This window comes from Bufo bufo, chromosome 3 (assembly GCF_905171765.1).
Source record: "Bufo bufo chromosome 3, aBufBuf1.1, whole genome shotgun sequence".
Classification (NCBI taxonomy): Eukaryota; Metazoa; Chordata; class Amphibia; order Anura; family Bufonidae; genus Bufo; species Bufo bufo.
Window position 1 is genome coordinate 371,324,723 of NC_053391.1, and position 72,089 is coordinate 371,396,811.

Below are 72,089 nucleotides of genomic sequence, written 5' to 3' on the forward strand. Positions count from 1 at the left end.
TGTTATAGGAGCACTCTGGCTGTCATTGTTATAGAAGCACTCTGGCTGTCACTGTTATAGGAGCACTCTGGCTGTCACTGTTATAGGAGCACTCTGGCTGTCACTGTTATAGCAGCACTCTGGCTGTCATTGTTATAGGAGCACTCTGGCTGTCATTGTTATAGGAGCACTCTGGCTGTCATTGTTATAGGAGCACTCTGGCTGTCATTGTTATAGCAGCACTCTGGCTGTCATTGTTATAGCAGCACTCTGACTGTCATTGTTATAGGAGCACTCTGGCTGTCATTGTTATAGGAGCACTCTGGCTGTCATTGTTATAGCAGCACTCTGGCTGTCACTGTTATAGGAGCTCTCTGACTGTCATTGTTATAGGAGCACTCTGGCTGTCATTGTTATAGGAGCACTCTGGCTGTCATTGTTATAGGAGCACTCTGGCTGTCATTGTTATAGGAGCACTCTGGCTGTCATTGTTATAGGAGCACTCTGGCTGTCACTGTTATAGGAGCACTCTGGCTGTCACTGTTATAGGAGCACTCTGGCTGTCATTGTTATAGCAGCACTCTGGCTGTCATTGTTATAGAAGTAACCTTGCAATAACTATTATAGGAGCACTCTGACTATCACCACTGCCATGGGAATACCTCGCTTGTCACTGGGAGGAGCTGCTGCCCAGCTGGCACTGTAATTAGGGCACAGCGCAGTAAGCACGGCTGAGGTAAGGCTCAGCACATCATAATGTATATTCGCGGCACGGTGACATACAATTACATTCTGCTCAGCCCCGATACGTCTCCGCACTGAGAAGCCACGCCCACAGAACCCCCACTGGGTTTACTGGTGTCCTACAGCAGCCAATAGGAGACTAGCATGGTCAGCATCATGTGACCACAACAGGAAGTGGCTCTGGTCAGGCGCTCGCCGCTCACTACTCTAGAACATGGAGGGGCTCAGGCTGGGAGTTTTCGTGCTGGGGATCATGGTCGTCTGCGGGAGCCCTGTGCAGGAAAGAGGAGGGCCGCTGCCGCTGGTCATATGGCACGGGATGGGTAAGACGTGGATACCCATTCGCTTCACCTATGGGGCGGTGCAGTCTCCTCATTAGTAACCACATCGTGTGTTTCTAGGTGACTCCTGCTGCAACCCCTTCAGTATGGGCAGTATTAAGAAGCTGGTGGAGCAGCAAGTTCCTGGAATATATGTCCTGTCCCTGAAGATAGGAAACACTATCGCCGAGGTGAGAGGAAAGGTTTCCTGCTTCCTTCTAGATGTGCACAGCTGCACTGTTATATAGAAGTGTACTGCTGGGTGACTCTGTGGGCAGAGCAGGCAGAGGCGGATGCACTGACAACCGGATGATCAGTGTTGTGATTACAATCAGTCATGGCACACTCATGTCTACAGTGGTAACGTACAATCACCAATATCACCTTATTGTGGGACTGTGCTTTCTCATGGAACTCATTTATCCCCAGCCTAAAGCCAAATTATTCAGTTTACATGCACGTGTGCAGATTTTGCTAAATTTTTTTAGGTGGTTTTTGAAACAAAATTGGGTCTGCATTATAATAATAACAAAGTCTCACTTCAGTAAGTGACATTTATCATGTAGAGAAAGTTAATACAAGGCACTTACTAATATATTGTGATTGTCCATATTGCCTCCTTTTCTGGCAGGATTAATGTTTCCATCACATTATACACTGCTCGTTTTCATTGTTATGACCATCCTGCAATCCATCAGCGGTGGTCGTGCTTGCACACTATAGGAAAAAGCATTAGCCTATGTGCGCTCCCATGGTCCCGGCCACCAGAGAGACCGATGCTTTTTCCTATAGTGTGCAAGCACGACCACCACTGAGGGATTGCAGGGTGGTCGTAACCATGGAAACGAGAAGTGTATAATGTGATGGAAAAATGAATCCAGCCAGCACAGGAAGCAATATGGACAATCACAATAAATTAGTAAGTACATTGTAGTAACTTTCTTTACATAATAAATGCCACTTACTGAAGTGAGATAACCCCCTTTTAAGGACAGACATTACCTCTCTTTTTTCCAAGGTTTTGGCTTGAAAATCTGCATCAAAATACTCAATCAAATCCTGTGAATGTACTGTAATAATTGCATCTATAAAAAATCCAAAATCATTGCAGTGTATCGATCATTTTGCTGACAGTTTTTTGTCCCCCCCCCTTTGCTAGCTTATCTTGAAAGGGTTTTCCAGGGCTATTTTTACAGACTGGATGGGGTTAAAAAAAAGCATGATTACTCCCCTCCATCAATCGACTTCTGTTCTGCCACCGCACTTCATGGTCCTAGCTCAACACTCTGGAAAGGCCCACTCAGCCAGCCAATCGTAGAGCTGAGGTGGGTCACCGCTACGGCCCGTGAAAACCTCTTAAAGGCCACCTGCCGAAGTTTGGGTGAACACACATAAGATCTGTGCGGATTTATGTGCGTATCTGCACCAAAATACACAATTTCTAATTGCGGATTAGATACGGATTGCCGCAGATCTCACCCTTCCATTGAAAAAGGTGAAATCCGCAGCTAAAACCGCATAACATAATTGACATGCTGTGGTTTTGGAAATCCGCACGGCAGGTCAGTTTCCACATGTGAAAAATCCGCAAAATGTAAGTAGTGTAATCTCATACACATTGCTGGTACTGTAATACACAGTTTAGTTTTTTTTTTCCCGTGTGGAAAAAAGTGCGTATTCCGCAACGTGTGCAGGTGGCCTAAAGACTATGGACATCTTCAATTATTATTGATTTACTTGTGCTCAGGTTATTTAAAAAAAAATAAAAAAAATTGTCACTGTTGGTAAAATGTGAAGGTTGTGCTTTGAATTGGGCATAAATCCGCTTAGATTTGTTCAGTTTTTAATGTACATTTTACTACTTGATGACTGTGCCCGTCATTTTCATGATTGCTTTGTGCAGATAGATTTTTTCTTATTTATCCCCAGGACATGGAGAACAGCTTTTTCCTCAATGTGAATAAACAGCTGGATCTTGTTTGTGAGCAACTATCAAAAGACCCCCAGCTTCAGAATGGCTACAATGGCATGGGCTTCTCACAGGGTGGGCAGTTTCTGTAAGTAATACACAGAGCTAGGAAACGTGTGTGTGTGTGTGTTTTTTTTTTTTTTTTTTTTTCCATCCTTTTTGTAAGGCAAAGTTGAATTACAACCCCCCTCCTGGTGAGAATATAACAGATGCCACTATCCTGGGACCCCTTAGGATAAGCATAAGGCCGCATGCTCACGACAGTATCCATTTTGTGATCTGCAACTCGCGGATCCCCGCCATGTGCATGCCACTATTATTTCAAACTCCTTTAGAAATGTCCTATCCTTGTCTGAAAAACGGAGAAGTATAGGATATGTTCTATCTGTTTTGTGGGGTAGCAGAATAGATAAACAGATGCAGAGAGCACACAGTATGCTGTCCCCATATTTTGAAATCGGTGAGGCTAGTCCACCAAACGGAGCTTTTTGCAGTGGCTCACCATTTTGGCTAATAAAAGAAGGTCCTTCCCTCAAGGACCTCAGTATGCCCTCTAATAGAGGCACAGAATTGTACAAACTACCCAACCTCTTAAATGGGATAGTCTAGCGTACTGCATTTATTTTTTATTTTTTTATGTGTGCTGCATAGTGAGTTAAAAATGGAAATATTTTTACCTGTTCATACTGTAGAAAGACAGTGGTCAGACACTGATACGACTGGCCACATGACTCCTAAGCCCAGAAAGAGCAGAGAGGTAATACTGAAAACTGAGTTATACACAGCTATACATCAATCTGCTCTGTAACATGCTGCCTGCAGATTGCATTGCATTTCCAGTATGACAGGTTCACTGCCATCCAATCCAAAAGAATTGACATACATAGTATATAATCTGTTTGCCATGCTTCACTTACATGCTGTTACAAAAACAAACACCATGCACTCTGCAAACCCAAATAATAAAGTAAATACAATCGTGCCATACTCGCTATAGAAAATGTGCTAATGCTAAAGCTATGTTATAGATGTGAGATTCTTTGCAAATGCATTTTGTACAAAATTATTTGTGCCTGTCCGCCAACCACAAGGCGATCTCCTTTAGGACAGGAACCTACGCTAAATACTACATCTTCTGGTGCCATAATGGCCTCCATTAAATTCAGGGAATGCAGGTTCCACATGCATGCTGAGCTTCTTTTTTTTTTTTACTGTATACCTTTGTACGGAATAGCATAGGCTACTATGCTGTTCTATACTGCAAAAAAGTATGCTGACACATACCCCTATAATATATGCCTAATGCCAATATTTTGGTGACTAGGGGAAGATTTCCCACATATGTGCTGAACATAGGAGCAAAACATTATGTGAACAGGGACTAATATCTATGACAGTCCATGACAGTAATGTTCAACAAGAGTTAGAGTATTATAAACTGTACAGCTTGTTAATATGAACTGTATATTTGCTTTATTACCACATTTATATTGAACAAGAGCAGTGGAAATATTTTTTAATGTTTATAGCTAACCAGTTTCTCTTTATTTTATGCAGGAGAGCAGTTGTTCAAAAATGTCCTTCTCCTCCCATGAAGAATCTCATCTCAATTGGTGGACAGCACCAAGGTAGTTTACATATGTCTTTTTATATAGACGCATAACATACGTCATAAATTAATGGGATATTGATAGGTTATGCCATCACCTTAAGATCAGTGTGAGTCCTGCCTCTGGGACCCTCACCAGTCCTAAAAATTTAAGGGATCACAGTGTCAAGAAATGACATGTCACTTCTTGATGTAGATTTCAAATCTGTGGCCATGTAAACGGCAATGCAGATTCTCATTGAAAACGGTGGGACACAGATTTGATGAAATACATGCTGAAATCCAAGTGAACATACCCTTGCAGACCACAGAATCGGGAAGTAAAAGCTATCATGCTGCTCTCCCAACTTGAAGTAAGCATCATGTCCCAATTATTATGTATGTGGCGGAAATAACTTCGCCACTGGGTTTTGGAGGAGCCCTTTTGCCTCAGGATTATGGTCCATATACTAAAACTTTGAAGGAGAAGGTAGACCGGCCGCACGGCCTAAATCTGTGGAACTGTTTTGGGCAGGAAAGCCATGCTTGCGGTCGGTCAAATGTGACTTCCATGGAATTTGGGAACTCCTGCTCGGATCTGAGTGATTTCTGGATATGTTGTTCGCCCAGATCAGAGCTATCCAGTAATGTAAAATTATGGGGATATGTGGGGCTTTGGGGTGTTTTCTGTGTTTTGGTGAAAAATGTGTGTTTTTTTGCCTGTGAGTGATTTAAGTCAGCCCATTGTGTTTTGTAATTGTATCCCAGGCAGAGCCCATTGTATTTGGTAATTGCATCACAGGCAGAGCCCATTGTGTTTGTTAACCACTTAAGGACCACAGGTTTATACCCCCCTAAAGACCAGGCCCTTTTTTACAAATCGGCACTCCACAACTTTAGCGGTTTATTGCTCGGTCATGCAACTTACCACCCAAATGAATTTTACCTCCTTTTCTTCTCACTAATAGAGCTTTCATTTGGTGGTATTTCATTGCTGCTGACATTTTTACTTTTTTTGTTATTAATCGAAATTTAACGATTTTTTTGCAAAAAAATGACATTTTTCACTTTCAGTTGTAAAATTTTGCAAAAAAACGACATCCATATATAAATTTTGCTCTAAATTTATTGTTCTACATGTCTTTGATTAAAAAAAAATGTTTGGGTAAAAGTTATAGCGTTTACAAACTATGGTACAAAAATGTGAATTTCCGCTTTTTGAAGGAGCTCTGACTTTCTGAGCACCTGTCATGTTTCCTGAGGTTCTACAATGGCCAGACAGTACAAACACCCCACAAATGACCCCATTTCGGAAAGTAGACATCCTAAGGTATTCGCTGATGGGCATAGTGAGTTCATAGAACTTTTTATTTTTTGTCACAAGTTAGCGGAAAATGTTGATTTTTAATTTATTATATTTCTTTTTCTTACAAAGTCTCATATTCCACTAACTTGTGACAAAAAATAAAAACTTCCATGAACTCACTATGCCCATCAGCGAATACCTTGGGATGTCTTCTTTCCAAAATGGGGTCACTTGTGGGGTAGTTATACTGCCCTGGCATTCTAGGGGCCCAAATGTGTGGTAAGGAGTTTGAAATCAAATTCTGTAAAAAATGGCTGGTGAAATCCGAAAGGTGCTCTTTGGAATGTGAGCCCCTTTGCCCACCTAGGCTGCAAAAAAGTGTCACACATCTGGTATCTCCGTATTCAGGAGAAGTTGGGGAATGTGTTTTGGGGTGTCATTTTACATATACCCATGCTGGGTGAGAGAAATATCTTGGCAAAAGACAACTTTGTATAAAAAAAATGGTAAAAGTTGTCTTTTGCCAAGATATTTCTCTCACCCAGCATGGGTATATGTAAAATGACACCCCAAAACACATTCCCCAACTTCTCCTGAATACGGAGATACCAGATGTGTGACACTTTTTTGCAGCCTAGGTGGGCAAAGGGGACCATATTCCAAAGGGCACCTTTCGGATTTCACTGGTCATTTTTTACAGAATTTGATTTCAAACTCCTTACCACACATTTGGGCCCCTAGAATGCCAGGGCAGTATAACTACCCCACAAGTGACCCCATTTTGGAAAGAAGACACCCTAAGGTATTCGCTGATGGGCATAGTGAGTTCATGGAAGTTTTTATTTTTTGTCACAAGTTAGTGGAATATGAGACTTTGTAAGAAAAAAAAAAAAAAAAAAAAAAAAATCATCATTTTCCACTAACTTGTGACAAAAAATAAAAAATTCTAGGAACTCGCCATGCCCCTCACGGAATACCTTGGGGTGTCTTCTTTCCAAAATGGGGTCACTTGTGGGGTAGTTATACTGCCCTGGCATTTTCCAGGGGCCCTAATGTGTGGTAAGTAGGTAAATGACCTGTGAAATCCTAAAGGTGCTTTTTGGAATGTGGGCCCCTTTGCCCACCTAGGCTGCAAAAAAGTGTCACACATGTGGTATCGCCGTATTCAGGAGAAGTTGGGCGATGTGTTTTGGGGTGTCATTTTACATATACCCATGCTGGGTGAGAGAAATATCTTGTCAAAAGACAACTTTTCCCATTTTTTTATACAAAGTTGGCATTTGACCAAGATATTTATCTCACCCAGCATGGGTATATGTAAAATGACACCCCAAAACACATTCCCCAACTTCTCCTGAGTACGGCGATACCAGATGTGTGACACTTTTTTGCAGCCTAGATGCGCAAAAGGTGCCCAAAATCCTTTTAGGAGGGCATTTTTAGACATTTGGATACCAGTCTTCTTCTCACGCTTTGGGGCCCCTAGAATGCCAGGGCAGTATAACTACCCCACATGTGACCCCATTTTGGAAAGAAGACACCCCAAGGTATTCAATGAGGGGCATGGCGAGTTCATAGAAATTTTTTTTTTTTTGGCACAAGTTAGCGGAAATTGATATTTTTTATTTTTTTTCTCACAAAGTCTCCCTTTCCGCTAACTTGGGACAAAAATTTCAATCTTTCATGGACTCAATATGCCCCTCACGGAATACCTTGGGGTGTCTTCTTTCCGAAATGGGGTCACATGTGGGGTATTTATACTGCCCTGGCATTCTAGGGGCCCTAAAGCGTGAGAAGAAGTCTGGAATATAAATGTCTAAAAATTTTTACGCATTTGGATTCCGTGAGGGGTATGGTGAGTTCATGTGAGATTTTATTTTTTGACACAAGTTAGTGGAATATGAGATTTTGTAAGAAAAAAAATAAATAATTCCGCTAACTTGGGCCAAAAAAATGTCTGAATGGAGCCTTACAGGGGGGTGATCAATGACAGGGGGGTGATCAGAGAGTCTATATGGGGTGATCACCCCCCTGTCATTGATCACCCCCCTGTAAGGCTCCATTCAGATGTCCGTATGTGTTTTGCGGATCCGATCCATGTATCCGTGGATCCGTAAAAATCATACGGACATCTGAATGCAGCCTGACGGGGGGGTGATCAATGACGGGGGGTGATCAATGACAGGGGGGGGTGATCAGGGAGTCTATATGGGGTGATCACCCCCCCCTGGAAGGCTCCAGGGAGACGCCTGTATGTGTTTTGCGGATCGGATCCATCTATTAGTGGATCCGTAAAAATCATGCGGACATCTGAATGGAGCTTTACAGGGGGGTGATCAATGACAGGGGGGTAATCAATGACAGGGGGGTGATCAGGGAGTCTATATGGGGTGATCAGGGGCTAATAAGGGGTTAATAAGTGACGGGGGGGGGGGGGGGGGGTGTAGTGTAGTGTAGTGGTGCTTGGTGCTACTTTACTGAGCTACCTGTGTCCTCTGGTGGTCGATCCAAACAAAGGGGACCACCAGAGGACCAGGTAGCAGGTATATTAGACGCTGTTATCAAAACAGCATCTAATATACCTGTTAGGGGTTAAAAAAAACACATCTCCAGCCTGCCAGCGAACGATCGCCGCTGGCAGGCTGGAGATCAACTCTCTTACCTTCCGTTCCTGTGAGCGCGCGCGCCTGTGTGCGCGCGTTCACAGGAAATCTCGGCTCACGCGAGATGACGCCAATCGGCGTTAGCGTAGCCTGGGGGAGCCGCCGCAATGACGCCTTTCGGCTTTAGCGCGGCGGCAAGTGGTTAATTGTATCAGGGGGGGGGGGGTGTACAATTGCTGGGAGTGTTTCCATACTGTAAATGCATGTGATTGGCTAATATAAAAACTGTCTCAGTCTTCCACAAGGTCCCCAGGGGAATATCCCTTGCTGGAAGACCTGCGTAAAAGGCTGGCATGTAGCCCCATTAAAGAGTTCATGTTTTACACTCAACATAGAGCCTCGTCTCATGTGTGTGGGGAAAAGGCTGCATCTACACTGGGGAATGCTATATGCTGTATAATCCCCTGGCTATAATCCCTGAGCTCTTTTAAGAGCTTGTTCCTGCATTGCTCTCTGAAGGAAGAGAGGTTCACCCACTGGAACCTGGAAGCCTTGTCGTAGGTCCAGGGTGGGTAGAAGACGGTGAGATCCCGACCAAGCTGCGGTGTTCGTGGGGTCGGCAGTGCTTGCAGTGTCAAGTGGAGTGCTTGGAGCCCTTGGGAAGCACTAGGAGCACCCATCAACTGAGGTACCCAGTCGGAGTGCCAGGAGATCCGTTACAATGTACATTATAATATACACTATAACACTTCAAGGGCACCTGGAACACCCACAAAACAGCCCTTCAAAATGGTGTGTCAAACACAGTCCTGAGTCAGCAGCAGCTCTGGAAAGGAAGATCATTTGATGCAGTCCATGACTTTTATTTCAGAGGATTTGATACCTAGTTGTTGTCTAGCTGAGATGGATGATGTGATACACCATACGACTTTGCAGGACGAAGACGTACTTTCTATTTAGCCTCCCTCTTTGGCATTTTGATGCGCTGTTTAGTAGATGCAAATGCTTTAGTGCGAGTGTTCCTCACCTTTCGGACGCTGTCCATTCAGCTCCCAAGATAAGTGCCAGCACAACATAAAATGTGGGATAGTTCCTCACTGCTCTGCCACCGTCTGTGCTGATTGGAAAGCACCAGTGCGGTAAAGAATGTTCTCACCTGAGATATGTCAGTAGGCAGTTTAAAAATTGAGACTAGTCCGCTTTAAAGGGGGTTTCCACTTTTTAGATACTGATGACCTATCCTCCACATCATCAATATCAGATCGGTGGTTGTCAGACGCTTGTCAACCTCACCATTTAGCTGTTTGCAGCAGGCACTAGAGATATACCAGTAGACTGAGCCGCAAGCAGAAGGCTCCGTTCAGTATGTAGTGGCCATGCCGGCATACTGCAACTCAGCTTCCATCCACTTGTTTTCTTCCCCCCTCCATTACTCTTGCATTAACTCACCTGGCAGTTTGATGATGTTCAAGATTATTCCTTTAAGAGTCCTATTGTCCTGCATTATATGGAAATAGGAGAAGTAGTGGAAGATGAAAACAGATTCAGCCTGCTTGAGCACCAAGGAAAATCTTCAGTGGTAGATTCATGAAATCACTAGTGCAGCTAGTCACAGTACATTACCAAAAAGAAACTTGGGGGTGAAGGAAGCATGAGTACTCGGCTCCGGTTTTACAAGAGCGTTTACAATGCAGAGGTAAAAAGGAAGCAAAAGCACGTTTTAATGCCATTTGTGTAGTTTATCATAGAGGGACTTCAGAACAGTGCATCATCCATTCACCTGATTAGTGACTGCTTGGGCTGGTTTCACACAAGAATATCATGCGCACGTTTTTTGCTACTGTAATACGGCAAAGTGTCTCGGCCTGACAGCTTTCACACGGGTGTACTTGCTCATTATCCTGCATCAGTATTTGGAGACCCGAGAGGGTTCCCCAACATGTCAGAAGAGTGCAAATCTTTCCCATATGCATTTTCCTCTGTTTATGTTCCACTTTGGCTTGCAAGTATTGATGCTCAATACTGCCCATGAGAAAGTGGCTCTAGTGTCATTATAAGGCATACATACATGTAGAAATAATAGAATTATTAAAATGTTTGCTATGAATAAGAACATGCTGTACAAGTTTTCATTTTGATGAGCATAGTGCAAAATTGTGGTAGTAGGGGACTTGATATTATGTCGTACTTGCCTGTAGTGCCTTTTACCGATTTCTACAGTTGCGGCATGCCTTTCGGGCACAGTTTAAAACATGTTTCGCAACCTGTGAAGTGATGCCTATTATGCAACAGATCCTAACTAGAGGATCCACGAAAGGGTTAATATCTTTAATTTATAGAAAGAAACCCACTTATTGATTCTATGGGAGATGGAACACTTCCGGTCAAGCAGAAGTGGGAGAAAGATGTAGCTCCCATATCGGTAAACCAATGGAAAGAGGTGTTGGCATTGACGCCACAGCTCTCAGTTCGTGAGGGTCCGCTTATGTGACAACTACTGCTCATTCACCGAGTATACAGAACTTCCATTATTTTTATATAGGATTGGGGTCCGACCTGATCCTTCCTGTCCGAGATGCAGGACGGGCCCTGCATCTACATAAGTTATGGGCGTGCATGCGTCTTTCGGTCTTTTGGATGAGAGTTTTAAAGCCTATTTGGGATGCTTATCATGTCTGAATCCCGCTCAATCCTAGGGCTTGCATCCTAGATATGGACCATGTACCCGGGATCACAATGTACTTTTAAGTGTGAAACAATTATTATTTCAGGCCCAGAAGATGATTGCACGGCACTTGATTTCCCCCCCCCCCCCACTATTAATGAGTTTCTGGTAGGGTAAATGAAGTACTTCACCTCCTTGAGAAAGGAGTATATTCGAGGAGAAAATGTGTTTCTAAATTCACAGCTCTATGGGAAAAAATGGTTCTCTGCTAGTAGGGAGTTTCCTCCTTCCCAACCTGTCTGATCCTTCCTGTAGATTGGGGCACTGCTCCTTCTATTGTATATGTGTGACCTACCTGAATTTCGCTATGTTGCACAGGAAAAGTCCTGAGTATGGTAGAAAAGCTGGGTGGGATGTTCTAGTGAGGTATGGCACATTCTGAGCTCTAGAACATAGGTTCTGTGCTGTTGGATATATCTCAACAAGATATAGATGTGGTGCATTCTTATCTGCGGTGGGACATAGCTGGGTGAAATGTGTACCTTTTTTTTTAAATTATTTTTATTGATACAGTATTTTATGGAATGCTGGTGTAAATGTTTAATAAAAACGATCAGTTTTTTATTTTTATGTTTTTAAAGTGTCGTTACGAAGCTGACATATTGTCACAGAAATGTAACTTATGGCGCATCAGTCCTGTAAAATATCATACATTCATGCAGTGTTCCACCATTTCCAAAGAGAGAAAAGAAGAACCATTTACCCAGCACTATCTTATTGCGAGGGTCATATAGGATCAAAGATCCACGCCCTTGGTGAAGTGTTGTGATGTACTGGTACATGTGTGATGGATTGTCACTTTTTGTTTTCTTATTTTGCCCTTCTCTTTAGGTGTATATGGCTTCCCCCGGTGTCCAGGAGAAAGTACTTACATTTGTGACTTGATCAGAAAGACTTTAAATGCTGGTGCCTACACAAAATTTGTACAGGAACAGTGAGTATGAAGAGCTATTGTTCTCAACACTGGTCACTGATAGGGCTCATTCAGACAAATGATTTTCGTGTCCCGGTGCCGTATGAGTAACAGACGGCACTTGGACTGAATACTGACCCAGTGAGGGACATTTATCAAGACTGGTGTTACCATAAATTAGGTACATCTATGCCCTGTCATGTGCTAGATACGGAAGTCTACACCTGCTACAGGCTGGCGTAGTCTTCAGCTATATCTTACACTGCTTTCTGGCGAATCTTCTAGTAATCCGCTGGTGAAGCCCCCTCCCTCCAGCTAGGCCCAACCACTTTTCTCAGCACTTTGGAAAAGTGCTGTGAAGCTTTAAAAAATCCCAAATTATGGTGCACATATGGCGTTCACCGTGATTTGCAACTTTTTTACTCCACGATAGTGGCTTATTGCCCTTAGGGTATTTTCACACTTGCGGCAGGACGGATCCGACAGGCTGTTCACCCTGTTGGATCCGTCCTTCCGCTATTTCGCCGTGCCGCCGGACCGCCGCTCCGTCCCCATTGACTATAATGGGGACGGGGGCGGAGCTCCGGTGCAGCACGGCAGTGCATGGCGAAAGGCCGCCGGACTAAAAGTCCTGCATGTCCGGCGGCCTCTCACCGCGAACTGCCGTACTGCGCCAGAGCTCCGCCTCGTCCCCATTATAGTCAATGGGGACGGAGCGGCGGCACGGCGAAATAGCGGAAGGACGGATCCGACAGGGTGAACAGCCTGTCGGATCCGTCCTGCCGCAAGTGTGAAAGTACCCTTAGTAAATGTCCCTCAGTGGGTCTGTTCACATAAGTGCTTTTTTTTATCAGATCATGCAAAGAAAATGACATTATGCACCATCCAGCTCTGTAAGAGTCATTCACTCAAGTCAAGGGTTTCTGAGTAAAACGGAAAGCACAGAGACTTCATCCACATGCCTTCTGTTTATATACTACTGGACCACGGATGAGTTTAATATCCTTCGTCTGAATGGTGCTTAGTTCTCCATTTATAGGTGACCAGTATAAAATTAGCCCATGGTAAACATTAGCTTTTATTCTTGTTGGTAAATGAAAGGAATGATGGGACTGATTACTATGTGGAGTTGCTCCATTCTTATCTGTACTGGTATAAAGTAATTTCATAGTTGTCTCTTTTCAGTTTGGTACAGGCAGAGTATTGGCATGACCCGCTGAATGAAGACCTCTACAGAAATGGCAGCATTTTCCTCGCAGATATTAACCAGGAGCGTGTGAGTTTTTTTTTAAGTCCCCCCCCGTCCCCTGCATTTAATTACCTGTACCTGGTTTCAGGATTAACCTGTGATAAAGAACGGGTAAGGACTTTCCTGCCAGATACTGCGCTGCCACTCTGGTTCTCTCGGCCAGGCACTATTTACCTGGCCTCATAGATGCATCTGAAGAGGCCAATAATTAGGGTAAATAGAGCCTGGCTGGGAGAACCAGAGTGGCAGCACGGGATCTAGCAGGTAGGTACTTGACCATTTTTTTTTTTATTGCAAGTTTTTTCTGGAAGCTTGTCTGGTTTTGTTTTGAAACCGCACAACCCCTTTAACACTGGAAACAGTTTGGGTGGCAGTTTGTTCTTTTCTGCGATAGACTAAAAACTTTGTCTGAAGTACATATTCTGTGCAAAAACATAATAAGGAACAATTGTTAGAAAAAAATAAAATGGCAATTTTGCTTGCATTCTTTTGTTAATTGGTAATTACCGTATTTTTTGCTTTATAAAGACGCACCTAGGTTTTTGAGGAGAAAAAAATAAGAAAAAAAATATTTTTAACCAAAAGGTGTGCTTTTGGTGGGTTTTGAACTAATGGTGGTCTGTGGATGACGCACTGTTATGGGGGGCATCTGTGGATGACGCACTGTTATGGGGGGCATCTGTGGATGACGCACTGTTATGGGGGGCATCTGTGGATGACACATAGCATCTTATAGTGACCCCATTACACTGGGCCGGCGGGCAGGCCGGCAGCGTAACCTCACTCACTCATTCATGCTCCTCCCACTTCATGAATGGAGCAGGAGGAGCATGAATAAGAGAGAGTTTATACTGCCGGCCTGCCCGCCGCTTTGATAGTGAGTACTACTACAGGAGATTACGCTAGTGTAACAAACCAGAGCCACTGGTTTAAGGATTAATGGCCAAGCAGCACAGAGGAGAAGGCGATCCTCCTGCTGCTCCAACTGTGGTGAGTGAAGGACGTGCAGGCTGGCGGGAGTACAGCGCATACAGAGAAGCCGCCAGCCCGCCCAACGATACTAAATGTCAAGAATGAAAGCGCGGCCTGCCAGCATTATTTAGTGAAGCCTCCAGCCCGCGCAAGGTGAGGCTTAGTGGCGCGATTTATGCGCAGGCTGGAGGCTTAACTGAAGGCTCTGCTGCCAGCCTGCGCTAACTCCCGCTCGCCCACAGTTTCATGGCAGCCCAGGAGCCGTTGGTGAGCGCTCCTGAGCTGCCGCAGCCAGCACATTTTGGTATCGCCTTGTGTTTATAACACGCACTGACTTTTTCCCTCCATTTTGGAGGGGGAAAAAGTGCGTCTTATAAAGCGAAAAATACGGTAACTTTATTCTATAGCTAGATATGATTATGACCATAAAATAAAATTTATTTGGCACCCTTTTGGGATACATATAATTTATGAATTGATTTATTATTATTTTTTTATTAAATGTCAATAAAACAGCAATGCTACTGTTTTTTGCAACTCCTTTTTCAAATATCCTCATTTAAAGGGGTACTCCAGTTACCATAAATACAACTTATGTTTTAGACTAATTTCACATATTTACCGTTCAGTAGTTCTAAAAGTTTTCTTCCTCTGCTACCCACTGTGTTTCCTCATAAATTACCATGGCATCGACCTTTAGTTCTGAGCCTTTGTTAGGTCGAGCATGCTCAGTGTGTTGCTATCAGTTCTCTAGCTAAATGTCTTGTGAAACAAAGGGTGTGTTAGTGTTCTGGTGATTACTGAGTGGGGGGCGTGACTGGGCTGTGTATCAGGCAGCCAATCAATAAACATCAACACTCACAGCAGGAAAGCTAGGGATTGTGGGAATTGTAGTTTTGTGAGGGAAGATCAGGCGCCATGATACTCTCAGTGCGTTGCAGGCTCACACAGTAGCTAGACAAATGGATTACAAGGTAATATTTTTTAAACAATAGCATTTTAATGAATTAAATATTTTATTTTTATTAAAGGGGTACCCTTATCAACATTGTTTAACCCTTAGGATACCAGAGGTTATTTCGTTTTTGCATTTTCGTTTTTCTTACCTGTCTTCCTGGAGCCATAACTTTTTTTATTTTTCCGTTCCCATGTCCATATGAGGGCTTGTTTTTTGTGGGACAAGTTGTACTTTATAATGCCACCATTTAATATGGCATACAATGTAGTGGGAAGCGGATAAAAAATAAAAAATTGGGTAGAATAGGAAAAAATAAAACGCAATTCCTCCACAGTTTTATGGGTTTTGTCACTACGGCGTTCCCTTTGCGGCAAAAATGACCCATGTGCTTCATTCTCTGGGTCTGTACAATTACAACAATACCAAATATGTATAGGTTTTAGATGTCTAAATACTGAAAAAATTAATTAAAACTTTGAAGAAAAATATTTTTTTAACATCACCATATTCTGCCCCCCATAAACTTTTTTTACAGCTATATCTACAGAGCTGTGGGGGGGCTCTTTTTTTGCAGGACCATCTGTAGTTTTTATTGATACCGTTTTGGAGTGTGTGTGACTTTTTGATCACATTTTATTACATTATTTTGGGTAAGAGAAGCGATGGCAAATTGGCCATCTTTATACTTTTTTTTTCCATTACGCCATATTTTTATAGTTTAATAGTACAGGCGTTTTTGGACGCGGTGATGCCCATGATGTTTATTTTTTATGTATTTTATTTTTTTTTGTTCTATTTTATTGTCCAGTACCTTGTTTATTTTATAGATTATTTCTATACTCCCATAGGGTGTATAGTATTACATGAATTGTTGATTTCCTATGTTGGCCTGCCACCTGCTGGCCAACATAGGAACTGCACATCTAATACGCTGGGTCTCTTCAGAGAGACCCAGCCTATTAGAATTCATTACTGGCATTCCTGTTCGGCACACGGGGATGCCGGTATTCACACTTAATCACGGCATCTAAAGGCTGTAATGACCGCAATCGGAATTATGGTTAGCCTCTGCTGAATGCGTGAGTGGGTGCCATGTTTAAAGATTCATGGTAGTGATAGGGGTAATCACATATTAGCAACCAATATGAGATAACCTATGTATGTTTTTATTTTATTTTTATTTAAAAAATCGTGTGGATGATTTTCTAGATATTATTTTATGAAGTCACTCCATATATTCTGGCTTTTTAACTTCCTCTTTGTTTGGGCTTTTAGCACATATGTCGCCTTTTAGGCCCAGCCTAAGAGCATAAGGTGTCCCGTTCAGGGAGAACCGGCATGTGAAAAGTTTTACTGGTTTAAAAGTGTAATGTGTCTAGTCATTTAGGGCCTGGTTGGAGTTTTGATCAGAAGAGTTTTAGGGTGAGGAACTAAATATTAATGCAAAATGGGATTTTATCCAAAGGTTCCAGGTTTTAGGGAATTTGTCTCTAGACCTAGTCTCCCAATAAGCTAGTCCTTCTAACCGGTAGATTTAGTTGACCTGGTCAGCCCAAGTTTGGACCGACTGTGAAGTTGTTCAGCACCAGAGTAATGGGATTAGTAATTTAGCGACTGTCAAAAGTAGCGTGGGTAGGTTATGCCTATGCTGGCAAATTATGAAAATGGGCTTCTAGGAAGAACCAAGGCCAGGGATAGTGAAATGGAGGTGGAGCAGTTTGCATTCATATTGACTTCCATTATCTGCCAAAAGTCATGTAGCAGGGGACACAGAATATCTGAGAGCATACCTTTGCTGCGTCACATCGCCAACACGTGTCAGGTATATTCAGATCTATTTGGTGGAGAAGAACTGGGGTTTTATCCCACCTAATTAGTAGTTTAAAAGCGTACTCTTGTGCTTTAATGCATCAGGAAAAGCCATGTGATTTAGCAAGAGTAAAACATAGTTCCGGATTGGTTATCTGTATAGAAGTTTGTGTGGTGAATCTAGTGTGAACAATCATTCATACAGTCGTGAACAAAAGTTTTGAGAATTACATAAATATTGGAAATTGGAAAAGTTGCTGCTTAAGTTTTTATAATAGCAATTTGCATATACTCCAGAATGTTATGAAGAGTGATCAGATGAATTGCATAGTCCTTCTTTGCCATGAAAATTAACTTAATCCCAAAAAAAACCTTTCCACTGCATTTCATTGCTGTCATTAAAGGACCTGCTGAGATCATTTCAGTAATCGTCTTGTTAGCTCAGTTGAGAATGTTGACGAGCACAAGGCTGGAGATCATTATGTCAGGCTGATTGGGTTAAAATGGCAGACTTGACATGTTAAAAGGAGGGTGATGCTTGAAATCATTGTTCTTCCATTGTTAACCATGGTGACCTGCAAAGAAACGCGTGCAGCCATCATTGCGTTGCATAAAAATGGCTTCACAGGCAAGGATATTGTGGCTACTAAGATTGCACCTCAATCAACAATTTATAGGATCATCAAGAACTTCAAGGAAAGAGGTTCAATTCTTGTTAAGAAGGCTTCAGGGCGTCCAAGAAAGTCCAGCAAGCGCCAGGATCGTCTCCTAAAGAGGATTCAGCTGCGGGATCGGAGTGCAACCAGTGCAGAGCTTGCTCAGGAATGGCAGCAGGCAGGTGTGAGCGCATCTGCACGCACAGTGAGGCGAAGACTTTTGGAAGATGGCCTGGTGTCAAGAAGGGCAGCAAAGAAGCCACTTCTCTCAAAAAAAAACATCAGGGACAGATTGATCTTCTGCAGAAAGTATGGTGAATGGACTGCTGAGGACTGGGGCAAAGTCATATTCTCCGATGAAGCCTCTTTCCGATTGTTTGGGGCATCTGGAAAAAGGCTTGTCCGGAGAAGAAAAGGTGAGCGCTACCATCAGTCCTGTGTCATGCCAACAGTAAAGCATCCTGAGACCATTCATGTGTGGGGTTGCTTCTCGTCCAAGGGAGTGGGCTCACTCACAATTTTGCCCAAAAACACAGCCATGAATAAAGAATGGTACCAAAACACCCTCCAACAGCAACTTCTTCCAACAATCCAACAACAGTTTGGTGAAGAACAATGCATTTTCCAGCACGATAGAGCACCGTGCCATAAGGCAAAAGTGATAACTAAGTGGCTCGGGGACCAAAACTTTGACATTTTGGGTCCATGGCCTGGAAACTCCCCAGATCTTAATCCCATTGAGAACTTGTGGTCAATCCTCAAGAGGCGGGTGGACAAACAAAAACCCACTAATGCTGACAAACTCCAAGAAGTGATTATGAAAGAATGGGTTGCTATCATTTAGGAATTGGCCCAGAAGTTGATTGAGAGCATACCCAGTCGGATTGCAGAGGTCCTGAAAAAGAAGGGCCAACACTGCAAATACTGACTCTTTGCATAAATGTCATGTAATTGTCGATAAAAGCCTTTGGAACGTATGAAGTGCGTGTAATTATATTTCACTACATCACAGAAACAACTGAAACAAAGATCTAAAAGCAGTTTAGCAGCAACTTTGTGAAAACTAATGTGTCATTCTCAAAACTTTTGGCCACGACTGTACATAGAAACTGATATCTTGTGGGGTGTGGAAGCTGATGTCAAGAGAGATTCCAGCCAGGTTTTGGGGTGACTGCAGTTTGAATGTAATGGTATGACCGTTTTGTGGGACAAGGGGAGGGTAAAATGATTTCCAAAAAAAATCCACCTAATATGTCCAGTGCTGGTGCTCATTAAAGGGGTTGTCCAAGTTATATTTATTGATGACCGATCCTCAGGATAGGTCATCAATAACAAATCGGCGGGGGTCCGACACCCGGCACCCCCGCCAATCAGCTGTTTGAAGAGAAGGCGCGCGCCGTGCCAGCGCTGCCTCCCCTTCACTGTTTACCTTCTAGCCGTTGCATCTGCAGCGGTGAGCAGGTGCAATTACACCCAAGCTGTCCCATTCATTTCAATGGGACGGATCGCTTCTATACATCCCAAAACCAGAATTCTCTTACACGGGGGGCAGAGTAATTTTTGCTATTATGCAGGGAGCCATTAAGAATCAGTGCTTCTCTGCAGCAATGAATACATTAGGTTCTGAGAGGGAATCAAAAGAACAGAAGGGGGCATCATAACAAGTATGTAACAGCAATATCTAGACACAGGATTCCTGAAATGATTTCAATTAAAAATGTATTCGAGTTTTGGCTATCTAACATAGTAAATTTATGCAATATTCCTTTTCAACATTTTGAGCTTCATGTAAAACCGGTAAGTAATGCTTATTTTGTTACAAGCCCCTTGAATTTTCCAGAGAGAGTTCAGGAATGAAAGTCACTGATGCAACGTGGCATGATAGTCCACATGTGAATGCTCTAAAACTGTACAGCTATTATTTGTATAGTTGGGATATTTGGAGGTGATGTTTCACCCCTTAAGGACACGGCCATATTTCACCTTAAGGACCAGGCCATATTTTTGCAAATCTGACATGTCCCTTTATGTGTGAATATTTTTTAAACGCTTTGACCTATCCAGGCTATTCTGAGATCGTTTTTTCATCACATATTGTACTTCATGACACTGGTAAAATGGAGTAAAAAAAATACATCTTTTTTATTTATAAGAAATACCAAATTTTACCAAAAAATTAGCAAATTTTAAATTTCTCAGAAAATGTCTAAAACCTACTTTTTCAGGACCAGTTCAGGTCTGAAGTCACTTTGAGGCTTACATATTAGAAACCACCCAAAAATGACCCCATTTTACAAACTACACTCCTCAAGGTATTTAAAACTGATTTTTACAAACTTTGTTAACCTTTTAGGTGTTCCACAAGAATTAATTTAAAATAGAGATAACATAACATTAAAAAATGTCACTTTTTTGGCAGATTTTCCATTTGAATCCATTTTTTTCCAGTTACAAAGCAAGGGTTAACAGCTAACCAAAACTCAATATTTATGGCCCTGATTCTGTAGCTTACAGAAACACCCCATATGTGGTCGTAAACTGCTGTGCTAATTTTTTATTTACAACATTCATCTGACAGGTTAGATTATGTGGTATTTTTATAAAGCAGGTTACTCCTAAGACTCTCACTGTGCACAAAAAAATTACATGACAACCTTATTCGGTGGGTCAATACAATAAAATTTAGATTTTTTTTTTCCACAATTTAATTTGCATTGCCATTTTCTGATAGGCGTAACTCATATTTCCATCTACAGAGCTGTATGACAGCTTAATTTTTGGCGGGACGAACTGTAGTTTTTATTGGTACCATTTTTGGGGTACATACCAGTTTTTAATAACTGTTATTCAGTGTTTTTGGGAGGACAAGATCACAAAAAAATTGCGAATATCATGTTTGTTTGTTTTTCCTGTTACGGCATTCACCGCGTAGGAAAAATATTTTAATATTGCAGCATCCGAAAATGTCTGAACTAACTGTTGTTTTTTTTTTTTTTTTTTATTGTTCATGTTTTTAAATGTAAAATTGGGAAAGGGGGGTGATTTGAACTTTTAATATTTTTATGATTATTATTTATTTATTTATTTTACTTGCAACCCGCTCCATACAAGCCCTTACACATAATGCTGTACGTGTACAGCATTATGTGTTAAGAGGTTAAAAGGGTTGGACATTTATGACATCAAACGGATATGCCATAAATGTCAGATAGACGGGACTCACTTCTGTCTCAAGGACAGGGCAACAACATGAATGGACACTGCACGCGTGTCTTTCTCCATTCACTGCTATGAAACTTCCAAAAATGGCCCAGCAAGCTTACATAGGTATTTTTAGAAGTTCCATAGCAATAAAAGGGGAGGATGCCACACATGCACAGCATGCTTTTCATTTTTGTTGGGGCCCTGTGAGATAGGAGCAGAACCCAGACCAATCGTTCATTATAACATATCCTACTGAATATGCCAGAAACATCCAAATGGGACACCCCTTTTGAATTTATCTCCTGCATTGGTTGGGGATGGGGATAACAGTCTTGGCTAGTTATCCCCTTAGATGCTGCAGTCAATAGCGACCATGGCATCTAAGCGGTAAAACAGATGCAAGGGGCTCTACATTGGCTCCCCTGCAAAAAAAAAATAGCTGTGTCAATGGAAAATCAGGCCATGTTGGAATGTGGTGGCATATTTTTAAAGTGATTTTATTAAAATCTTTAAAGAGGCCGCAGCCTCTTCAAACAGCTGATTGCTAGGAGTATCGGGAGTTGGACACCAACCTGAGGAGATGTCATCAGTATTTAACTTCTGGAAAACTGCTTTACATTATTGGCAGTAATTAATGTTGAAAGGAGGAGTTACAGTGTGTATGTGTGTATGTATATACACTGCGTGCAGAATTATTAGGCAAATGAGTATTTTGACCACATCATCCTCTTTATGCATGTTGTCTTACTCCAAGCTGTATAGGCTCGAAAGCCTACTACCAATTAAGCATATTAGGTGATGTGCATCTCTGTAATGAGAAGGGGTGTGGTCTAATGACATCAACACCCTATATTAGGTGTACATAATTATTGGGCAACTTCCTTTCCTTTGGCAAAATGGGTCAAAAGAAGGACTTGACAGGCTCAGAAAAGTCAAAAATAGTGAGATATCTTGCAGAGGGATGCAGCACTCTTAAAATTGCAAAGCTTCTGAAGCGTGATCATCGAACAATCAAGCGCTTCATTCAAAATAGTCAACAGGGTCGCAAGAAGCGTGTGGAAAAACCAAGGCGCAAAATAACTGCCCATGAACTGAGAAAAGTCAAGCGTGCAGCTGCCAAGATGCCACTTGCCACCAGTTTGGCCATATTTCAGAGCTGCAACATCACTGGAGTGCCCAAAAGCACAAGGTGTGCAATACTCAGAGACATGGCCAAGGTAAGAAAGGCTGAAAGACGACCACCACTGAACAAGACACACAAGCTGAAACGTCAAGACTGGGCCAAGAAATATCTCAAGACTGATTTTTCTATGGTTTTATGGACTGATGAAATGAGAGTGAGTCTTGATGGGCCAAATGGATGGGCCCGTGGCTGGATTGGTAAAGGGCAGAGAGCTCCAGTCCGACTCAGACGCCAGCAAGGTGGAGGTGGAGTACTGGTTTGGGCTGGTATCATCAAAGATGAGCTTGTGGGGCCTTTTCGGGTTGAGGATGGAGTCAAGCTCAACTCCCAGTCCTACTGCCAGTTTCTGGAAGACACCTTCTTCAAGCAGTGGTACAGGAAGAAGTCTACATCCTTCAAGAAAAACATGATTTTCATGCAGGACAATGCTCCATCACACGCGTCCAAGTACTCCACAGCGTGGCTGGCAAGAAAGGGTATAAAAGAAGAAAATCTAATGACATGGCCTCCTTGTTCACCTGATCTGAACCCCATTGAGAACCTGTGGTCCATCATCAAATGTGAGATTTACAAGGAGGGAAAACAGTACACCTCTCTGAACTGTCTGGGAGGCTGTGGTTGCTGCTGCATGCAATGTTGATGGTGAACAGATCAAAACACTGACAGAATCCATGGATGGCAGGCTTTTGAGTGTCCTTGCAAAGAAAGGTGGCTATATTGGTCACTGATTTGTTTTTGTTTTGTTTTTGAATGTCAGAAATGTATATTTGTGAATGTTGAGATGTTATATTGGTTTCACTGGTAAAAATAAATAATTGAAATGGGTATATATTTGTTTTTTGTTAAGTTGCCTAATAATTATGCACAGTAATAGTCACCTGCACACACAGATATCCCCCTAAAATAGCTAAAACTAAAAACAAACTAAAAACTACTTCCAAAAATATTCAGCTTTGATATTAATGAGTTTTTTTGGGTTCATTGAGAACGTGGTTGTTGTTCAATAATAAAATTAATCCTCAAAAATACAACTTGCCTAATAATTCTGCACTCCCTGTATATATGTGTGTGTGTGTGTGTGTGTGTGTGTATGTATATATATATATATATATATATATATATGTATGTGTATATATATATATATATATATATATATATATATATATATATATATATATATATATATATATATATATAAATTTATTATTTTTTTTTTGGTTCTACCATTAATTTAGGTTTTATCTTAATAGGGTGTAAATGAAAGTTACAAACGCAATCTTCAAACTCTGGAAAAGTTTGTCATGGTGAAATTCCTCAAGGACACCATGGTGGATCCTGCAGACTCGGAGGTTAGTAGGAGTTTACAGTGTAACTAACATACTTATTATATACAGTCTCAGCCCCAGGTTTAATGTTCACAACTGTTTCTTCTAGTGGTTTGGATTCTACAAACCTGGACAAAGCAAGGAGCTTATTACGTTACAAGAGAGTTCTCTGTATACCGAGGTAAGCCGCTAAATATTTATACTGCTTCAGACTATATTTCCTTTGCACCTTCCAGCGTTTTGTATAAAACTCCTTATGCTTACACACGGTCATTCTAGTACTAAAGCGAGAGTTTACTTTACAAGAAATGTAACTGGAAACATACTCTGCTTCTTAAAGCCGTATAAGGGCTTGTTCACAGCTCATTCTGGGCGTACGTTCAGCGCATGCCCTAGTGTATATGTTGACCACATCCATATTCCCCTCATTGCGAGGCATTTGCCAAAAGTGTCCTATTGGCATATGTGAGGTTATTTTTCAGCAGCATACCTTTTCGGTATGGAATAGAATAGTCGACTATGCTGTTCTACTCACTAAAAAAAAAAAAAAACATGCTTAGTAAGCCTTTATATCCTTTTCAACCCCAGAGTTTTTTTGGGGTTTTGTGTTTACGTTTTTCACTCCCTGCCTTTCTGTGACCATAAGGCCTCATGCACACTACCGTTTTTTTTTTTTTTGCGGTCCGCAAAACGGATTTCCGTTGTTCCGTGACCGTTTTTTCTTCCGTGGGTCTTCCTTGATTTTTGGAGGATCCACGGACATGAAGGAAAAAGTCATTTTGGTGTCCGCCTGGCCGTGCGGAGCCAAACGGATCGGTCCTGACTTACAATGCAAGTCAATGGGGACGGATCCATTTGACGTTGACACAATATGGTGCAATTGAAAACGGATCCGTCCCCCATTGACTTTCAATGTAAAGTCAGGAGTCCCTATTATACCATCGGATGGGAGTTTTCTCCAATCCGATGGTATATTTTACCTTGAAGCATCCCCATCACCATGGGAACGCCTCTGTTAGAATATACCATCTGATTTGAGTTGGATCGTGAAACTCAGATCCGACAGTATATTCTAACACAGAGGCGTTCCCATAGTGATGGGGACGCTTCAAGTTAGAATATACTGATAACTGTTTAATAACTGCTGCCTGGAAGCACCCGATCTCTTACAGGGGGCTGTGATCCGCACAATTAACCCCTCAGTGCATTGCTTATAGCACAGACCTGTCACTTACCAGTAGGAGGAGCGCCCGGCCGGTCAGACATCGCAGGTAAGTATAATGCTTCTATTGCTAAGTAACCATGGCAGCCAGGACTGCAGTAGCGTCTTGGCTGCCATGGTAACCGATCGGAGCCCCAGCGATTAAACTGGGACTCCGATCGGAACTCTCCGCTGCCACCAATGATGGGGGAAGGGGATTTTAATTAGAGGGGGGGGGAGGCCGCACTGGCCACCAATGATTTTAATTAGGGGGGAGAGGGGAGGCCGCACTGGCCACCAATGATTTTAATTAGGGGGGAGAGGGGAGGCCGCACTGGCCACCAATGAGTTAAATACAGGGGAGGTAGGGAGGGGGTGCCGCACTGGCCACCAATGAATTTAAAACTGGGGAGGGAGGGGGTCTGCCCCCTCCTGCCTGGCAGCACCTGATCTCTTACAGGGGGCTATGATACGCACAATTAACCCCTCAGGTGCCGCACCTGAGGAGTTAATTGTGTGGATGACAGCCCCCTGTAAGAGATCGGGTGCTGCCAGGCAGCAGTCATGTACACAGTTCGTAGTATATTCTAACTTGAAGCGTCCCCATCACCATGGGAACACCTCTGTGTTAGAATATACTGTCGGATCAGAGTTTTCACGAAGTGAAAACTCAGATCCAAAAAGCTTTTATGCAGGCGGATCAGTCGGTGTCCGTAGGCTACTTTCACACAAAGTAGCCTACGGACACGTATGAGGGCTTGTTTGTTGTGGAAAAGTTGCACTTTTTAATTTCACCATTTAATATTGCATACGATATAGTGGGGAGCTGGAAAAAAAAATCCAAATGGGGTGAAATTCGGGGGGGGGGGGGGGAGAAGCTATTCCGCAACAGTTTTATGGGTTTTGTTTTTAGAGAGTTCTCTATACAAAAAAAATGACCAGTTACTTTCATTCTTCAGGTTCGTACAATTACGATACCACATATGTAGTTTTTCTTGCATTTTTATACTGAGATTTTTTTTTTTTTCTTTTCATTGCCATGTTCTGACCACTATAACTTTTTTTGTAGTTGTGTACGAGGCTGTGTGAGGGCTCATTTTTTGTGGGGTGATCTGCACTTTTCATTGATACCATATTGGGGTATGGATGACTTTTTGATCACTTTTTATTAAGTTTTTTGTGGAAAAGCAACAAAAAAAAAAAGTAGAGTCCGCCATTTTGCTGTTTTCCGGATGGGATAAACATTTTTATATTTTAATAGCACAAGTGTTTTCGCATGTGGCAGGGGCTCCATAGGAACTAATGTTCAGCAGCCTCCTGTCTGAGGAGTACAGGGATTGCTGCACACATACACTCCGGTTCCCCCTGACCCCCCACTCCTGGGTTTTAGCGCATACTGATGCAGTCATTACGTTTGACCACAGCATCTGAAGAGTTAAATGTCCGCAACCTGCATTACCGCCAGTCACAGAAATTGGCCGTGGGATCTGCTGTATGCTCGCGTGCGCAATCTTTAAAGTCCTGGCCAGCGCCGTACTCGGGAAGGGGAAATATACATACACACGGGAGCCTATTAGAGATGTATCCCACTGTACGCCTAGTCATTGGGATACATAACAGACTTCTGTCAAAGTTAGGCTACTTTCACACTGGCGTTTTGGCTTTCCGTTTGTGAGATCCGTTCAGAGCTCTCAGAAGCGGTCCAAAACAGATCAATTTTGCCCTAAAGCATTCTGAATGGAAAACTATCCACTCAGAAGGCATCAGTTTGCCTCCATTCCGCTTTGGAGTCTGACAAAACTGAGCCAAACGGATCCATCCTGACAATGTAAGTCAATGGGGACGGATCCGTTTTCTCTAATACAATAGAAAACGGATCCGTCCTCCATGGACTTTCAATGGTGTTCAAGACTGATCCGTCTTGGCTATGTTAAAGATAATACGAACTGTTCCGTCTGTACAGATCCATGACTGATCTGCACCAAATGCGAGTGTGAAAGTAGCCTTATATGTCTGTATCTTTCCAAGGTATACCTCAGCTGGAAAGATCTTACTAAGATGTTAACAGAGCCTAAAAGTGCCCATACGCCTTCAATAGTTAACTGGTGGCCAAGATATCGCTGCTGACTCTCCCTTATACACGCTTGTGAACAGTGTCTCTATGTCTTTAATCGGGAGAGAGGAGAAAGCTGCTGCCAGACAGTTCTGGTTGTGGTTGTGGCTCCTCTCCCAGGAGAACAAACAGGTCAGGCACAAAAATAATTTTTAAATCGTCTGATCTCTCGCCTGACATCTATTGGGCGAGTCGGGAGCTTCCCATTCACGTTAGATTGCTTTAGCTAACAAAATTTCATGCAATACAGTTTTACAGTACAATTGTTCAGAATTTTGCATTTAATTAACAGTGTAATGCTGTATCAATCGTTATTTCCTTAGGATCGTTTGGGTTTGAAGGAAATGGACAAGGCTGGAAAGTTGGTGTTTTTGGGCGCAGATGGAAACCACTTGCAGTTTTCTGAGGAATGGTTCAATGAAAACATCTTACCCTTTCTGCATTGATTTATTTTTTTTGTGCATCAAGAACACGTTCATGCAGAAAAGCTCTTTTAATAATTGCACTGGAGTAGTACTTTACTACAACTCAACTGCTGGCAATAACTGGAATCAATCTGTGAATAACATGCCCTTGAGCTGCAATCAAATACTTTAACAATTGTTAGCTAGCTGGTTACAGGATTATGTGTCCCTGTTCTGTGGTTGATTATATATGCTGGATGCTCCCTTTGCAATAACACCTGATTAACATGAACTGCAAACCTTACATTAGTAAGGAATAACTTATGGCCATTATATTGCTTGCATTGTGTGGTCGTATTCTGACAGGATCGCAGAGATTTATCAAACTGGTGTAAAGTACGACTGGCTTAATTGCCCATAGCAACCAATCAAATTCCACTACTTTGATAAATCTCCCCCAGTGTGTCCTTGAATCTATTGTATTACTCTGATACAATAGATTCCAGGACTCTCAGGGACACAACTCTGCAGTCCTGTCAGAGTTGTGGAGATCAGAACGGGACATCACACTGACACATGCTGCGAGTTCCTGGCATTTAACTTGTTCATCTGTGTCTGGCCTTAGGCTTTCCCATCTTCGATTGCAGATTCTGATAGGGTAGGTATTGTCCCAGGACATAAGCAGCTGCCAAACACCTCTGGCAGATCTTATCCACCGCTTTCTAAGAAAAATAAAAGCTTTATTCACACAGCAGAATTATGTTCAATATGTTGCATCATTATGTGTTTAATCCAAAACCTGAAAGGGGGTTTAAAATACACAAGAGGTGACAATTCTACTTTCTATCTGTAGATTTCCACTTACAGAGGCGGTGGCATTTTTGCAGAATAGTGGCAAAAACTGCACCACATAAAACCCAGCTTTACCATGCCTTATACATGAATAAATCACTAAACATTGGTCATTATGGAACACATTAGATAAGCCCACCGATCTTGTGTATGGAGTCTTCCAAAAGGTCTCTCAGCAGCAGATATGTGGTAATGTCTCGTTGTGGGTAGATAGCCATTGACTAAAGCTGAATGCACACGGCTGTGAGCTGTCTGTGGTAACCCGGCCTGGATTCCTGCTGAGAGCAGGAGCGCACTGCGTCATTGGTTGCTATGATGCCGCACTACAGTAATACACTGGTATGATCTATACGAGTGTATTACCGTAGTGCAGCGGCGGCGTCATAGCAACCAATGACACTGTGCGCTCCGGCTCTCAGCAGGAATCCAGGCCGGGTTACCACAGACCGCTCACAGCCGTGTGCATTCAGCTTAAAACAAATTGTTGTTTGAGGACCATCTAAAATGGTGTATGGTTTGCTTAAAGGTATAGTCCAGTATTTTACTATTGATGGCATATTTGCATGATATAGATTGTAAGCTCTTGTGGGCAGGGTCCTTTACCTCTCTGTACCAGTCTGTTAATAGTTTATTGTATTTCTATATTTGTTTAACCCCCATCTGGATGTACAGCGCAATGGAATTAATGGCGCTTTAAAAGAAATAACAATGATTGTGTGCTGTCCGCATCCATTCCGGCCCCATTGAAAATGACAGGGTCCGCACCCGTTCTGCAAAATTGCGGAACAGATGTGGACCCATTTTGCAGATATTAGACACAGAATTTTACTTTGTAATATGATTTTGTTGTACCTCACAGGACTTTAGTGTTGGAAACACCAGAAATCACAAAAAAAAAAAACTTACACCTTATAAATTATCCATATTTCCATTAATAAAACACTGTCAACTTTTTTTTTTTTTTTTTACTTTCAATCTTTAATAAAATGCTTGATTTGTAAACTTGTGTGTATTCCACAGTCTATGCAAGGACTGCTCCTGTTCCCTTAATATCGGAGTAGAACCCGCTTACAACATATTGGAAATGTTCAGTACATTGGCATTACATTAGTTTATGAATCAGTACAGAAGTGGCAGGACAGTAATTCAGAGAAGAGGGAAAACCATTGCATATTTCTGAAGACAGTTATGTATAAAAAGTAAACCCTGGAAATGCTGAAAAGCATTGGCCAATAATAAAGGAGCTGGGAGCTATATTATTCCATGTATGGAATGAACAGGATCCATTTACAAAGTGCTCATAAGCCATTTAAACTTTGGTCCAATTAACATGTTACCGGTCATCCAGCCTCTACCCAGAATTGTGTTTGATGGTCAGAGCCTCTCCCTTTTAATTGGCACAGGAGGGGTAGGACAGCAGATTAGAAGAAGCAGCTCTCTGGCCTTCTGGCACTAATTAAGTGTAGTACAGTAGGAGATTTATCAGCACAGAGCTGCGAGGATCAGGTCCCTACCTACAGCTAGAGTAATCCTCAAGAAAGAAGCAGCAGAGAGAACACAGAGGGCTGGAGAGGACATGGTGCCCAGCCCATGTCACTGCAGGCAGGTCGCGGCCTCTACCCTGCAATCTCAGTAATTGTTGTCACCAACTTCTCGCCATTCCAAACAGTCTTGAACTGTTCTGGTACAGGAAACTCACTCTGCAATGAAACAATGTACACCGTCAGCACTTCAGAAGACAAGAACTGTCATGAAAAATGTCCAAGCAACTAGATATCTGTGGCATACTTTTAATAGGCAAGTGCGCTTTCTTCCAAGAAACCGCACCACACCCGGCCACAGGTTGTGTTTGGAATTCCAGTTAGGCCGAATGCACACGGCCGTGTTCCGCGGCATGCCGGGTTGGATTCCTGTTCAGAGCAGGAGCGCACGGTGTCATTGGTTGCTATGACGCCGTGCGCTTCATGCCGCCGCTGTACAGTAATACACTCGTATAGATCATATGAGTGTAGTACTGTAGTGCAGCGGCAGCATGAAGCGCACGGCGTCATAGCAACCAATGACGCCGTGCGCTCCTACTCTGAACAGGAATCCAGCCCGGCATACCACGGACCACTCTCGGCCGCGGAACACGGCCGTGTGCATTCGGCCTAACGGACATAAGCAGTAATATCAGATACAACCCATGGACAGGTGTGGTGCTGTTCCAGGAGGGATAGCTACCATGTAATCCTGGACAACCTCTTAAAATAATAGTGGAACAATAGCCAGCCAGACAAACCATACTTACATATTCTCCTCCACTGCCTGGGACCAAAATGTTCATTTCAGAAGATTTGGCGCTGATAATCTCACAACAGAGACTGTCCTTGCTTAGGTAAACATGACAGCCATCAGTCTTATTGATTGATATTGTTGGTACTTTACCCAAGACCTAACAAAAAAAATAATTATGTATGCAAAATTACAATGTTTCATAGGAAACCAGGAAAATGTATATTTGTGGTTAGTGAAGCAAGAGAGGACAACTGCATGTACACCATTGGGAACCATTTTTCATTAGTTCAGTGCATCTAACATAAAAGTTAACCTAGTGAATAGTCTTGATTAAAAATAAATAAAATATATATATATATATATTTATATTGTGTCCACAGCTCCTAGGCAGATATTTATGTTTACAAGGTTACAAACCACTTAAGGATAAATTCACATGCGGCAGAATTTCTGCGAATGTCCTATTCTTCTGAATAGGGCTTGCTGTTAAAACAATCCCATTCAGTTCAATGGAACTGCCTGGAGCTGTTTAATACAGAGTGCGCACCCGAGAGTCCTCATATTCATGAGCTCCCAGATCTCCCTAAGCTAAGGGTATCTGCCACCAGTTTATTCCATCCGCAGATACAGCAGCACAAACCTGGGGACAGATTGCCTTTAAGCATTAACATAAAACTATACAAAAGACCCAGAATGGCTGCTCTATTCATTCAATGGCCAAAACATAAATGGAAGGGGGGGGGTTCTCACCTGCACTTTAACATCACGAGCGTTAATGATTTCCACAATACCTACTGCATCTTCAAACACTAAGCCAAGCTTCTTGCAGCTATCTGTAGAGATATAAGAACAGATATAACACTAGGAAATAATGAATTTCAGGTATTTTTTATGAACACTCTGCCTTGCTTACAGACCGATAATTATAGAGTTGATCTTTCCCTTGACTTGCAGGGTGCTGTTCACACACTTGTATACATAGACCACCTGCTTAAGCTCAGTGTCACTTATCACCAGATTGGATGCATTGTCCTGGTTTTCCTGTGAAGGCAAACAGTTTCTGTGTGAGTGTGTGAAGCCAGCCCAATACACCGCTCAATGTCATTGGGGAAGGGGTACAGTAATCACACCATAGGTATGTATAAACCCAGCCACCTGAATATGTACAAGAACCTCTATCTAGACTGTCCTCCAGCCGCCGACGTCAGGAACCAAGACTGGCATGTTACATTTTATCAGAAGTGTATGGTAGCAGTTTATTCCACGCTATGCACACTCTAACATGGCAAGTGTACATGTAAATAGGGCAGTAGGCAGGGATTGCAAATGGCTGAACGAGTATTTGGCCAACACACCTTTAACAAATGAAGGAGGTAATTTATTATTTGTGAACCTTTGCATGCATGACTGCTCCATTATTATCCACTCAAGCTAAAAGATATGAAAGATCTTCCAGGCTGTAGAGAGCCTAGACATTCCCTGAACTGCAATCCTGTTTGACCCAAGTCCTAGCACCAAATGTATGCTTGTGTTTAGCTAGGACTGACTGGTTTGCACTACAGCATGCCAACAAGGATAGGTTGTCGGTTTGCCAACATAGGGAACTTACAGCAATCCACAGCCTAATCTAGCTTCAGGGTCCCTGGACAGAACACAGTACCTTAAAAATATTTTGCCTTTTTTTCAAAATTAAATCTAACTACAGATCAATCTTTGGTGAACCTTCCTTTTTATACTTACCACCCTCCATTTCTTGCCTTCTAATTCAAGCACAGGAGGTTCCTTCTTGGGAGCTGGTTTGGCTGGATGAGAACCAATGTTTGTCGGTTTAGGACTTGTGAATGGTTTAGGTCCACTTCGGACTGGTCCACTCTGTGACTTCAAAGAAGGGTTTTTGTGAGTCTTCATATCATCAGACACATGTTTTAGGGCTAGAACACAATGAAGTGCAAAAAATTGTTAGTGTTATAGTTGATAAAGCTAAAAGACACATGTCCATCAACTGCAACCTATAATCCTACAGTGTTGATCCAGAAAAAGTCAGAAACACCTGCGAGGCAGATATCAATTGTCCCATATTAGGATAATAAAATCCTTACCAACTCCAAATATGACCTTCAGAAAAAAAATCTCTGGATTGTCTATCGTACATATTACTCATTCAGTATGCACACAAGTATTCTCTGTATGACTAATAATGCTTATCTCAAGATACACAATGGAGACTCTGTCCTCGTCTACCTGTACACAGCATTAAAAAGGAATGCTTCGACCTGCACTGCGTTTCACAATAAAGAATAAGGGTCCATTCACATGTCCGCAAGTGTTTTGCGGTCTGCAAATTGCGGATCCGCAAAACACGGACACCGGCCATGTAGGTTCCGCATTTTGCGGACCGCACTATAATGGAAATGCCTTTTCTTGTCAGTGTCTGCAGACAAGAATAGGACATGTTCTATTTTTTTGCGGGGCCGCAGAACGGAAGTGCGGATGTGGACAGCACACTGTGTGCTGTCCGCAACTTTTGCGGCCCCATTGAAAATGAATGGGTCTGCACCCGTTCCGCAAAATTGCAGAATCGATGCAGACCCATTTAGCGGACGTGTGAATAGACCCCAACAGTGTCATTTATTGAGAAGAACAAGAACACTTGGACTACACAGTGCATCTCATGTATAAAACCAAAGAAGGTGGTTTGACAGCCCTGTTTACACCCCTTACTCTACATACTACGGTTATGCATATACTTCTATACTGGCATTAAACTTCTAGCTTCAGAATCTGTTTCATTACAATACTTTAAAGGGACACTGACAGGCCCAATAAGCATAATTATATATATTATATACACACACACACACACACACACACATACACAGGTCTTCTAATGTGTATTAAAAACATATAAGTATAACCCCTGTCCACCTTATAAATACAGCAAACTCATGTTTTTTAACCTGATGTAATCGCTCTTCTTTCTGCCCAAGGGAAGGCATTTCAGCTTCACTTCTGCCCAGCCAGCCGCGCCCCAACTGCCGTTTTGAAGCGCCGCCCAGCTCATCCATATTCACTTCGCTGGGCGGCTTCTGTGTGCTGGCCAATTGTGCCCGGCGCAGAACGGAGAGGCTGAAGCGGCCTCAAAGAAGCAGAGGGGACGCAGGCGTGATGTGATCCCGGCGAGTGAGGGTACATGCGCAGAAGCGGAAAGTGAATCCGATGCCCATAGCTTTCTATTGGGCATGCGCAGGATCTCGGAACGTCGGGGACAGCAGAAGCCGCCCAGCGAAGTGAATATTGATGAGCTGGGCGGCGCTTCAAAACGGCTGTTGGGGGGGCGGCTGGCTGGGCAGAAGTAAAGCTGAAACGCCGCCCCTTGGGCAGAAAGAAGACCGATTACATCAGGTTATAAAACATGAGTTTGCTGTATTTATAAGGTGGACAGGGGTTATACTTATATGTTTTTAATGCACATTAGAAGGTATGTATGTATGTATGTATGTATGTATGTATGTATGTATGTATGATTATGCTTATTGGGCCTGTCAGTGTCCCTTTAAACCAGTGCTTCTCAAATAAAGCGCCAGGCTCCGTAAAGGGGGGGGGGGGGGGGGGCTCATTCAGGGCCGGCCTTTGGGGTGTGCGAATTTCTTCTGTATAATGCCAGCAGGCAGGCCGGCGCGTCCCTCAGTGATGTCACGTGCCTGCGCCGCCTGCTTTATGAATGAAGCAGGCGGCGCAGACAAGTGACGTCACTGAGGGACGCGCCGGCCCGCCTGCCGGCATTATACAGAAGAAATTCGGATATACAGTACTATTAGGAGTGAGGGGGGCATGTTTAATAACTTTAAATGGCGGCGGGCACACGGAATCTGTGGATGGCACAGTTATGGGGGGGGGGGGGGGGGGGGGTCTGTGGATGGCACATATATAACAGTGCCAGCCACAGATCCCCCCCCCCATAAGTGTCCGTCAACCACAGACCCCCCCCCATAAGTGTCCGTCAACCACAGATCCCCCCCCATAAGTGTCCGTCAACCACAGATCCCCCCCCCATAAGTGTCCGTCAACCACAGATCCCCCCTCCCATAAGTGTCCGTCAACCACAGACCCCCCCCCCATAAGTGTCCGTCAACCACAGACCCCCCCCCCCCCATAAGTGTCCGTCAACCACAGATCTCCCCCCCCCATAAGTGTCCGTCAACCACAGATCCCCCCCCATAAGTGTCCGTCAACCACAGATCCCCCCCCATAAGTGTCCGTCAACCACAGATCCCCCCTCCCATAAGTGTCCGTCAACCACAGATCCCCCCCTCCCATAAGTGTCCGTCAACCACAGATCCCCCCTCCCATAAGTGTCCGTCAACCACAGATCCCCCCTCCCATAAGTGTCCGTCAACCACAGATCCCCCCTCCCATAAGTGTCCATCAACCACAGATCCCCCCTCCCATAAGTGTCCGTCAACCACAGATCCCCCCCCATAAGTGTCCGTCAACCACAGATCCCCCCCCATAAGTGTCCGTCAACCACAGATCCCCCCCCCCCTTAAGTGTCCGTCAACCACAGATCCCCCCCCCCCTTAAGTGTCCGTCATCCACAGATCCCCCCCCCCCCCATAAGTGTCCGTCATCCACAGATCCCCCCCATAAGTGTCCGTCATCCACAGATCCCCCCCATAAGTGTGTGTCCGATCCACATTTCTTTCTTTTTTTTATTCTCTTATACGTTAATAAGGGTACAGTATTATGCAGAGGTGTACTTATAACAATTTTATAGATAAATGATACTATTTACAGTCACGCGGGGGGCGCAAAATGTTTTCTTCTTCCTAGGGGGGGCATGACAGAAAATAATTGAGAAGCACTGCTTTAAACTAAGGTGGAAATTTATCAAGATCTGCACTCCAGAATTCTAATTTCAAAAAGTCACAAAATAAGACTTTTTGGGCTCATTAGCAACTGTTTGTGATTTTATGCTGCTCTCTGCACTTTCCAAAAAGTGACTGTGTTTAACTTTGTTAATTAGGGGTATGGCACATCTCTACATTTAAAGATACGCCAAAACTTATCAAATAAAGTGCAACATTTGATAAATTTGGTGCAAATAATGGCAATGCAGACACAAGAAAACAGACAAAAAAAATCCCAAGATAAATTTCCCCCTAAATGTTTACTTATAAGCCTAGCCAGAACTCTTGACTTAAAGCAGCCATGCTCAACCTGCGGCCCTCCAGCTGTTGCAAAACTACAACTCCCAGCATGCCCAAACAGCTTACAGCTATCAGCCTACAGCAGGGCATTGTGGGACTTGTAGTTTTACAACAGCTGGAGGGCCGCAGGTTGAGCATCTCTGGAGGATAACTGTCATTTTTTTATTTGCTAGTTTATTAGAGCTAGGCATGTATACCTGAGTTAGTCTGTCAATGATTGTCAAAAGATCTGTAATTTTTATAATAACAGCTTTCATTAATGTCCTCTGTCCCTTTCCACTGCTCCCTTAAAAGACAGTTGCTATAGCTCATCTGTCTCTGGCTAAGAAGACAGAGGGGTGCTCCTTCATACTGCATGCCTGTATTAGGCTTCAGAGTGAGGAGGCGTGTCTCTCAGTAATCTAATCTGATTGGCTGGCAGGGAGCTGCTGGCTACAGCAAGTGTGTATGGGAAGTGAGGGAAAGCAGTTTTGGCCTCAGAGAACTGGCAGAGGAGTTATCTTGAGAAGGTCCTCATATTGTAAATGTTTAAACAGCGGTAACTAAGGGGAAAACTCAAGGAAAACAGTGGTAAGTGAAGAAACTAAAGATTGCTTTATGCAAGTAGTAACATATGCTAAAATTGATTTTTTTTGCTGAAAATATGACAGCTACACTTTACAGCTGTCCTTCCTTGGTTCAACCAAAGTGCATGTCTTTGTCATATCCAGGATGGACTACTGCAACACCTTATCTTGGGACTAAAGTACACTGTCAGAAGCCTTAACTTTGTCACGCTCATGTCTCCTGCAAATCCCCACTCCTTTGGAATTCTGTACAGCACTGGTCAGTGCTCCTTTCAAGACTTTGATCGAAAAATCTCAGCTTTAAACAGACTGAGCCAGAACCCTGGCACACATGTCTGGCATTTATTAAAAGGTTTCGGGCACTTTCTGCTGTGGCCAACAAAGGGGTGGATTAGTAAAAGGGGACATGGCTTCACCAGAAAGAGGTGTGACTTAGGATGCAACACTGTCATAATTTGTGCCGAAATTCTGACGTAAAATAAGCCAACTATTAAGTGATATAAATTTAGGCTAGACAATCTAACGGTGCATCAGATTTATCATCCAGCATCAGCCACTGTGATAAATCTGGTGCATTTTTGACAGGATTTCTGCCGCATAGCCTTCTACCATAAGCCAAGTACGACCATCCACATTATCTAACAAACTATATACTGAAATGTCCATGCCTCTGGTTACTATAATACTTTGCACTTTAAACATGTTCGGTTTTCTTCTACTGTCTCTACTGTGGCCATGGTTGAGCAGTCTTGCCCTGTAATTTTATTCACACTCCACTGTATCATATCAGGTGTGCCACAGAAGATGGTGGCAATGTGTAAATAGCAATAATTATCCATTGATGGCATATGTACCAACCCTATGTCGTTTGACCTTTTTATGCACAATTGGCAAAACCAATTGAAATAGTTTTCGGCAGCCACATCATCTTATCTGTACCACATTGTAAAGAATTAATGCCCGTTTCTTACCACTGGTAATATTCTCTCCCTGGTTAAGTTGTGCAAACAGCTGGGAACGAGCCACAGAGTCATCACTGGGAGCTGATTCTGGGGCTGGTGGAGGAGGGGGAGGTGGAGGTGGGGGTCCAGCTCTGGGGGCAGAAGGAGCGCTTGGTGCAGAAGTGGTGGGTCCAGCCTTTGGGCCCTGAAAATAAAACAAAGTATATATGTATATACAACTACTTAACTGTAATATTTTACTACAAAAAAAAATAAAATTATATATATATATATATATATATATATATATATATATACATACACACACACACACACACGTATATACACACACTTACAGTCTTTCTCCAACTTAAGCCTGTTGTATGATGTTCCTTGATGTAGTTCTGAAGCTCCGTCCAGATGTTCATATACGAGCGGACCCAGTCTACATGTTTCTTATCACTGTCAGGAGCACACAAAGTATTAATGCACCAATTCTGTTCTCATGTGTGCACCATAGATCGTGACAAATGATACCTAGGAGCTGCTCTTGACATAGGTCATAGGTGACCATTTTAAGATCAACTTACACATCCTTGTACTCCTTTAAGATTCTGTTGGTGTAAAACATTGCTGCATCAGTCATTTCCTTCACATAAGGAACAGGCTTGGGAGACTTAAAAATAGAGAGAAAAAATAAATAAAAATCTCAAAATGCTGGTAACATCTACAGTTTCTCAATATAATCACTCAGTCTTTCTAGCTGATGTTTTTTTCCAGACTCATTGTCTACATCCAGTGTCGTCAGTAACAGAAGTGCTGGAAGCATATATTCCTAGTTACAATACAGCACTAAGACTAGAAAGATGGGCTCTCGGGTAGCGGGGACTAAGACCATGCTTAGAATAGTTCATCGGCACAATGCTAGTCATTCTTTATAAAGCGATGGGGGAGCATACACACACCCACGGCGCTGTATATGGCTAGAATAAAAGAAGAAAGGAGGGATTGGAGAAATAATGGATGAATGACAACTCACCACAGCTACCCATCCAAGAGCAGGAACACTCTCACTGAGAGCTGAAAGATGATTGAATAGTTTGCTGCCCCTGTTTTTCTCTCTGAAGTTTTGAACCACCTGAATCTGTTTGGATAGAGGAGCTAAGATCGCAGAAAGATCCTTCTGTAGGAGATAATTGCAAAAAAAATATATATAAAGAAAAATTAAACTTGAAAAGATGAGAAGGCAGCACACTGTATGAACAAGGGGTGCACGTCCGGCAGATGTGGACCAGCACCTAGGTCCAATAAGCTAGAAGTAAAAAATAGCCAGCAGCACTCCAGGAAATCAAAGGCAAACGGTGGTTTATTAGACCCAAAGTCAAGCGACGTTTCGACAGCTTGTTGCTGTCTTTGTCAAGCATAGTGCACATGTGACACAAACATGGTTTAAATAGGGATGTCAATCTACAATCCATTAACATCAATCAAATACATTATAGTATAAATATACATCTTATAATCTGAAAGTGATACATGTATTGAGGCGCCAATATCCGGCAAACATAGTGCATAAAAATAATAGAGCATAAATAAGTATATCCTGTTTACTGTGAAAGAAAACTTAATTGGTGCAGGTGATCGTGCTAATGAAGTGAATTAAAAAACTCACTGTCCGGTGGGGGACTGTATGTTGCATGGATCGTGTGCAGTGGCGTCCCGGTTCTCACACTGCGCATGCGTGGGAACGGTAAGTCTCGCGATAGCCCAAGATTGAAAAAATAACCTATACCAAAATGGCCATAGCGGCCTCACATGTAATGTGCGCATGTCCGGTAAGTGCTCGGTTCCGCCCAGCTCTCACTACACTAGCGTAGTCATGGAAACAGGGAACAACAAAGTAATACACGTAAACACTAGCAGCAGATCATACGATCAGAAAGGAGCATAGGCGATGCTGACCACCGGTCCACAGGACAAAGTCCATGAGGTCGCTGGGCACAGCGCCGAGCTCCATTGTGATCGCAATTAGAATGCAAAAAATTGGCGAGATGGTGCATCACCCAATAGTGACGGATCAGAGCCATCAGTATAGGAGGGAGAGATGAAAATCACCGGGAGGTATCCACACCTCATCAAGGGGCGCCACCATCTCGCACATTCATAAGAATGTCAAAAAGAAGATAATACAAATCCAAAAAATATAAATATATCGAAGCTGGATGGATGGACCTCCGATGCACAATGGACAACAACACGAATAGACGATATATCAAGCACAAAGTATATTATATATAACAAAAATAAACGGAACAAGAATGACCCATTGCAATCACGATATATGACGTAAAGAAAAATTAGATATAATAATAATATAGAAAACGGTATATATTTAGTGGTATGTCGTCAATATATGTTCCTACTAAAGAGGAAATGCAATAAAAATAATGGAATATTTCAGCAGAACTCCTATGTTTTACATTATTAATCGGCTCTTTTAGCAAAAATAAGACAACTCAATTATTCATGAGGTTTTATTATAGAAATAACATGAAATCAATACAATCACATTGTCTATTTCATCTTCCATCCAAGTGATGTGAGAAGACCTCCTAGACCAACCTAGTGGTTCTGACTACTTGTTACAGAGGCAGGATACAACTGTGCGCCAACTACAAACCTGTATGATTAGATGGCTGCCATTTCTGATTTTCCATGTACCAGTCAGCAATATAAATCCACATTTCAGGTTCCTAAAAATGCGCCATAGGAGAGGGCAGCAAATTACAGGGATAAGTCCAGTTTGTTCTTAACCAAAACGCCATAAAAATGGCCAAAAGGAGCAATCAAAGAATACAGCAAATGCTAATTGTCTGCTTCTCCGCTGTACTTTTTGATTACTTCTATTAGCTAAACAGCGCAATATTTTTGGAGAACATACCTATTCCTGTAATATGCTGTGCTATGAGGCACATGGAATGTGAATCTCTACCACTGAGGGGTACATAGAGTAGTAGGTTGTGGGTGGGACAAAGTAAATTTCGCACATAAGTCATCTGCAACGGTTGTACATAAAAGGTTAAAAAAAAAAAAGGAAGAGTTTTAACATGCAACAGGAAATGCTGATATGCAAGAAAGGAAATATTGAGTCAGAAGAAAGTGTACCTCGTCTGGCTGCTGACACTGAGATGCTTTAGCCAAGATGTCACGCTGCATGTTCAGGCCCAAAAGCAACAGGCCAGCCTGAAAAATAAGAGCGCAACGTTTAAGTGTGTGGAGCCTTACTGCCAACCGCATATGTTCTAACCCGTAGTGTACAGCATAGCGCAGCGGCGTTCTTCCAATGAGCGGAAAATGGCCATCAACCAAAGGGGCTGACGGCTATACATTTCTCCTTCCTCCAAATAGAAATAGCTAATGCACAGGTCAATCAACATTTCTGAAGGGCTGGAGATGTAGACCTTGCCATTACACTCCCCCCCCGTACACCAAAACTGAGCTGTCATCACTGCACTTATTCCCTATCATACCATGAAAATACATCCTGCAATAGACATTTCTCAAGCTCCCACATACCCGGCATTCCAGAAACCCACAGAGCTGGGGTCAGCAACCTTCAGCTGTGGTAAAACTACAACTCCCAGCATGCACACTAGCTCAGCTGTTTTCTGAAATCCCATAGAAATGAATGGAGCATGCTGGGAACTGTAGTTTCACAACAGCTGGCGTGCTGGGCATTGCTGACCCCTGCCATAGAAACATATTCCATACTCCAGTTCTCAGCCAAACTCGCAGAACTACTAGTCTGACTATATACACATTGCATCTCCCATAGACTATAATGGAGAATACCCCAGCACACAACAAACTATTCCTCTTCTCCCACCTTGGCTGTGATATAAACAGGACATGGGAACCTAGTCCCAGTGCTCAGACACCCAACATTGAACAATTATGACATTCTCTATGGATATGCCACAAATGTTTGGTCAGAATACCGCTAGCCCAACTTTCTAATACTTTCAAGTACAACTGCTATACACCCCTACCACAGATCACGACAGGGTATACTCTGACCCTACAACAATTCGACTGCATCTACCAGAGCTTTCTAAGGATAAGGTCAAACTGGGTGGTAGTGGAAACAATCATAGTACATGGCCACTGCGGTTTTCAAATTTGCTGGGAAACTGCTGTTTTGCCCTCCAAATCATGCAGCCATTACAATCGGTCACATGGTTTTGCGAGTGAAACTGCTGTTTCTAGGAAAACTTAAGTATCTTTCACATACCACTGTGGCTATTGGCCGCTTCAACGCTACCCCTTTGGCATTACCCACAGTGCTGGAAAATTATCAGTTCATTACATTCAACGGGTGTGAAATTAAGGCAGTATTACACAGGATCTGTATCTGTTGCTGCCGCCACATGGATGGGGCCCGTGAATTGGGGACCACAAATTGCGGTCCCCAATGGACAGAACGGCCATGTGCATGAGGCCTTACACTGCAAGATGATTGCTAAAGACCATTCATACAAATGGGGCAGCACGGTGGCTCAGTGGTTGCTGGCTGGATTAATCTTTCCATTACATTATACACTGCCCGTTTCCAGGGGTACGACCACCCTGCAATCCAGCAGTGGTGGTCGTGCTTGCACACTATAAAAAAAAAACACCGGCTTCTCTGGTGACTGGAACAATGGGAGTGTACTTAAGAGATTCAGCATCTCCCTTCCCGGCCACCTCGTATCTGCGCTGCAGCGATGGTCGTAGCCCCTGTATATGAGCAGTGTATAATGTGATAGAAAAATAAGTCAAGCCAGCACAGGAGGCAACATGGACAATCACAATACATTAGTAAGTGCCTTGTATTAACTTTCTTTACATGATAAATGCCATTTGCTGAAGTGACACAACCCCTTTAACTATGAAAACTAACTAAATACTGCTGTCCTCATTAGTTTAATTAGGACCCACTGTGGCCTGTATAGCTGGGGGTTATCCTGCAGCCTGTGGTTGTACCCTTACGGACCCCCCACACCCAGGTTTTAATTCCACTCACCTGCGTCTCCACATCTCCACCTATTTCCTTGCTGATTTTCATAAATTCTCCTACAGCTCTGCTAACAAGAGCATCATAGGCCTGAACAAACTGTGCAGTGTCTAAAACCAAATCACACAAGAAGAAGAAGATTAATAAATTATGAATGGCTACTTATACACTGGCGTTTTGGCTTTCCGTTTGCGAGATCCATTCAGGGCTCTCACAAGCGGCCCAAAACTGATCAGTTTTGCCCTAATGCATTCTGAATGGAAAAGGATCCGCTCAGAATGCATCAGTTTGCCTCCGATCAGTCTTTATTCCGCTCTGGAGGCGGACACCATAATGCTGCCTGCAGCGTATTTCTGTCCGCCATGTGATACGGAGCAAGACGGATCTGTCCTGACACACAATGTAAGTCAATGGGAACGGATCAGTTTTCTCTGACATAAGAAAACTGATCCGTCTCCCATTGACTTTCAATGGAATTCATGACGGATCCGTCTTGGCTATGTTACAGATAATATAAACGGATCCATTCATGACGGATGCAGACGGTTGTATTATTGTAACGGATCTGTTTTTGCAGATCCATGACGGATCCGCCCAAAACACGAGTGTGAAAGTAGCCTTAATCTATAAGTACAGGCTGATAAAACAGTGACCTCACCTGCAGATCCACCTCCTCCTGAGCCTCCTGCAAGAAGCTCCAGCTTCCCCACTGCCTTTTCCAGGCGATCAACTAGATTCTGCAGGTCTGCCATGGCTTATAACCTATGGGAAAAAAAAAATATATATATTATAATAATATATATAATTATAAATGAGAATTAACTAATTCTACAGAGAAACCTGAAGACAGAAAAGCTGCTTTCACGAGGACTAACAGTAAGGAGGATGTATGCAGACCACAGACCTCACTGACTGCAGCTCAGAATGAGGAAGTCTCCCAGTGCTGCACACATAGCTGTAGGCAGCCTATATTAATACTACAGGAAGTGACTGAGCGTGTCAGCGCAGATACCGAGGCATTCCACAAATGCAAACACCACCATTTACTTTCATGGCTCAAAATAAAGTGCAATGCGACCGTGCGGGATGCCACTCATCTACAGACGCCCTCGTCACACTGATCATTAACTACTTTACTGATACATTATTTAGTGATGCCACTTACTGCAGCGCTAGAATGGAAAGTAACCGCATAAAAGGAAAACTAAACCTAAAGTATCAAATAGTACAAGAGCGAGATCCCCCTAAGACAATGGCATGATCATAAGGTTTACATGCAGGGGCGTAGCTATAGGGGGTGCAGAGGTAGCAGTCGCTACCAGGCCAAAGATCCTTGTGCCACATCAAAAGACACTGGCATTATAGAAAGTGCATGCTGGTCAAGTTACCCCTCTGGCTGGAGGGAAGGGGTTAGGCCAAGAATTTGGCATGGCGGGGGTGGGGGTGAGGGTGAGGTTTTTGCCTCAGGCAGCATGAAGGCTATGTGCTTCCCTGCCCCTGGCCACAAAGCACTGAGGGAAGGGGGGCCCCAAGCTGAACTCTAGCACCAGGGCTCATGAGCCTTTAGCTATGCCCCTTTTTACATGTGACAGGGGTAATAAATGGGGGTCCCCATTACTGTGATGTCAACTTACAGGAGTCTCCCCACATAGTAGGTCATTTTTGGGGACCTTAAGAAAAAAACTTTCTAATTTATCTAAGCAGTCATGACGTCATCCAAAGTGAAGCCATGCCATATGACTTCTGACAACTAGCCATAACTGTAATAGGAGCCAATCTGACAGCATAAGATGTGACCCAGATGACGGGGGCAGACATGGTCCATAAAACCCCCTGTCAGTAAGCACTACTAGGCTTCCTGCACACTAAGGGCAGGCAGAGATACTATTTCACAAACTAATAACGCAGCAAACCTGCGTCTTTCACACACGCACGCACAGCCCAATGCAAATATAACATGCAGGTACACACGTCCCCAAAGCCACTACCATACCGGCAAAAGGCACCGGTCGCCAGCACAGCCCCGCCCTGCTCACCTCCGCCGCTGCTCCCTTTCTGCCCCACTTCCGGCAGTCACCTCCCAGTATGCGCAGCGGGAAATTACTTCCGCGAGATGAGCGGTGGGCGGGGCTTGGGGCGGGGTGAGGAAACCTGCGGCTGCTTTCACTGTTCGAACGCGTCTAGCAAATTCCGTGTAAAATAAACAGAATGTATCTCCCCCTCCACCGCCCGGGATTAAGTAAAGGCAAGGGGCCACGTCGTGCCAGAGATGGCTGTACGGAAAACACGTTTGTTGCCCAATTTAAAGATGGCGGGTAGCACCCGCCTTGGAACCACGGGAAGTGGGCAGTTGCCATAGCGATAAGGAAGATCAAGCCATGACGTGGTCAGCCGGATGACATCATGTCGACCAGTCGGCTCATATTCTGTTACCAAAGATGGTCAGAGATCTGGCAGGCTGCGGGGCGGGGCTAGCGCTGGTCACAGAGGACGCGCACTTATCAGGTGCAGGTGGCAGCGTGTCTCTGCGGACCTGCGAGCCCTGGAATCTGGATTACTAAATACTAGAACGTGCCGCAAGCCCTGACACGTCCCAGTCTGATGGTACTAAGCCCAGCAGCACCAGACGGGCTGGTTTACTGGTACTGGTTAACGCTGTACTGGCTCAGAACACAAATCCCAGTCAGGGCTCGTGCACACCACTGATGTTTTGTGCTCTCTGTAAAACGAGGATACCGGCCGTGTGCATGCTGCATTTTATGGAACGTCCGTCCCTAATAGAACAGTTCAATCCTTGTCCGTAATGTGGACAACATAGGACATAAAATGCATAGGGAGTCATTTCCGTTTTCTTTAGCGGCTCCGTTAAACGGAATAATCACAAAATGTGGCTCGTATGCAGACCTAAACAACGTTCGTGTGCATGAGCCCTAACACTGACAGCATGATGTCAGTGTTATCCAATGCATTCCAGAACTGTAAGGGTTACATAGCATATTAAATCAGTATAATGGTATGCGATCCCGGCAATGCTCCTTAGGTCAGGACGGGAGCTCTTGCAGATACACGCTGTGAGGTCAACACATCGGACTAAGGCCTCATGCACACGGCCGTTGTTTTGGCGACTCGGATGCGGACCCATTCACTTCAATGGGGCCGCAAAAGATGCGGATAGCACTCCGTGTGCTGTCCGCATCTGTTGCTCCGTTCCGTGTCCTGCAAAAAAAATAGAACATATCCTATTCTTGTCCGTTTCGCGGACAAGAATAGGCATTTCTACAATGGGCCACCCGTTCCGCAAATTGCGGAAGGCACACAGGCGGCTTCTGTTTTTTGCGGATCCACGGTTTGCGGACTGTAAAAAACGGAACGGTTGTGTGTATGAGGCCTCACTTGTATGAAACCAACTTAAAGTCCTTTTTCACGTGGACTAGTTTGTCAGTCAATTAACGGGAATGAACCAGATGTTCCCAAAAATTATCAGATAATCAGCGGAGATGAGGGCTGCATTCGGGGGCGGGCTGGCCAGAAAGCCTACAGGGTGGGCCGATGCCCAGGGTTCCACTTGAGCCCTTCTCACTGCTGCTATCTGTAATAACGCTGGGAGCATCAGGGGGGGGAACGGTCCGCCCCGGGTGCCGACTCTCACAGGGGTGCCAGCAGGCCCAGAAGCAATGAGTGCTTCCATCAATACAGATGAAAGTGCTCATTGCTGAAGCGCTGACACCCACATACTGCGGCGGGGCAGGGAGCGGTGCGCATAGTTCCCTGCCCCGCCGCCGATCACCGCCATAGGCTGCAGGCCTGAAGCCGTAGTGAAATCCCGGCGCAGGCGCGCGTAATGACGTCATCGCGCGCGCCTGTGCCAGGACTCTGCGAGCAAGCGCAGGTAAGTATTTAGCTTTTATTTATTATTTTTTTTAAATATTTTTTCTTTTATGTGCCAACTTTGGGGGACATGAGGGGGCCGGGTGCACACAGGACAGAGGACGTGTGGGGGGAAAATATGGTGGGATACTGTGTGGGGGACAAATTTTTTTATTTTATGTGCCGACTTTGGGGGACATGAGGGGGGTGCACACAGGAGGACGGGGGGGAGAATATGATGGGATACTGTGTGGCACAGTGGGGGGCAAATTATTATGGGAGGGATTACTATGTGGGGGGAAAATACTATATGGGCAATGTGGGGGGCAGCGTGGGGGACACTACTGTGTGGGGGCAGCGTGGGGGACACTACTGTGTGGGGCAGTGTGGGGGACACTACTGTATGGAGGCAGTGTGGGGGACACTACTGTATGGGGACAGTGTGGGGGACACTACTGTATGGGGACAGTGTGGGGGACACTACTGTATGGGGGCAGTGTGGGGGACACTACTGTATGGGGGCAGTGTGGGGGATACTACTGTGTTGGGGGCAGTGTGGGGGACACTACTGTATGGGGGCAGTGTGAGGGACACTACTGTGTTGGGGGCAGTGTGGGGGACACTACTGTATGGGGGCAGTGTGGGGGACACTACTGTATGGGGGCAGTGTGGGGGACACTACTGTATGGGGGCAGTGTGGGGGACACTACTGTATGGAGGCAGTGTGGGGGACACTACTGTATGGGGGCAGTGTGGGGGACACTACTGTATGGGGGCAGTGTGGGGGACACTACTGTATAGGGGCAGTGTGGGGGACACTACTGTGTGGGGGATACTACTGTGTTGGGGGCAGTGTGGGGGACACTACTGTATGGGGACAGTGTGGGGGACACTACTGTATGGGGGCAGTGTGGGGGATACTACTGTGTGGGGGACACTACTGTATGGGGACAGTGTGGGGGACACTACTGTGTTGGGGGCAGTGTGGGGAACACTACTGTATGGAGGCAGTGTGGGGGACACTACTGTATAGGGGCAGTGTGGGGGACACTACTGTGTGGGGGATACTACTGTGTTGGGGGCAGTGTGGGGGACACTACTGTATGGGGACAGTGTGGGGGATACTACTGTGTTGGGGGCAGTGTGGGGGACACTACTGTATGGGGACAGTGTGGGGGACACTACTGTATGGGGGGCAGTGTGGGGGACACTACTGTATGGGGGCAGTGGGGGGGAAATTACTGTGTGGGGGGCAGCATGGGGCCTTTCTATTGGGGAGGCACTGTAGGGACCATTCTATTATGTCTGGGGACACTATACAGGCATTATTACCTGGAGCACAATATAGGGTGTTATTACTGGGGGCACACTAGGGGACATTATAGGTGCTGTGGACACTATAGGGACCTTTGGGGTAATTTATTAAACTGGTGTAAAGTAGAACTGGCTTAGTTGCCCATAGCAACCAATCAGATTCCTCCTTTCATATTTGACAGCTCTTTTGGAAATCCAGTTCTACGTTACACCAGTTTGATAAAGGACTCCAATTATGTCTATTAGGGTCACTATTTTTTCAGCAGTATAGTACCTGGGGCATTGGGGGGCACAACGGGCACAGTATTGGGAGTGGCAGGATGACACTGTGGGGACACCAGGATGAGGAGGTTGATGTAAAAACGGAGAAATCTAATGTGTCTGTGTGACAAACTCTGTAGAGACGAGATGCGGCTGAAAGAATTTGTCATGGCGGTCTAACGGAGGAGAAGAGGAAAGAGAAGGTCTACATGACAGGAGATGTCCCTGGATGTAAGAGGTATGTGGTCAAGTATCGGGGGGGGGTGCCAGAGAAAGGACCCGCCCCGGGTGCCAAACACCCTGGGCATGCCACTGAGCATCAGGTACTTCTGTATCTGGGCGACTGCACCCTTCTGAATTAAATAGTATCTTTGTAATCAGGACGGTGATACAGATGAATACTGCGGCATAGCCCATGGTTCCCAGCCCTGCTCTTCACCCTCATAGGCCACTATATAAGGCCTCCTGCACACGACCGTTTTTTCCCCCGTTTACTGGCCGTTTTTGCGTTCCGCAAATGGTCCGTATACGGAACCATTCATTTCAATGGTTCCGCAAAAAAACGGAATGTACTCCGTATGCATTCCGTTTTCGTATTTCCGTTTTTCCGTTCCGTTTAAAGATAGAACATGTCCTATTATTGCCCGCAAATCACGTTCCGTGGCTCCATTCAAGTCAATGGGTCCGCAAAAAAACAGAACACATACGGAAATGCATCCGTGTGTCTTCTGTTTCCGTTCCGTTTTTTGCGGAACCATCTATTCAAAATGTTATGCCCAGCCCAATTTTATCTATGTAATTACTGTATACTGTATATCATGGACGGATCCATTCAGATAATACAACCGTCTGCATCCGTTCTGAACGGATCGTTTGTATTATCTTTAACATAGCCAAGACGGATCCGTTTTCTATTGTGCCAGATTGTGTCAGTGAAATCGGATCCGTCCCCATTGACTTACATTGTGTGCCAGGACGGATCCGTTTGGCTCAGTTTCATCAGACGGAAACCAAAACACTGCAAGCAGCGTTTTGGTGTCCGTCTCCAAAGCGGAATGGAGACTGAACTGATGCATTCTGAGCGGATCCTTTTCCATTCAGAATGCATTAGAATGCAAACTGATCCTTTTGGACCGCTTGTGAGAGCCCTGAACGGATCTCAGAAACTGAAAGCCAAAACGCCAGTGTGAAATTAAATGATGTTTTTTCTCCCAAAAATGGCAAAGTCTCACCATACTTCTTTTTCTTTTGTATATTTTCAATGACACCCTTTATCATTTTATCTTTATAACTCTTAATAGATGACTTATGCTCATTCATTTGTACTTTCTTAGGACGAGATGTTTGTTCAACACACCCTATTCCACAAGGACATTTTGAAAGATATACAACAGATTTAGTTTTGCATGTGCAAAAAAGCTGCAACTGTATTTTTTCACCACTTCTTGGATGATGTACAACCTGTCTTTTGATTACAGAATTGCAGTGACAATTTGCTTTCACACAAGTGTATTTGCAATCTGTATATGGCCCGAATTTTATGTCCCGGAATCCCCTGCTAATGTTAATGAATAGAGCCATATCATTTCCGTCAGTATTTGAAATCTGCAGCATGTCCGAGTTTTGTGTGTATTTGCTTCCAAATACCTACATTATAGTCTATGGAGTGCATCAAAAACTCAGGAAGGTAAGAATACCCATGTAGATCTTGATGAAATCCTGAAGCAATACTGATGGTATATCATCAGGAATCCGTGCATAAGGCTCCATTCACACATCCGCAAAATGGGTCCACATCCGTTCTGCAATTTTGCGGAACGGGTGCGGACCCATTCATTCTCTATGGGGACGGAATGGATGCGGACAGCACACAGTGTGCTATCCGCATTTGCGGTGCGCGGCCCCGATCTTTGGGTCCGCAGCTCCGCAAAAAGATAGAGCATGTCCTATTCTTGTCCACAGCTTGCGGACAAGAATAGGCATTTCTATGGGGGTGCTGGGCTGGTGTGTTGCGGACCCGCAATTTGCGGGTCCGCAACACAGCACGGACGTGTGAATGCAGCCTAATCCAGAGCCAGAATACTGACGGATTTCAATACGCTCGCGTGAAAGAGGCCTTTAAGCAAAGATAAGTCCCTTTCTTTTCAGTTCTCGATCTTAATTATGTGCCGCATTGGCCCTTGTTCACATCAATCTGCTCTCACCAATTGATTGCCTAGCATTCTTTCTTTTTTATGCATTATCATTATTTTCTCCTTAACCATTTCCCGACCGCCCATACTATAAACGTACTGGACAGTCGGGTTTATCTCTGAATGGACCTTCTGGAACGTCTATTCAGAGATTGCAGCTGGACGCTAATCGTGCAGCTGCCGAGCAGGGGGCCCGCTGTCAGTGACAACAGGGCATCCCAGGGAGAAGGCAGGGACCATTCCTGGGTGTCCCTGCCTTCTGGATCGCTGTATACACAGAGCTGAACGAGCGCTGTGTATACAGCTGAGGGAGCAATCTGCCGCTTCCTGTTCTGGCCCGGCGGTCATGTGACCGCCGGGGCCTGGGAGTGCAGGAGCTGCTGGGTCTTCCATAGACCACTATCAGCCCTACACGTGTGAATGGACCCTTACAGTGGAAATATACCCCCCAGAGAGGCTGTACAACATAATACCGTGTTGTACAGCCTCTCTGGGGGGTATATTTCCACTGTAAGGTTCCATTCACACGTCCGTGTGTGTTTTGCGGACCGCACATCGCTGGCACTTAATAGAAAATGCCTATTCTTGTTCGTAGGACATGTTCTATTTTTTTCGGGGACGGAATTGCGGACCCGGAAGTGCGGGTCCGCAATTCTGGATCCGGGCAGCACATCGTGCTGCCCCATAGAAGTGAATGGGTCCGCAATTCCGTTCCGCAAAATGCAGAACGAAATTGCGGACGTAGCAATTCCGTTCCGCAAAATGCAGAACGAAATTGCGGACGTGTGAATGGACCCTAACTGGGGCTACTATGTCAGCCCCAGTTATAGGAGAAATCAATAGTTAAAAAAAATGTCTCCCAGAGGTCTTGTATGACCTTATGGGGGACACAAAGTGTAAAATAAAATAAATAAATAAATTATTTTGAAAACAAAAATTATTTTAAATGTTTCACATTTAAAAAAATATATTCCCCCCAAATCCGTAATTTAAAAAATGTTAAAAATAGAAAAAAAAAAATAGACATATTTTGTATCACCGCGTCCACAACGACCGGCTCTAAAATAATATCATATGATCTACCGCATCAAGTGAACGGTGTAAAAAAAAAAAAAAAGTATGCCAAAACAGCTTTTTTTAGTCACCTCACAAAAAACATAATATCAATCAAAAAGTCTTATGTACCCCAAAATGGTAGCAATAAAAATGTCACCTAGTCCCACAAAAAACAAGCCCTCTCAAGACTATAGCCAGAAAAATGAAAAAATATGGCTCTAAGAAAATGGTAACAGAAAAACATGATTATTTTTTCTAAAAATGTTTTTATTGTGTGAAACGTAAAAATAAAACTAGACATATTTGGCATTGTTGCGTCCATAATGACCGGATCTATAAAAATATCACATGATCTACCCCATCAAGTCAACAGTATAAAAAAAAATAGAAAAATGACACCAACAGCTTTTTTTGTGACTTCACCTCCCAAAAAATTAGATAAAAAGCAACCAGAAAGCCAAATGTGCCCCAAAATGGTGCCAATAAAAACTACAGCTTGTCTCGCACAAAATAAGCCCTCACGCAGCTCATTCAACAAAAAAGAAAAAAAGTTATTGCTCATGACAGAAAATTCCACGTTAGAAAATCCAGATGCCGCTCCTTCCCTTCTGAGCCCTGGCATATCCCCAAATAACAGTTTACGACCACAATTGGGGTGTTACTATATTCAGGAGAAAATGGGTAGCAAAATGTGGGGGAATATTCTCCTGTTATCTTTTGTGAAAAAGAAAGTTTGGGCCTAAAGCACAATTTTGTTGTAAAAAGAATATGTAATTTTTAAGTTTTCCACACCAAGTATTAAAAATTCTATGAAACACTTGAGTGAAGTACTCGCTACACCCCTAAAAATTCCTTAGGTGGTGTAGTTTACAAAATGTGGGTTTTTTACTGTGGGGATACCTCAGGGTCTCTTCAAACGCAACATAGCGCCAAAAGACCATTCCAGCAAAATCTGCCCTCCAAAAACCATACGGCGCTCCTTGCCTTCTGTGCCCTGTGTATATGACCACATATGGGGTGTTTCTGCAAACTGCAGAATCAAGTTAATAAATATTAAGGTTTGTTTTGTTGTTAACCCTTGATGTGTTCCAGGAAAAAAATTGATTAAAATGGAAAATCTGCAAAAAAATTTCAAGACATTTTCAAATTTCACCTCTATTTTGCTTTAATTCCGGTGGAATACCTAAAGGGGTAACATAATTTCTAAAACCAGTCTTGAATAGTTTGAGGGGTTTCGTTTCTAAAATGGGGTCATTTATGAGTTGGTTCTATTATGTAAGCCCCACAAAGTGACTTCAGAACTGAACTGGTCTTTAAAAAAGTTGACTTTGGAAATTTTCATAAAAATTTCAAAAGTTGCTTGTCTAAAATTCTAAACCTTCTAATGCCCTAAAATTATTAAAATGATACCAACATAAAGTAGACATATGGTGAATGTTAATTAATGAATATTTTATGAGGCATCACTATCTGCCTTAAAAACAGAGAGATTCAAATTTAGAAAACAGTGAATTTTTTCAAATTATCGTAAACTTTTGGATTTTTTTATAAATAAAGGTAAAAGATATTGACTCAAATTTACCATTAACATGAAGTACAATGTGTCACGAGAAAACAGTCTCTGAATGGCTTGGATAAGTAAAAGCATTCCAAAGTTATTACCACATAAAGTGACACATGTCAGATTTGCTAAATTAGGCCTGGTCATCAAGGGGTAAATGGCCCGGTCTGGAAGTGGTTAAATAAACTACGTTATTTGACATCACTTTGGAGAATTCCCCAGTATCTCTCTAGAGCCCCATTCACACTTATAGTGGATTTCAGACATTTTCTGGAGTTTACCCGGAAGGACTGTGTCATGCTTCGGTGTGGGAGGGAAACACCACACCAAGCATAAGAGGGAAGGGGGGAACAGGGAATCAGGCATGAGAACTAAGGACGGAAAATGGACACCTCCTAGTAAAACCCTAACCAAAATCCTGACTATCAGTATGAACAGATCCCAGAGGTATGTGTGTTTATAAACAGGAATACCTAGAGTCCTATCTAGAGCTATAGTACCCTGGTACTAATGGCAGGGACGAGACTACCTGTTCCTCCAAAAGGAAGGATGAACAAGAGTCTCCCTCAGGCCTAATACAAACAATAGGGAAATGCAACACACAGAACCCAAACAAAATACAAAAGGGAAAGGAAAGACTTAACTTCATAGGAGCAACGGAAGCACCAGGAACTCTGCCGAGATCCACACACTAGCAATCCACAACTGAAACTGAAGCTATAAACCGCACAGCATTGTGGGAGAAGCAACAATAAATAAGATAGGTTAAATGACCACATTAGCAACACCTGAGGCAAGGGGTGTGGCCATTACCAGAAACAACACAGACGCATATTGAGCCACAAGGAAAACCTGTCAGATCAAACCACATGTTTCCAGTCTCACCGATCTCCTGCCACCTGTCGGGGGAACGTCCGTGACAGTACCCCCCCTGTCACTGGTATGGGGAGGGGAAAACACCAAATAAACACAACAGCGTAAATACAACAATCTAGGCCTGTAAAGCTAAGTAAGAGGGATGGTAACCTTGTAGCAATCGCTAGGCCTCACCCTAACTCCTGCCAGTATGAGCAGATCCTGAAGGTGGAAATACTCATATGCCGGAAACCTGTAGCCCTGCTAAAGCTGACAAACCCTAGAATAGGGAGCAGTAGACAAGACTGCTGGTTCCTCCCCAGATAGAGGAACCCGTGTCTCCCTAAGGCCTAGAAACACACACCAAAGAATAACAAGCAGGGAAGTAACCAAATACTTAGCTTAGAGGAGAATGGAGAAGCTGGAGATCCAATACAACCAAGCTCAAGCTGCTCCAAGCAAAAAGTATCAACCGCATGGTTAGCAGTGTGAGGCGGGCCTAGATAGAGCCTCACAACTGATAACGAGATCCTGCCAAATAACAACATACAGAGAAGAACACAGAGAGACCTGTCAGATAGCCTCACGTGCAGCAAGTCTATCCGATCTCCTCACCTCTCTCACAAGAGGGACCGTGACACCCCCCTTCTACGTGTGACCTCCGGGCACCCAGGATCGACCTTATCTGGGTGAGACCTGTGAAAAGCTTTCACCAAACGACTGGCATTCACATCAGATGACGGTACCCACATCCTCTCCTCTGGTCCATAACCCTTCCAGTGAACAAGATACTAAAGAGATCTACGGAGAACTCGAGAGTAAATTATCTTGGCAATCTGAAATTCCACGGGTCGCAAGGAAGATGGCTCCACATATCTCTTCAACAAAGATTTATGAAACACATTATGAATTTTCAGGGTCTGAGGAAGTTCAAGATGAAAAGCCACAGGATTAATAATGGCAGTGATCTTATATGGACCAATAAACCTTGGACCCAACTTCCAAGAAGGTACCTTTAACTTAATGTTTCTTGTGGACAGCCACACAGAATTACCCACTCTTTGGTCCGGTCCATTCATACGTTTCCTGTCAGCCACACGTTTATAGTTGTTGCCCATATTTATCAAGTTATTTTGAATTTTCTGCCATATAGATGACAATGATGTCGAAAAACGGCGACTTACCAGTGGACTCCTGTCTACGATTGTTTATGGCAAACTCTGTCAAAGACAAAAATGAAGATCACTCCTCCTGGTTCTCAGAGACAAAACATCTCAAGTAAGTCTCCACACTTTGATTAGTGCGTTCTGTCTGTCCGTTCGACTGAGGATGAAAAGCCGAAGAAAAGGACAGTTGTACTCCCAGTCAAGTGCAGAACGTCTTCCAGAATCTGGAAGCAAACTGAGTCCCATTATCCGAGACCACGTCAGAGGGAATGCCATGGAGTTTCACAATGTTGTCAACAAACACTTGCATAAGAGTTTTAGCATTAGGTAGGCCCGGCAACGCTATAAAGTGCACCATTTTACTAAAGCGATCAACTACCACCAGAATAACTGTCTTTCCTGAAGAATTAAGTAGATCAGTGATAAAATCCATGGATAAGTGAGTCCATGGTCTGGCCGGGATGGGCAACGGAAGTAGAGATCCGGAAGGCCGAGTATGTGTCACCTTAGCAAGTGCACAGGTACTACAAGCTGACACATAGTCCTCAACACACTTACACAACCCCGGCCACCAGAATCTACGAGAGATGAGGTCGGCAGTGGATTTACTCCCAGGGTGTCCCGTAAGAACCGTACAGTAATGTTCCTCAAACACCTTGTGATGCAATTCCGATGGCACAGTTTCCCAAAGGGACAAGATTCCGGTGCGTCTCCCTAGGCCTCTAACACCTTCAACTCTAGGTCAGGGTATAGAGCGGATATCACCATTACCACACTTTCCAACAGTATAGGACTCGGATTATCAAAATCACCACCTCCAGGAAAACTACGTGACAAGGCATCTGCCTTGACGTTCTTAACCCCAGAACAATAGGTGACAATGAAATTAAATCTGATGAAAAACAAAGACCATCTGGCTTGTCTCGGGTTCAGTCGTTTAGCCGACTCCAGGTAAGCCAGGTTTTTATGATCTGTGAACACCGTGATCGGATGAATCGCCCCTTCCAACCAATGACGCCATTCCTCAAAAGCCAACTTAATGGCCAGTAACTCTCTGTTACCCACATCATAATTTCTCTCTGTGGAAGAGAGGTTTTTTTTTAGAAAAAAGGCACATGGACCCCATTTATCAGGTGATGGGCCCTGCGATAAAACTGCGCCTACCCCCCACCTCGGACGCGTCCACTTCCACAATGAAAGGTTGTGATACATCCGGCTGCACCAATATAGGGGCAGAAGAGAAGCATTCCTTAATCGCAGAAAAGGCTTGCAACGCCGAATCAGACCACACTGAGACATCTGTCCCTTTCTTAGTAATGTCCGTTAACGGTTTTACTATTGTCGAATAATTCTGAATACATTTTTGGTAATAGTTGGTGAACCCCAAAAACCGCATATTTTTGGGTCGATCCCAGTCCAATACAGCACAGACTTTCTCTGGATCCATTCGAAAACCTGAAGATGACAGCAGGTAGCCCAAAAACTGAACCTCGTGTACAGCAAAAACACACTTCTCTAATTTTGCGTACAATTTATTGTCCTTTAGGATCTGTAACACCTTTCTAACGTGATACTGATGTGTTTCTACATCTGGAGAATAAATTAGAATGTCATCCAAATACATGACTACAAAACTCCCCACAAGGTGATGAAAAATGTCATTCACAAAATGCTGGAAAACCGCAGGAGCATTGGTCAACCCGAAAGGCATATGATCAGGTTCTCAAAGTGCCACTCAGGAGTATTAAAAGCCGCCTTCCATTCATCCTCTTCCTTGATCCTAACCAGATTATATGCCCCCCCCTTAAGTCCAACTTGGAGAACACCTTGGCACCAATAATCTGGTTAAACAAATCGGGAGTCAAAGGAAGAGGGTAAGGATCACGATTGAGTTCACGGAAATCCAGACATGGTCGAAGACCTCCGTCCTTTTTTTTTTTACAAATAAGAACCCTGCTGCCACTGGAGACTTGGAAGGTCTTATGTGTCCTATAGCCAAACTCTCGGCAATATAATCTCTCATGGCCAGTCTTTCAGGTTCAGAAAGGTTATACAACCTAGATTTTGGCAACTTAGGGTACTTTCACACTAGCGTTTTTGCGGGATCCAGCAGGGTCCTGCAAAAACGCTTCCGTTACTGATAATACAACTGGGTGCATCCGTTATGAACGGATCCGGTTGTATTATCTTTAACATATTATTATAATTATTATTAAAGCGCCATTCATTCCATAGCGCTGTACATATGAAAATGGGTATACATACATAATACAGACAATTGCACTAAGCATGAACAAGAAGAGTTACAAACTGGTACAGAAGGAGAGAGGGCCCTGCCCTTGAGGGCTTACAATCTACATGGTATGGGAGAAGGACACAGTAGGAGAGGGTAAAGTTGGTCATGGTGGTATAGAGGCAGCAGGGTCACTGGTTGTAGGCTTGTCTGAAGAGGTGGGTTTTTAGGTTTCTTTTGAAGGATTCCACTGTAGGTGAGAGTCTGATCTGTTGGGGTAGCAAGTTCCAGAGTGTGGGGGATGCACGGGAGAAATCTTGGAAGTGATTGTGGAAAGAGGTGATTAGAGGAGAGGAGAGAAGGAGGTCTTGTGAGAGAAGTAGGGAGAGGACAGGTTGTTGACAGCCTTGTATGTATTTGTTAGTATTTTATACTGAATTCGCTGGGCAATGGGGAGCCAGTGAAGCGATAGGCAGAGGGGAGAGGCAGAGGAGTAACAGGGTGAGAGGTGGATTAGTCGGGCAGCAGAGTTGAGGATAGATTGGAGGGGTGCGAGAGTGCTAGATGAAAGGCTACAGAGGAGGATATTGCAGTAGTCTAGGCGGGAGATGATAAGGGCATGTACAAGCATTTTCGCAGACTCAAAGTTGAGAAAAGCGCGGATGCGGAGATGTTTTTGAGTTGGAGGCGGCAGGTGGTGGAAAGGGCTTGGATGTGCGGTCGGAAGGAGAGGGCAGAACCAAGGTCACTCCAAGGCAGCGGATTTGGTTGACCGGGGAGAGTGTGCAGCCATTGATCGTGATTGATAGGTCTGTTGGGGGGATTGAGCAAGATGGGGGAAAGATGATGAATTCTGTTTTATCCATGTTAAGTTTTAGAAAGCGAGAGGAGAAGAAGGAGGATATGGAAGATAGGCATTGTGGGATTCTGGATAGTAAGGTGGTGATGTCCCGACCAGAGAGGTAGATTTGTGTGTCGTCAGCATAAAAGTGATACTGAAAGCCATGGGACTCTATTAGCTGTCCCAGGCCGAAAGTGTAGATAGAGAAGAGCAGGGGTCCTAGGACAGAGGCTTGCGGGACACCAAAAGAGAGGGAATGAGACAAGGTGGTGTGAAAGTGGGTGACGCTAAATGTCCACTCTGTGAGGTCCACTCAGAAGGGAGTGGTCGACAGTGTCAAAGGCAGAGGACAGGTCAAGGAGAAGGAGGACAGAGTTTTTTGGTTTTGGCTTTTAGGTCATTGGTGACTTTGGTGAGGGCAGTCTCAGTTGAATGGTGGGGTCAGAAGCAAGATTATAGCCGGTCAAAGAGGGAGCAGGAGGAGAGATGAGAGGACAGTTCACAATGGACATGTTGCTCAAGTAGCTTTGAGGCATATGGAAGAAGTGATATTGGGCGATAACTGGACAAAGAAGATGTGTCAAGTGAAGCCTTTTTGAGGATGGGTGTAATGGTAGCATGTTTAAAACCAGAGGGGAAGACACCAGAGGTTAGTGATAGGTTGAAGGGATGAGTTAGGGCTGGGATAAACACTGTGGTGAGGTTAGGAATGAGGTGGGATGGGATCAGGTCAAGTGCACAGGTGGTGAGATGTGATCTGGAGAGTAGAGTGGAGAGTTTTTCTTCTTTAATGGTGGAGAAGTGGGTTTTGGGGGCAGAGGACCGAGCAGTTGTTTAGAGGGTCTCTGGTCACTGTGCACTGAAGCTTTCTCTGATGTTGACTATCTTTTGTTTGAAGTATGTGGCAAAGTCCTCAGCTGAAAGGAGAGGGTGGGGGCGCTGGGGGACGGAAAAGGGAGTTAAAAGTGTTAAAAACTTGTTTAGGGCTGTGGGACACGGAAGATATGAGAGATGAGAAGTAGGCCCATTTTGCATCAGCGAGTGAGGATTTGAAAATGAGGAGGAATGTCGTGTATGTGGTGAAGTGATTCTTAGAATGGGATTTCTAACATCGCCGCTCAGCAGTTCTGAAAGCATGTCTGAGTTTTTTAGTCAGGTTGGTGTGCCAGGGTTGTCTGTTGATTTTTCGGGTTTTGTTGTGTGTGACGGGGGCAACAATGTCCAGAGCTGTACTTATTGTGGTGTTATACAGGGTGGTGGCCGTATCTGGGTGTTGGAGGGAACAAATGGTAGAGAGTGGCAGAAGAGAGTCAGGAAGCAAGTGAAAGTCGAGATGTTTAAGGTTCCTGCGGGGGGGGGGTATTAGTGTGGACCGGGGGAGCAGCAGAAGAGGCCAGTGAAGAGAAGGTGAGTAGGTTGTGGTCAGGCGAAGAGAGAGGTGAATTAGACAAGTTAGCTAGGGAGCAGAGGCAGATAAAGATAAGATCCAGAGTGTGACCATCTCTGTGTGTGGGAGCGGAAGACCACTGTGAGAGGCCGAAGGAGGAAGAGAGAGTGATAGGAGTTTAGAGGCGGCTGAGTTACAGGTGTCAATAGGGATGTTGAAGTCACCCATGATGATAGTGGGGATGTCGGCAGAAATAAAGTGTAGGAGTCAGGTGTTAAAGTGGTCAAGAAAGATGGTGGCTGGGCCTGTGGGGTGGTAAATGACAGCTTCTTGAAGCTTGGAGGGGGAGTAGATGCGAACAAAGTGTACTTCAAATGAAGGGAGTGTAATGGAGGGTGGCAGTGGAGTTGGGCTGTAGGAGCAGGTGTTTAATTGGAGAAGACCAACTCCTCCACCATGTTTGCTGCCGGGACGGGGGGTGTGAGTGAAATTAAATCCGCTATAGGAGAGTGCAGCAGGGGAGGAGGTGTCAGCCATGTTTCTGTGAGACCCAGAAAGGAAAGTTTTTGAGAGATGAAGAGGTCATGAATGTAGAACAGTTTAACATTGCCAAGACGGATCCGACATTAACTCTATTGAAAGTCAATGGGGGTTGGATCCAGTTTCTATTGTGTCAGATTGTGATAGAGAAAACTGATCCGTCCCCATTGACTTACATTGGGGGTTATGCCGGATCCGTCTTGCGCCGCATCCCAGGACGGAAAGCAAACCGCAGCATGTTGCGGTTTGCTCCCCGGTCTGGAAACGCAACTAAGAGGAACGAAATGCATTTTGGAGCATTTAGTTCTGTTCAGTTTTGTCCCCATTGACAATGAATGGGGACAAAACTGAAGCGTTGTTTTCCGGTATTGAGCCCCTATGTAAGTACCCTTAGCTCTGGGAATAAGATTGATAGGACAATCATATTCCCGAAGCGGAGGTAAATCCTGGCATCCACTCTCTGAAAACACGTCGGCAAAATCAGATATAAAAGAGAGTAATGTCTTAGTAGTTAAAACAGAAAAAGATGTATTCAGACAATTGTCAATGCAATAATCACCCCAATCCAGAATCTGTCTAGCTTTCCAATCGATGGTTGGATTGTGCTTGCTTAACCACGGTAAACCCAGAACCACCGATGCAGGGAGACCCTCCAACACAAAACACAAGATAAATTCTTGATGAAAGTCACTCACTCCAATCTGATATCATGCACCATGGAAATGTTTTTTTCTAATGCACTCAGTGACAACCCTTGCATACGGACGAACTGAGAATCAATCAGGTTCACCCCGACCCTGCTGTCGATAAACACCTCAATCCCCACAGTTTTTGACTCTAGCGCCACCTCAGCAGCCAGGAGAAATCGAGTACTACCAGTTTTATCTTGTGTTTTGTGTTGGAGGGTCTCCCTGCACCAGTGGTTCTGGGTTTACCGTGGTTAAGCAAGTACAATCCAACCATCGATTGGAAAGCTAGACAGATTCTGGATTGGGGTGATTATTGCATTGACAATTGTCTGAATACATCTTTTTCTGTTTTAACTACTAAGGCTACTTTCACACTTGCGTTAGGAGCGGATCCGTCTGGTATCTGCACAGACGGATCCGCTCCTATAATGCAAATGCTTGCATCCGTTCAGAACGGATCCGTTTGCATAACCATGAAAAAAAAAAAAAAAAGATTTTTTTTTTTTTTTTTGTTCATGATAATGCAAACGGATCCGTTTTGACTTTACATTGAAAGTCAATGGGGGACGGATCCGTTTGAAAACTGAGCCATACTGTGTCATCTTCAAACGGATCCGTCCCCATTGACTTACATTGTAAGTCTGGACGGATCCGTTTGCCTCCGCACGGCCAGGCGGACACCTGAACGCTGCAAGCAGCGTTCAGGTGTCCGCCTGCTGAGCGGAGGACAAATGGAGCCAGACTGATGCATTCTGAGCGGATCCGCATCCAATCAGAATGCATTAGGGCTGGACGGATCCGCTCGCCTCCGCACGGCCAGGCGGACACCCGAACGCTGCAAGCAGCATTCAGGTGTCCGCTCACTGAGCGGAGCGGAGGCTGAACGCTGGCAGGCGGATGCATTCTCAGTGGATCCGCCTCCATTGAGAATGCATCAGGGCTGGACGGCTGCGTTCAGGACTGCTCGTGAGCCCCTTCAAACGGAGCTCACGAGCGGACACCTGAACGCAGGTGTGAAAGTAGCCTAAGACATTACTCTCTTTTATATCTGATTATAAATATCTATATCTCAAATGCACATTTTCTGACTGTCCTCTCACCCATCCAGCTGTCAGATGGAAATTAAATGTCCCTCTTTTTTCTTTTTGCCGTTGAATGCATGGACATACTCTGATAAAATGTCCCTTTTGTCCTCAGAAAAAACACTCTTCCCTCCTATTACCTGTATGCTTAAAAGCGGATCCAGGAGTTGCTCCCCCTAATTGCATGGGTTCGTCCCCAGACATAAACCCAGGAGTAGCTTCACCCAAAGTGTCAGAGGAGGACGATACATCATGTGATAGTACGTCCTGAGAGTGGGGGCCCCTAGATCTCTATCAGACGTCTATCCATGTGTATAGCCCAGTGGCGTCGCCAGGGGGGGGCCACGGCCCCCCCTACATCATGATGTGCCCCCCCAACTAAAATGCCCCCCCCCCCCTAAGTGAGCCGCCGCCGCCGGGCACAGGGAGATGAGCGCTTCCATTGCGCTCATCTCCATTGTAACCTGCCTGTGCCAGCGGAGGTGCAGGGGAGGGAGAGGCGTGTCCCTTCCTCTGATAGGCTGCAGGCACTAGGCCGGCAGCCTATCAGAGGCCGGCGCAGGCGGAGCGATGATGTCATCGCGCCGCCTGAGCCTTACAGCGCGAAACACAGGAAGAGTCTGCATCACATCGCTGACACTGAGGTAAGTATAAGTGGTTTTTTTTTTACAATAGTGTTACTGGCACATTGGGGGGGGCTTATTACAATGGGGGGGCTTATTACAATGGGGGGGCTTATTACAAAGGGGGGGACTTAATACTGGCACATGATGGGGGGATTTAAAACTGGCACATGATGATGGGGGGTACTTAATACTGGCACATGATGATGGGGGGGACTTAATACTGACACATGATGATGGGGGAGACTTAATACTGGCACATGATGGGGGGACTTAATACTGGCACATGATGGGGGGACTTAATACTGGCACATGATGGGGGGGACTTAATACTGGCACATGATGATGGGGGGACTTAATACTGGCACATGATGGGGGGGACTTAATACTGGCACATGATGGGGGGGCTTAATACTGGCACATGATGGGGGGGCTTAATACTGGCACAATGGGGGGCTTAATACTGGCACATGATGGGGGGGCTTAATACTGGCACATGATGGGGGGCTTAATACTGGCACGTGATGGGGGGCTTAATACTGGCACGTAATGGGGGGCTTATTACTGGCATGTAATGGGGGGCTTATTACTGGCACGTGATGGGGGGGCTTATTACTGGCACGTGATGGGGGGGGCTTATTACTGGCACGTGATGGGGGGCTTATTACTGGCATATTGGGGGGCTTATTACTGACACGTGATGGGGGCTTATTACTGGCACGTGATGGGGGGCTTAATACTGGCACGTGATGGGGGGCTTAATACTGGCACGTAATGGGGGGCTTATTACTGGCATGTAATGGGGGGCTTATTACTGGCACGTGATGGGGGGGCTTATTACTGGCACGTGATGGGGGGGGCTTATTACTGGCACGTGATGGGGGGCTTATTACTGGCATATTGGGGGGCTTATTACTGACACGTGATGGGGGCTTATTACTGGCACGTGATGGGGGGCTTATTACTGGCACATGATGGGGGGCTTATTACTGGCACGTGATGGGGGCTCTTGTTACTGGCACGTGATGGGGCTCTTGTTACTGGCACGTGATGGGGGGCTTATTACTGGCACGTGATGGGGGGCTTATTACTGGCACATTGGGGGGCTTATTACTGCCACGTGATGGGGGGCTTATTACTGGCACGTGATGGGGGGCTTATTACTGGCACGTGATGGGGGGTTTATTACTGGCACGTGATGGGGGCTTATTACTGGTACATTGGGGGGCTCTTGTTACTGGCAGTGGCACGTTATTGAGGGCACTTATTACTGGCACATTATTGGTGGGCACTATAGGGGCATCTACTGAGGCCACAAAGAAGGGGTGTTTTATATGGGGGGCTCTGTACAGTAGCATTTTATACTGGGACACATTATGGTGGGTACTATGGAGAAGGGGAGACAGGAGTACTATGGGGTCATCTACGGGGCGCACTAAGAAGGGGTATTTTATACTTTCAAATTATGGGGGACACTGAGGGCATCTACTGGGGCACGATATATGGGGCATTTTATACTGGTACATTATGGGGGGCACTAGCAGGGGGGGGGAGCACTATGGAGGCATTTACTGGGGCACTATATAGGGGTATTTTATACTGGCACATTATGGGGGACATTAGCTCAACTGGGGGCATAAGGGGGTATATTTTGCACATTATAAGGAGAATTATTTCTACTGGGGTGGGCATTATGGTGGGCTTTATTACTCCCCCATGGTATGACCCCCTAGTAGCAGCACCAGCCTCTCCCTGCTCTGCCATTCCTCTGCCCCTTCTCCAAATCCTTATTATGAAATCTTTCTCATTAGGATAAAACACAACATCAGCTCCACCGAGCCCCCGGCCAAAGTGTGGAAGTGGCGTCCAAGATCCCCAAGGACCAAGCCAAGTAACTGTAAATGTTTATGTGAAATATGTTTATTTTATATATGTACACTCCTGTGAGAGGCGGGGAGGGAGATCTGTGGATGACACTGTTATGGAGGGGGAAATGGGGATGACACTGTCATGGGGTGGATCTGTGGATGACACATATAGCATAAGATGCTATATACGGTATGTGGCATCCACAGATCCCCCCCATAGCAGTGTCATCCACAGATCCCCCTCTCTATAAAAGTGTCATCCACAGACAGCTGGACTTTTCTTCCCTGTTGCGGTTTTAGGTATTGGGTAAAGTATTGCAGCATTTCTAAGCGTACTTGTGTAAATGTATCGTTGTTATAGCTGCCCCCCCTACTTTTGTTCTGGCCCCCAGTGTGCCCCCCCAAAATTTGAAAGCTAGAGACGCCACTGGTATAGCCAGAGACATAGCAGCCTCCAGAGACACTGGGGTTTCATGAAAGGCCAAGGTGTCCTTCAGCCGCTCTGATAACCCTTGACAAAACTGGCTACGGAGGGCAGGATCGTTCTACTCTGTATCCATAGCCCACCTCCTAAACTCAGAGCAATAAATCTGAGTGGAACGATCAGCCTGACGAAGGCTGCGCAGTTTGGTTTTGGCTAGAGAGGTCCGATCCGGATCATCATAGATAAGATCCAAAGCTTCGAAAAATTTGTCTACCAACCAGAGAGACTGTGATCCGGTCGGCAGAGAAAAAGCCCATGACTGCGCATCCCCCTTAAGTAAGGAAATAACCACAGCAACTCAAAATGATCACGTCCCCCAGAGAATATGTCTGGGAGGGCAACTTTAGGTTTAAGACAGGCCTGGTAACCACCACCACCACTAGGACCAGCAGCCTGTGGTCTCTGCATCTGCGAGATGGTCGTGCGGAGGTCAGCTACCTCCAAAGACAGCCCTTGCAGCTGACCTGCCAATCCAGCAATAGGATCCGTGGCTGCACACAAAGAAAATATGACGGTTTTGGTGGTTTATAATGTCACGCTTCGGTGTGGGAGGGAAACACCACACCGAGCATAAGAGGGAAGGGGGGAACAGGGAATCAGGCCTGAGAACTAAGGAAGGAAGATGGACTGTCACGGTCCCTCAGGTGACTGATGTCAGGAAATTAAGGAGATTGGCTGAGCGTGGAGGAATCTAACAGCCTCCTTGATTTTTCTTGATTCAGTGTTGATAGGGTTAATGACCACTTCCCTTTTCTCAGCTGTTGCTCAGTGGTCATCACTTCTACCCTTTATAGTCTGACCCCACCCTTCTGACTATGCTGTAGATAGCTTCATTTGGGTTTGGCTGAGCTGGTGTGAGTTTGTCTCTGGTGTTCCTGCTCGTCCGTCTCTACAGAAGTTAAGTATTGCGTTTGTTTGTGTTTGATATATTCCCTGTTGTTTGTATCTGGGCCTGTGACAGAGACTACCATTCATCCATCTGGGGAGGAATGGGTTGTCTCTGGTCCTAACCTTTTCCAGGGCCTAATAGGGATATAAAGGCCTAGGTATCCTATGCAACACACAGAACCCAAACAAAATACAAAAGGGAAAGGAAAGACTTAACTTCAAAGGAGTAATGGAAGCACCAGGAACCCTTCCGAGATCCACACACCAGCAATCCACAACTGAAACTGAAACTATAAACCGCACAGCATTGTGGCAGAAGCAACAATAAATAAGGAAGGTTAAATTACCACATTAGCAACACCTGAGGCAAAGGGTGTGGCCATTACCAGAAACAACACAAACCCCTTTTGAGCCACAAGGAAAACCTGTCAGATCAAACCACGTGTTGCCAGTCTCACCGATCTCCTGCCACCTGTTACGGGAACGTCCGTGACAGACTGTATGTGTGAACGCACGCATGTAACGGTCACGTCCACACACACACAGGGGGAAGGGTAGTGACCACTGCGCTCCACCCTCACCCCTGGCCCTGCCTACTTGCCTCACGAGTCCTGATGACAGGGGACAACTGGACGGCAGTCCCTAACTTAGGATATGTGCAGGGAAGACAGACAAGACAAAATATGGAACATGAACGGACCGGGTCAGAACCAAGAGAGCTACGCAGTACAACGGATTAAGCAAAGAATGGTCAGGAGAAGCCGGGGTCAAATACCAGGAGAGTAGCGAAGTACAAGAGGAGTCCTAAGAGAGTAGTCAGGTGGGAGCCGAGGTCACAATACCAGGATGTATGCGCAGTACAGGAGGAGCAGGCAAAAGGATGGTCAGGGAACAGGATCAGGTAAGTATTCAGCAGTCCAACAAATAGCCAGGAACCTAGAAATTAACAGGCAACCTGTAGCCAGCAGGCTGCCTGTATTTATAGTGGGGAGTGAGGGTTATGTGACGTGGCCAGCATCACATGACCGACAGACCAACCAGTCGAGCACCGAGTGATCAGCTCGGCGCTCAAGGCAGACTTAGGAGCAGGGAGCCACCCAGCTAGTAAAGCCGCCCTGGGAATGAGGTCAAACACAGATCCTCACTCCCAAAGCTAAGCAACAGGTCTGCGGGCGATGGGGGACCGAGTGCACCTTCGGAACCCCGTGACAGTACCCCCCCTTTTACGAGGGGCCACCGGACCCAAGACTTCAGGCGATGGCTTTTCAGGGTGTTCTAAATGAAATTTACGAACAAGTCTAGGAGCATGAACCTCCCTGGAAGGTACCCAGGATCTCTCTTCAGGTCCATACCCCTTCCAGTGAATCAGGTACTGCAAGGAATTACGCACCTTCCTGACATCCACTATTTTAGACACCACATACTCGACAGCATCATTACCAAGAACCGGCGGAGGCGAGGCTTTTGATGGTACTACCGGTTCAAAATATTTTTTAAGCAGAGATTTATGGAACACATTATGAATGTGGAATGACTCGGGCAGCTCCAACCTAAATGATACCGGGTTAATCACCTCCGTGATCTTATATGGTCCAATAAAACGAGGAGCAAATTTTCTAGAAGCTACCTTGAGAGATAGATTCTTGGAGGACAACAGTACTTTATCCCCAACCTGAAAGTTCACCCCCCTTGAACGTTTCCTATCGGCCTTGAGTTTTTGAGAACTTTGAGCCTTTTCTAGATTCGATTGAACCCGGGCCCAAACTGTGCACAGTTCGGAGGAGAGTTTATCAGCTTCAGGGTTAGAGGAGGAGACGGACGACCCAGAATGAAAACGGGGATGAAAACCATGGTTACAAAAGAAAGGGGAGACCCCAGCAGAAGAATTGACATGGTTATTCAGAGCAAATTCAGCCAACGGAAGGAATTTGACCCATAATTGCTGGTCATCAGCAACATACAACCTCAGGAATTGTTCCACAGACTGATTAAGGCGTTCAGTCTGCCCATTACTCTCAGGATGGTAGGCGGAAGAAAAAGACAACTAAATTTTACATCTTTGACAGAAGGCCCTCCAGAATTTGGACACAAACTGCACACCCCTGTCCGAAACAATATTTTCCGGGATGCCATGTAAACGAACAATCTCTCTCACAAAAATAGACGCCAGGGTTTTAGCATTCGGAAGTTTAGACAGGGGAATGAAATGAACCATCTTGCTAAACCTATCGACCACTACCCAAACCACAGTCTTACCCTCCGCCAGCGGTAGGTCAGTTATAAAGTCCATCGAGATATGGGACCAGGGTCTACTGGGAATGGGTAGGGGTCGTAGGTTACCAGCAGGGCGAGTCCTAGGTGTCTTAGACCTGGCACAAACCTCACAGGCTGACACGTAGGACTTGACATCCCTGGTCAGAGTGGGCCACCAATAAGATCTAGAAACCAGATCCTTAGTGCCCTCAATACCCGGATGTCCACAAAAGGCAGTGACACTCACCCAACAGCTGGAGACGAAATTGTACGGGAACAAACAACTTATCTGTTGGGGTGGATGCCGGTGCCAGATGTTGTTCAGCCTTAATGCGAGCCGAGATATCCTGGGTTAGAGCCGCTAAGAAGATGTTTGCTGGTAGGATGGATTCAGGCGGCGTCTCAGTGGGTTGAAAAGCATGGAAGCTCCGAGATAATGCGTCTGCCTTCACATTTTTACTTCCCGGCCTGAACGTAATGGAGAAATCAAAACGGGTAAAAAACAGAGCCCATCGGGCTTGTCGGGGATTCAACCTCTTAGCGGACTCGAGAAACATTAGGTTTTTATGGTCAGTGACAACAGTTACTCGATGCCTTGCCCCCTCCAAAAAATGTCTCCACTCCTCAAATGCCCATTTAATGGCCAACAGCTCCCTATTCCTTATGTCGTAGTTTCTCTCCGTGGGAGAGAATTTCCTAGAGAAGAAGGCACACGGTCTCAGGTTAGTGAGGCTAGCAGGACCTTGTGAAAGGACTGCTCCTGCGCCGTCCTCGGAAGCATCCACCTCCACAATAAAGGGTCTCTCCTGATCAGGCTGGATCAGAATGGGAGCGCTACTAAATGCCTTTTTTAATGTTTCAAATGAAGAAATGGCCTTGGTAGACCAATTCTCCAAATCCGCCCCTTTCTTAGTAAGGTCGGTCAATGGCTTAGCAATTACAGAAAAATTCATGATAAATTTACGGTAGTAATTAGCGAAACCCAAAAACCGTTGTAAAGCCTTTAAGGATGAAGGCCTTACCCATTCCTTAATTGCTAAAACCTTACCAGGATCCATCTTAAAGGCGTGAGGAGTCAAAACATGCCCTAGAAACAGTATCTCCTGTACACCAAAGACACATTTCTCTTGCTTAGCGGATAGCTGGTTCTCCCTCAACACCTCTAATACTTGTTTGACATGGGACACATGAGATTCGAAATCAGGAGAGAATATCAAAATGTCGTCAAGATAGACAATAATAAATTTACCTAAGAACTCCCTAAGAATATCGTTCATTAAGTTTTGGAACACAGCTGGAGCATTGCTGAGTCCAAAAGGCATCACCTGATATTCAAAGTGTCCTATCGGAGTATTGAACGCTGTCTTCCATTCGTCTCCCTCCTTGATTCGGATTAGATTGTATGCCCCTTTCAGGTCAATCTTGGAAAACCAGGTTGCCCCCAAAACCTGGTTAAATAAATCCGGAATCAATGGGAGAGAGTATCTATTTTGGACAGTGATTTTATTTAATCTCCGGTAATCAATACAAGGCCTTAGACCACCATCCTTCTTTTTAACAAAGAAAAACCCTGCTCCCATAGGAGAGACTGAAGGTCTAATATGCCCTTTAGCAAGGCTCTCCTTAATATAATCTTCCATAGCCTTGCGTTCGGGCCCTGAAAGATTATAAATTCGACCTTTAGGAAATTCGGCACCCTCAATTAGCTCTATGGCGCAATCATAAGGTCTATGGGGGGGTAGAACCTCTGGAGTAAGGGACGAGAACACATCAGAATATTCCTTAATAACAGAGGGTAATGTATTAGACCTTACTGAAACCCCAGCCTGGACCACGGACAAGCATGAGTCACACTTAGGTCCCCATTTCACCAACTCTCCTTTGGACCAATCAATTGTGGGGTTATGTAAACGGAGCCAAGGCAACCCTAGTACCACCTCAACCGGTAGGTTCTCCAGGACTAGAAGAGAACATCTCTCAGAGTGGCACACACCCACGGACAGAGAAATTTCAGAGGTACATGACCTCACCGTACCACCAATCAGGGGAGTAGCATCAATAGCCATGACATGGATAGGTGTAGGTAAAGCAAACATTGGAATACCCAATTTACAAGCAAACTCAAAGTCAATAAAGCTGGCCGCTGAACCGGAGTCAATAAAGGCCTTACCCGGCCACTTATTAACCCCCAGAGAAATTGTTATGGGTACCAAAAGCTTACCTTTAGAAAAATCAGGGTGTACCTGGTCTTTAGGTTGTCTTGCCTTAGAAGACTTGTCCGAGAGGTCCCTCTTAGGACACTTGTTGATCCAATGGCCAGGATCTCCACAGTAGAAGCACTCTCCGCGTCTGCATCGAAGATTACCCCGGGTCATGCCAACCTGCATGGGTTCCTCGGTGGAGACCTCAGTGTTGTCCCTGGAAAAGGCCTCTGGCTGGACCACCATCTGAGAACAGAACTGTCGTTCTTGTCGTCTCTCTCTAACTCGTCTGTCAAGTCGGACAACTAGGGTCATCATCTCCTCTAAGGTCTCAGGAATTTGGTAATTGACCAATAGATCTTTTAAATTATCAGATAGACTAGACCTAAACTGACTCTTCAGGGCTGGTTCATTCCATCCTGAGGGGACACACCACCGTCTGAATTGGGTGCAATACTCCTCCGCAGGGAGATGGCCCTGAACCAGTGCCCTAAGAGCTGTCTCGGCTACCAGGGCCCTGTCTGGTTCGTCATAGAGGGTACCCAGGGCCTGAAAAAAAAACTCCACAGAAGTTAGACAACTGGCCCCAGGAGGTAACGAAAATGCCCAGTCCTGGGGATCACCCTGTAGTAGAGAAATGATAATCCCCACGCGTTGGCTCTCGGGACCGGAGGACACGGGGCGCAAACAGAAGTAGAGTTTGCAATTCTCCTTAAAGGAGAGAAACCTCTTCCGGTCTCCAGAAAAGGGTTCTGGGAGCTTGATCTGGGGTTCAAAATATGGACTGGAGGACAGAGGAGTGGAAGAACCTTGCCCTAACTCACAAGAACGGAGTTTCTCTCCTAGCTCCTGCACCCTCTGTGTCAAGTTAGAGACATGGTCAGTCAGGGTAGTAAGAGGATTCATGATACAGTGGTTATTGGGCCTGTTAATCTGTAACGGTCACGTCCACACACACACAGGGGGAAGGGTAGTGACCACTGCGCTCCACCCTCACCCCTGGCCCTGCCTACTTGCCTCACGAGTCCTGATGACAGGGGACAACTGGACGGCAGTCCCTAACTTAGGATATGTGCAGGGAAGACAGACAAGACAAAATATGGAACATGAACGGACCGGGTCAGAACCAAGAGAGCTACGCAGTACAACGGATTAAGCAAAGAATGGTCAGGAGAAGCCGGGGTCAAATACCTGGAGAGTAGCGAAGTACAAGAGGAGTCCTAAGAGAGTAGTCAGGTGGGAGCCGAGGTCACAATACCAGGATGGCAAAAGGATGGTCAGGGAACAGGATCAGGTAAGTATTCAGCAGTCCAACAAATAGCCAGGAACCTAGAAATTAACAGGCAACCTGTAGCCAGCAGGCTGCCTGTATTTATAGTGGGGAGTGAGGGTCATGTGACGTGGCCAGCATCACATGACCAACAGACCAACCAGTCGAGCACCGAGTGATCAGCTCGGCGCTCAAGGCAGACTTAGGAGCAGGGAGCCACCCAGCTAGTAAAGCCGCCCTGGGAATGAGGTCAAACACAGATCCTCACTCCCAAAGCTAAGCAACAGGTCTGCGGGCGATGGGGGACCGAGTGCACCTTCGGAACCCCGTGACAACGCATCTGCAATATCTGTCCTCAACTTTACCTAAACTTTTTCTCCCCAGAGCCCTAGCACTAACTCTGGGTTTAGCTCAAGTGAGTGCATGTGTGAAAACAGCAGAAAATCACAGTGGCCATGTCCCTTACCTATTGCCTATGGACCTGGAACATTTCCTCTGTGGTGAGAATGCACCCCACAGGGATCATCTCTGGGGCTACATGTGTGAAAGAGTTTAGGTGTTTAGGTGGGAAAACAGTTTAGGATTTTTAAAAATGTACCTGTTCATTAATCCTTTTAATATTTTTTTCTGGGTACCCCCTACTTACAAATTTCTGGCATATTTTTCCTTATTCTCATAAGCATATTGAGATGTACTACAGATTCTCTCCACTCTTGTTAATTGACTAATAGGGAGGCTCCTCCAGAGCTCCAAGTTTTGCAAATATATCCATGGACATGATTGAAAAAAGGTATATTTCTGAAACTGCACAGTTTGTGAACTGTTTGCATTCTGCTGTGGTGAAAGTGTATCGTGAGTGGCCATTGATGGGAGGAGTGAACGTTGGCAACATAGGTGAGTGAGCGCAAACCAGCACACTACAATGGAGCAGCTCACTGCCAAAATGAACCAGGGATTCTACCAGACACGACTCTAACACCATAGTTCAACAAACCCTACTTCGTCTTCATCGAACGGATGGATGTTGGCATTTCAGGCGAGAAACCTCAGAGAACAAACCCCCTTCAACCATTGCTGGAAGAACACAAGCTGGTGGTGGCAGAGTTATGGTCTGGGGAATGTTTTCATGGCATTGTTTGGGTCCACTCATCCATGTGGAAGGCACTCTCAACCTATTTGGGTATGAATCCATCCTTGCAGATTACGTAACCCATAATTGGGGCAGATTGTCACACAGCTAGAAATGTCCAACACTGGTTGGAAGACCATGACCAAGATTTCCGACTACTACCCTGGACCTCTGATTCCCCAGACTTGAACCCAATTGAGTATCTGTGAGAC

At 44.7% G+C, this 72,089-nt stretch overlaps 2 protein-coding genes across 3 annotated transcripts; one reads left to right on the forward strand and one right to left on the reverse strand.

Moving 5' to 3' along the window:
- Positions 1-884: 884 nt before the first annotated feature.
- On the forward strand, positions 885-28,021 carry PPT1 (palmitoyl-protein thioesterase 1). The gene is made up of 9 exons (XM_040424641.1): positions 885-1,046; positions 1,125-1,234; positions 2,973-3,100; positions 4,570-4,640; positions 12,066-12,168; positions 13,333-13,423; positions 23,429-23,527; positions 23,613-23,684; positions 27,141-28,021. The coding sequence occupies exons 1-9, from the start codon at positions 938-940 to the stop codon at positions 27,261-27,263; spliced, it is 906 nt and encodes a 301-aa protein (XP_040280575.1). The 5' UTR covers positions 885-937; the 3' UTR covers positions 27,264-28,021.
- A 1,019-nt stretch (positions 28,022-29,040) lies between these two features.
- Positions 29,041-44,312, reverse strand: CAP1 (cyclase associated actin cytoskeleton regulatory protein 1). 2 transcript variants are annotated; one of them, XM_040424642.1, is made up of 13 exons: positions 44,154-44,312; positions 42,776-42,879; positions 42,127-42,227; positions 40,230-40,307; positions 38,104-38,247; positions 37,655-37,740; positions 37,421-37,526; positions 37,095-37,269; positions 32,091-32,281; positions 31,268-31,391; positions 31,101-31,183; positions 30,364-30,507; positions 29,041-29,773 (listed from the first exon to the last, which is right to left on the reverse strand). In XM_040424642.1, the coding sequence occupies exons 2-13, from the start codon at positions 42,867-42,869 to the stop codon at positions 29,690-29,692; spliced, it is 1,410 nt and encodes a 469-aa protein (XP_040280576.1). In that variant the 5' UTR covers positions 42,870-42,879; positions 44,154-44,312; the 3' UTR covers positions 29,041-29,689. The 2 variants fall into 2 exon arrangements, with proteins under 2 accessions (XP_040280576.1, XP_040280577.1); XM_040424643.1 differs by having other exon boundaries at positions 44,111-44,194.
- Between the last annotated feature and the right edge of the window lie 27,777 nt (positions 44,313-72,089).

Coding starts and splice junctions, on each gene's coding strand:
- PPT1 (XM_040424641.1), top strand. CDS start 938: ATGGAGGGGCTCAGGCTGGGAGTTTTCGTGCTGGGGATCATGGTCGTC. Junction 1,047..1,124: donor GGTCATATGGCACGGGATGG/GTAAGACGTGGA, acceptor GTGTGTTTCTAG/GTGACTCCTGCTGCAACCCC. Junction 13,424..23,428: donor CAGATATTAACCAGGAGCGT/GTGAGTTTTTTT, acceptor TTATCTTAATAG/GGTGTAAATGAAAGTTACAA.
- CAP1 (XM_040424642.1), bottom strand. CDS start 42,869: ATGGCAGACCTGCAGAATCTAGTTGATCGCCTGGAAAAGGCAGTGGGG. Junction 31,392..32,090: donor AAGGCAAGAAATGGAGGGTG/GTAAGTATAAAA, acceptor TTGCCTTCACAG/GAAAACCAGGACAATGCATC. Junction 31,184..31,267: donor GATCAACTCTATAATTATCG/GTCTGTAAGCAA, acceptor ATATCTCTACAG/ATAGCTGCAAGAAGCTTGGC.